General features: G+C 41.5%; 3 protein-coding genes and 1 pseudogene across 3 annotated transcripts in view; 2 read left to right on the top strand and 2 right to left on the bottom strand.

The window, feature by feature from the left end:
- The first annotated feature begins 4,710 nt into the window (after positions 1-4,710).
- LOC117434188 (guanylate-binding protein 1-like) lies at positions 4,711-15,604 on the top strand (annotated as a pseudogene).
- A 16,318-nt stretch (positions 15,605-31,922) lies between these two features.
- On the bottom strand, positions 31,923-44,093 carry LOC117964776 (guanylate-binding protein 1-like). Its single transcript, XM_059009050.1, has 10 exons — positions 43,882-44,093; positions 42,124-42,328; positions 41,428-41,555; positions 38,867-38,976; positions 36,617-36,810; positions 36,226-36,468; positions 35,629-35,906; positions 34,069-34,281; positions 33,491-33,593; positions 31,923-32,533 (listed from the first exon to the last, which is right to left on the bottom strand). The coding sequence occupies exons 2-10, from the start codon at positions 42,317-42,319 to the stop codon at positions 32,151-32,153; spliced, it is 1,848 nt and encodes a 615-aa protein (XP_058865033.1). The 5' UTR covers positions 42,320-42,328; positions 43,882-44,093; the 3' UTR covers positions 31,923-32,150.
- Positions 44,094-51,097: 7,004 nt separating this feature from the next.
- Positions 51,098-63,510, top strand: LOC117971650 (guanylate-binding protein 1-like). The gene is made up of 10 exons (XM_059009051.1): positions 51,098-51,326; positions 52,717-52,921; positions 54,728-54,855; positions 57,313-57,422; positions 58,458-58,651; positions 58,800-59,042; positions 59,632-59,909; positions 61,240-61,452; positions 61,947-62,049; positions 63,053-63,510. Exons 2-10 carry the CDS (start codon positions 52,726-52,728, stop codon positions 63,430-63,432), a joined length of 1,845 nt encoding a protein of 614 aa, XP_058865034.1. The 5' UTR covers positions 51,098-51,326; positions 52,717-52,725; the 3' UTR covers positions 63,433-63,510.
- A 5,308-nt stretch (positions 63,511-68,818) lies between these two features.
- LOC117964842 (zinc finger and BTB domain-containing protein 22-like) overlaps positions 68,819-72,089 on the bottom strand; it is a 10,494-nt gene continuing 7,223 nt past the window's right edge. The window contains exon 4 of the mRNA XM_059008878.1: positions 68,819-69,648. Coding sequence (XP_058864861.1) covers positions 68,819-69,648 — 830 coding nt within the window. The remainder of the gene's footprint in view (positions 69,649-72,089) is intronic.

The raw sequence follows: 72,089 nt of genomic DNA, 5'->3' as shown, positions 1-72,089 counted from the left end.
CCGAGGGACTGCCGTCTCACCACCGCCCGCTGAAATGTCCCACCTGAGGGACATAAGGGGAGGGGGGGGAGTTTCGGCCTGCGTACTTTGTATGTGGGGGGAGGTGTGTGGCAGAGCAGAGAGAGGTAGCTGAGGAAGCAAGGGTGTTTTTGTTGCTTGCTGGTTTTTCTTTGTGTGCTTTTTTTTAATTTTTGCAAACCAGTGAAGGCAAAGCTCAGCCTGGAAGCATATTTTTGTAAATTTTTACTTTGAGTTTATTGTTTGTGTTTAAGAACCTTTTGTTTGGCCCTTGTGCCTGTTTATTTTGTGTCTTTTTTATTTATTAAAAGTCTTTTGTTTGAACTGCAGTCTGTCTCTGGGCCTCATCCCTTGAACCATCCTGTCACAGAGATCTTAGAGGAAAGGCTGGTTAATAAATAATTCTAATAAAGATAACAAACACAGAGCTGTGTATTTGAGCAGGGATGCAGTGATAAAGCCAGCAAACACAGAGCTGTGTATTTGAGCAGGGATGCAGTGATAAAGCTAGCAAACACAGAGCTGTGTATTTGAGCAGGGATGCAGTGATAAAGCTAGCAAACAAAGAGCTGTGTATTTGAGCAGGGATTAAGAGAGATACGTGGCACAGAAGGACTCATTCCTTTCTCATGGGTTTCAATCCCATCTCATGTAAAATGGGCTTGGTTTAGCCCCTAGTGAACACTGGATTTTCTCATATCTTTAGTTATTTACTTATCTATTTAACCAGGAGGTTTACCGATTGAGACCGAGGTCACGTTTACAAGGGGGTTCTGGAAAACAATAAAAAGGACAATTGCAAAGTACAAACAACACAATAAAAACATGTGCGGTTCAAACTGAACCAGCAGCACACAGAGACCCAAGACTCGTATCAATAAGCCATGAATCTGTGTGTTAATGTGGACCGAGGGAGAAGCATTGGCAGGAGGTTCGAAGCGATTCCCAAATACGATCTTTAAAACCAGAGCAGGAAAGATTATCAACTCCACTGAGGAGTACATAATGAGGTAGATATTAATATTGCATCAGAATAATATTCTTTTCCCTTGTATTTAAAGAAATGAAATACACTGAACCTGTACAGCTTGTTTTTATAGAGCCTGACTGGACTCCCATGCGTAAGGTGATACAGTAAAGAGGAGCGTGAATCATACAAGGCCTGTAGGGAACTTTATCCAGATTCCAGTGGTGAGCTGGTGACGCCGTACCCTCCAGGTCACTCTCTGTGTTCCTCCAGCTCAGCTCTGCTCTCTGTGTCTCTCTATTGGTGTAAGAGCTTTTTCTAATTGTGCACAGACTCTGGAACTCACTCCCTGAGCATATCCGCCAGGCTGACTCGCTTCTGATTTCTAAAAGTAGGTTAAAAACTTTCCTTTTCAATACTATCAGGCACACATGGAACCTAGAACAGTGGTTCCCAAACCCGTCCTTAAGTAATTGAGACCTCTGTTGGATTGGGAACCAGCAGACACAGGGGGTCCTCAGGACCGGGCTTGGGAAGCACTGCTCTAGAACACTGCAGATGTGAAAGTGTTTCTGAAGTAGAAACAGGGAGCACTCAGCCCGTCACACACTTGTATTGTAACGCTTGAAATGTTTTTGCTTACGATTGTAAGTTGCCCTGGATAAGGGCGTCTGCTAAGAAATAAATAATAATAATAATAATAATAATAACACATCACTCCTAACCGGAGACACTCTGTTCTGCTTGTGAGTGGGATCATCTCACCAGCAGGACAAGCTTATCTCTGCTTTGTGATGTTGAGTATCATTGAGTTTCTGCTAATGCAAAACTCTCAGGGAAGGTTAGTTTCAGAACTCATGGGGGTTACTGTCTTGATGCAACCTGAATCAGAAAGGTGAAAAACTTTACACTTGGATCAGTCCTTTAAAGTGACAATAAACAAGCCAGAGGTTTGAAGACAGTACATGTGCGTGACTTCACTCAGCCCTACAGTGTACAGCAGTAGCATTCAACTCTGACCCTTGACATCTATTCCAGTCCTGATCTTTATTCCAACCAGGTCCTAAATTAGTTAACTGCTTCTTAGCAGCTTCAATGAACTACATTAGAACTTGCTTGGAGTAAAACCTGGACTGGACTGGATCTCGAGGACCAGAGACCACTGGTGTAAAGTGTACTTCATAGCCCTGAAAGCTCCCAGTCTATACCATGAGCTCCAGCTGGTATCTCTGATCCTCATCCTTGAAACAGCATTCCAGAAAGATGTGTACAGCTGCAGCCTCACACTGGCCATGCACATCAGAAAGCTCCTTCTGGGTGTGACTAGGAAAGGAGACTCTCTCCTTCATCTGCTCCTTGTAGTGAGTGAGGGCACTCTGCACTGCGGCCGAGTTCTCAATCTGAGACAGGGTGTGGACAGGATGACATCGCTGGCAAGGCTGTTATAACCAAGGATTATTTAAAGAAGGTGAGGACAGTGATGTCACAAATGGGCTTGTAACCACCTCAGCCACTGACTCACTGTGTGACCCTGAGCAAGTCACTTCACCTCCTTGTGCTCCGTCTTTCGGGTGAGACGTAGTTGTAAGTGACTCTGCAGCTAATGCATAGTTCACACACCCCAGTCTGTGTAAGTATACTTGGATAAAGGCGTCTGCTAAATAAACAAGTAACAATATATCCATGTTTCAGTGGCTTGGGAGTTATTGCTTGGATTATTATTGAAAACTAGTGGGAAATACCTTTTTAATCACGTGGGAAGATACCGGTACCTCTATGTGGATGGAAATAAGTGTTCATTGAGCAGATAAACTTATAGTGACCTCACATAGTCTGGAGCCTGGAGTCGCGTCCAGAGCTTCACTGCATCTGATCTCTTCATCCTCCTCACCCATTCCCTACATCTCTAGGTTTCTTTTGAAACTGGAGCCTTAATTAATAATTTAAACATTTATTAAACTGACGGCTCCCTGCTACCCAATATCAATACCCCACCCCCACCGCGTGCCCCTGCCACACTGCCACACAGGGACAGAACAGCATTATACAGACAACGAATTAGCTTACTGTAGATTCTGTTATATATATATATATATATATATATATATATATATATATATATATATATATATATATACCTGTATATCATTTAGATTCCAGCTTTTGATACAAACTCGTCAGATTAATACATGCTATACTCGTTAGTCATTAGGGGTGGGTTGGCGCTGCTTGTGTAATAGCGAGTCGAAACTGAAACTGGAAATGAAATAAGAAGAATAAGATAGTTAATAACTGATGAATTGATTTATTTACAATCTGAATCTAAAAAATAAAGTCTTTACAGTGACCCGGCTTGCTCCGGTCTTCTTTTAAGAAAGAGAATTCGGATTGAAGGAGAGTTTTGCTGTTATTTCATAGTGAAACTAAAAGTAATTTCTTGAGCGTGATAAAACCTGCAGCCTCTCCTTGTCCTGTCACAGCAGTATAGAGAGAGCGGAGCACAGCAGTCAAAGCAGAGCGGCGTTTGGTTCCCATTCCTCAGATATTCTTAATACACTGCAGAGAAAAAACAGGTACAGTCAACGAAAATTCACCTCTCTATGAAATCTTAGCTCAGTGTAAATGCTGGCATTTGTATCATGTTTTTGAAGACTTTAATGCAGGCTGAAGTGTATTATTATGTACGTATTTATTTAGTGTTTAGAGGATTAAGCTATGGAAGGTGTAGTAAACACCGCACACAGGTATAGTATTTGTTGTTAGCGCTGTATTTGATAATGAAGCTCATTCATAATATAACACCTTCATAAAGACGACATAGCTCTGCATAACTGCACGCACAGTCCTTCACAAGCGCTTTGAAAACCGGCATTACTGGATATGGAGACAATTGTCATACCATTTTTGTCAGATGTGTTGTCAACACTGTTTTACTATAATTCTAAAAATAAATAAATAAAAACAATACTATTATTGATCAGATCTTGATCAGTACAGAAAGAGGTTTGAATGGGCTTGAATCGCCTGGTGGTGAAAATCGATGGTTTTCTGCTTGTTAACTGGACGAGCCCTTATTGTTTTTGCTAACCTTTGTATCCCCTGCAGGTTCAAACATTATATAATACAAAGTGTGCGTTTCACTTCAGATCACAGGTTTACTGCCTCCTTACATTTCCAGTAATTCGTGGGTAATTCATTGTGCAATTCCTCAATGGTGTGTTTGTTTTGCTGAGTTTATATGAGCTCTTTCAGACTCGCGGCAGCTGTACAAATTCAATCGTCACAAAGAGCCATACATGTGCACTCCAAGTAGTTTTGAGCTGTACAATCATTTTTTATTGAACCTGCTAAAGACAATGCTCTGAGATGCATCACCTGAAATATATGTACCCTTATGATGGCCTTTATCTTCCCTTCAATTCTTTTTTCAATGGGATTTATTATTTAGGGTTTACAGGGTTTTTTAAAACTGTAATTCAGAAGAACAGTATATCTCCAGCTGTTTGTGATTTTGTGGAAGAACAGTATCTGTGACATGACAAGGAATATCTAATTAAAAAGTTTAATATTTTTACAAAATACATTCAAATTTTTTAATTCATTTGGGCAGCAGCAAGGATAGTTGTACAAAATAATGTATAATAATAATAATAATAATAATAATAATAATAATAATAATAACAACACATACCTTTTTGTGAGAAACAGAAAACGTTTGTCAGTTCATTTCTGTAAATCAGCGTTTCTAAGACTTGAATGTGGTTTTGTGTGCAGGAAGCAGCTATGGCTAGCAATACAGTGGCAATGCCAGCCCCTGTGTGTCTGATAGAGAACAGCTCCACTGGACAGCTTCATGTGAACCAGCAGGCGCTGGAGATCCTGTCCCAGATTGACCAGCCGGTGGTGGTGGTGGCTATCGTGGGCTTGTATCACACAGGCAAATCCTACCTCATGAACAAGCTGGCTGGGAAGAGATCGGGTAAGAAGGGGGGGCCCTGTCTGCATCTGTTTTAAGTGTTCATTATTTCCAATAGACATCAGAGTGAACTTACAGACAAACAGGCTCTGAGACTTTAGAGTGTGTTGCTATAATTAATAAAGTGTAATTAAGACGAGAATCACTCCTGATTGAACTTGTACAGTGTTATATTTATTGATTCCAAGTCTCAGAGCACACCTGCATTAGAAGAGATTAACATTAGACATGTTAAAATGGTCACTAGGTTCTAGACAGTAGTTAGGTAGCTGGTCATATTCCCTTCCCATTGGGAGTCCCGTCAGGCACACCTCACACGATGTTCGGGGAGGGAATGCAAGCTCTTGGAAGCGTGTCTCAAATAAGCATCCCTGCCCTGCTGTACCACATCAAGCAATGAGACGACGTGCTAAAAAGCATGTTTGTGTTCTTCAGTTAATTCAGACTCCCCTGAAATTGCACTGCTCTACGTGTCTTGCATAATGTACACTACTTCATAACCACAACCTCTAAAAACTGATGTTACCTTAGCAACCTACTGTGGCTGAGGCGTATCTGGTCAGCAGTGAGAATAAATGAAGAGAATCAGGTAGCAGTTCAAAGCAGTAAAAACTGTGTGTGTGAGCAATCTGATTACTCCGTCTCTATTGTCTACATATTCAAAATAATCATCATTATGTGATTTCTCATATTTTTTCATCAATTAAAATTCTTCTGGACCAATACAAAACTGTCTGGTATAACTGCAGTGTTGCTACACCCTCCGGCCTCACTCCACACAGAGTTGTATTAACTGTATCAACACGCCTGGCAGTCCATAGTCTTGTGTCCATGTCTTTGTGTTGTTTGACTATGAAAATGAAAGGCACATTGTCAGAGAGGGATGCGATTATGTTAAGAGTTTACAATGAGCAGTGTTCGGATTGTCATGGCACAGCCTGCTGTACTGCTGGAACTGCACATGTTTCTGAGGGACCACACCTTCTTCTTATACACTGTGAAAAGCATCTATAAGCAGACCTGGGCGTGAGCAAAGTGCTGAAAGGGTTTTCCTGGGCTGTGCTGGCATTGTGGAATTCCCCTTTGTTTTGCAGGATTCTCCCTGGGGGCGACCATACAGTGCCACACTAAAGGCATCTGGATGTGGTGTGTCCCTCACCCGTGTAAACCCGGTCACACCCTCGTGCTGCTCGATACGGAGGGGCTGGGAGATGTGGAGAGGGTACAGCGTCTCTAGATTTCACATTTTCAATTAAAATAAAAAAGTGTATCTTTGTGATTTGTGCGTTGTAGATTTCCTAGTTTCAAAGTTTAATGTACAGTAATTATTTCTGAATTCCCAGGGAGACCAGAAGAATGATAACTGGATCTTCACGCTGGCTGTGCTGCTCAGCAGCACCTTGGTGTACAACAGCATGGGCACCATCACCGACAACTCAGTGCAGAACCTGCAGTATCCAGACAAACCACAACCAAATGTATGAATTTATGAGTGTAGTGCTGGCTGCTGTCAGGACTGTGCTGGGAAGTGATAGGAGAGGTTCCCCTCACAACTCTCTGCTCATTTAAACCTCCAGTACAAACTTCAGGATAATTCAAATACTTCTTAGACTTGTGCAGAATCAGTGCTGTCCTGGCCATCTATAGCTACCCTACCTATTGACAGTGTTATGGTAGGTCCCTGATGCAAAATGTCTTATAAAATTAAATACATATATATTTATATAAAGTTTTGGAGCTTATCCTTGTATGCTGTGCACGTCAGTAGGGTGCATGCTTGTATGCTGTGCACTGTCAGTAGGGTGTACGCTGTGCACTGTCAGTAGGGTGTATGCTGTGCACTGTCAGTAGGGTGTATGCTTGTATGCTGTGCACTGTCAGTAGGGTGTATGCTGTGCACTGTCAGTACGGTGTATGCTTGTATGCTGTGCACTGTCAGTAGGGTGTATGCTGTGCACTGTCAGTAGGGTGCATGCTGTGCACTGTCAGTACGGTGTATGCTTGTATGCTGTGCACTGTCAGTAGGGTGTATGCTGTGCACTGTCAGTAGGATGTATGCTTGTATGCTGTGCACTGTCAGTAGGGTGTATGCTGTGCACTGGCAGTAGGGTGTATGCTGTGCACTGTCAGTAGGGTGGATCCTTAACCTTTGCCTATAGCTATGTGACTGAGCTGACAGAACATCTGGAAGTTAAGGCAGGAGATGGGAATCTGGATATCTCTTCAGAATTCGCTCGTTTCTTCCCCTCCTTCGTCTGGACGGTGCGAGATTTCTCTCTGGACCTGATTATGGATGGGAAGCCTATCACAGCCGATGAATACCTGAATAATTCCTTAAAGCTAAAAAAAGGTAAAATTTCACAGAAATATTGATGCAGATTTGTTTCCTAAACATATTTTGATACAAATTATTTTTTGACCTACCCATTTCCAAGTCCAAGTCCTGGACACACCTAAAGGCGGCCTATTTCAGCCTGCACTTGGTGGCAGGGGGCAGGTAGGGGGTCAACTTGCATGACAAGTGTTTATTTCTCATTTAACAGGTTCATCCAAGTCCACCCAGAGCTATAACTTGCCACGCGAGTGCATCCGAAATTACTTCCCCAGTAGGAAGTGCTTTGTGTTCAGGCGTCCCACCTCTGAAGACAAGATGAGGAGAATTGAAGAGCTCACTGACAGCGACCTGGAATCAGTATTTGTAGAACAGACCAAGAACTTCTGTGCCCACATCTTCAACAATACTGAAACCAAAACAATGAAAGGAGGATTCACAGTCACTGGCAGATGTGAGTGCATGAAAACATCTCAAATCCACACCTCACTGTCTCCCCCACACGGCTACAGCCTCACTGTCTCCCCCACACGATTATAACACAGAGATCGGCAGTTCTTTCCTTTTGAAGTCCAGGTTGTCAGGGAGTACCACACCAGTAAAAGTTTGCATTAATCTACTTGTAGGTTGAAAAACAAAGAACTCAATCCATGTTAGGACAAGACTTCAAACCCATTGTACATATACTGATTATATAAGATAACTAATACTGTATATCATCACTTCAGACTCTCAGTCGCTTATAATTAGTACTCAAACATTTTATCAGCAAAAAAACAGTTTTTCATTAGTAATAATAAAATGGGGTGGTCAAAAAAATATACAAAGAATAAATTGCGTTTTTCCAGTTTGGCTCATATTTGCTGCTCATTTTGTTCCTACATGTTTGGTTAAACGCTGATACCCTTCAAAGTGTGTGCTTTGTGTGTTCCAGTGCTGGGGAGACTGACAGAGATCTATGTGGAGACCATTATCAGTGGGCAGATCCTTTGTTTGGATAATGTGGTTCTGGCCCTGTCTCAGATTGAGAACTCGACCGCAGTGCTGAGTGCCCTCACTCACTACAAGGAGCAGATGAAGGAGAGAGTCTCCTTTCCTAGTCACACCCAGAAGGAGCTTTCTGATCTGCATGGCCAGTGTGAGGCTGCAGCTGTACACATCTTTCTGGAGCGCTGCTTCAAGGATGAGAATCAGAGATACCAGCTGGAGCTCATGGTATGGACTGGGTGCTTTTTTTCATACAGGGGTCCAAGATACTGCAAGACTAGAACAGCCAAGCCCCAACGAGCCCTATTCACAACACAGTATTATTCATGTATTAGACCAGCCCCAGCGAGCCCTATTCACAACACAGTATTATTCATGTATTAGACAAGCCCCAGCGAGCCCTATTCACAACACAGTATTATTCATGTATTAGACCAGCCCCAACGAGCCCTATTCACAACACAGTATTATTCATGTATTAGACCAGCCCCAACGAGCCCTATTCACAACACAGTATTATTCATGTATTAGACAAGCCCCAATGAGCCCTATTCACAACACAGTATTATTCATTTATTAGACCAGCCCCAACGAGCCCTATTCACAACACAGTATTATTCATGTATTAGACAAGCCCCAGCGGCCCTATTCACAACACAGTATTATTCATGTATTAGACAAGCCCCAGCGAGCCCTATTCACAACACAGTATTATTCATGTATTAGACCAGCCCCAACGAGCCCTATTCACAACACAGTATTATTCATGTATTAGACCAGCCCCAACGAGCCCTATTCACAACACAGTATTATTCATGTATTAGACAAGCCCCAGCGAGCCCTATTCACAACACAGTATTATTCATGTATTAGACCAGCCCCAACGAGCCCTATTCACAACACAGTATTATTCATGTATTAGACCAGCCCCAACGAGCCCTATTCACAACACAGTATTATTAATCTATTAGACAAGCCCCAGCGGCCCTATTCACAACACAGTATTATTCATGTATTAGACCAGCCCCAGCGAGCCCTATTCACAACACAGTATTATTCATGTATTAGACAAGCCCCAGCGAGCCCTATTCACAACACAGTATTATTCATGTATTAGACCAGCCCCAACGAGCCCTATTCACAACACAGTATTATTCATGTATTAGACAAGCCCCAACGAGCCCTATTCACAACACAGTATTATTCATGTATTAGACAAGCCCCAACGAGCCCTATTCACAACACAGTATTATTAATCTATTAGACAAGCCCCAACGAGCCCTATTCACAACACAGTATTATTCATGTATTAGACCAGCCCCAGCAAGCGCTATTCACAACACAGTATTATTCATGTATTAGACAAGCCCCAGCGAGCCCTATTCACAACACAGTATTATTGATGTATTAGACAAGCCCCAGCGGCCCTATTCACAACACAGTATTATTCATGTATTAGACCAGCCCCAACGAGCCCTATTCACAACACAGTATTATTCATGTATTAGACCAGCCCCAACGAGCCCTATTCACAACACAGTATTATTCATGTATTAGACCAGCCCCAACGAGCCCTATTCACAACACAGTATTATTCATGTATTAGACCAGCCCCAATGAGCCCTATTCACAACACAGTATTATTCATGTATTAGACAAGCCCCAACGAGCCCTATTCACAACACAGTATTATTCATGTATTAGACCAGCCCCAACGAGCCCTATTCACAACACAGTATTATTCATGTATTAGACCAGCCCCAACGAGCCCTATTCACAACACAGTATTATTCATGTATTAGACCAGCCCCAACGAGCCCTATTCACAACACAGTATTATTCATGTATTAGACAAGCCCCAACGAGCCCTATTCACAACACAGTATTATTCATGTATTAGACAAGCCCCAACGAGCCCTATTCACAACACAGTATTATTCATGTATTAGACAAGCCCCAGCGAGCCCTATTCACAACACAGTATTATTCATGTATTAGACCAGCCCCAACGAGCCCTATTCACAACACAGTATTATTCATGTATTAGACCAGCCCCAACGAGCCCTATTCACAACACAGTATTATTCATGTATTAGACCAGCCCCAACGAGCCCTATTCACAACACAGTATTATTCATGTATTAGACAAGCCCCAGCGAGCCCTATTCACAACACAGTATTATTCATGTATTAGACCAGCCCCAACGAGCCCTATTCACAACACAGTATTATTCATGTATTAGACCAGCCCCAACGAGCCCTATTCACAACACAGTATTATTAATCTATTAGACAAGCCCCAGCGGCCCTATTCACAACACAGTATTATTCATGTATTAGACCAGCCCCAGCGAGCCCTATTCACAACACAGTATTATTCATGTATTAGACAAGCCCCAGCGAGCCCTATTCACAACACAGTATTATTCATGTATTAGACAAGCCCCAGCGAGCCCTATTCACAACACAGTATTATTCATGTATTAGACCAGCCCCAACGAGCCCTATTCACAACACAGTATTATTCATGTATTAGACCAGCCCCAACGAGCCCTATTCACAACACAGTATTATTCATGTATTAGACAAGCCCCAACGAGCCCTATTCACAACACAGTATTATTCATGTATTAGACCAGCCCCAGCGAGCCCTATTCACAACACAGTATTATTCATGTATTAGACAAGCCCCAACGAGCCCTATTCACAACACAGTATTATTCATGTATTAGACAAGCCCCAACGAGCCCTATTCACAACACAGTATTATTCATGTATTAGACAAGCCCCAACGAGCCCTATTCACAACACAGTATTATTAATCTATTAGACAAGCCCCAGCGGCCCTATTCACAACACAGTATTATTCATGTATTAGACCAGCCCCAGCAAGCCCTATTCACAACACAGTATTATTCATGTATTAGACAAGCCCCAGCGAGCCCTATTCACAACACAGTATTATTCATGTATTAGACCAGCCCCAACGAGCCCTATTCACAACACAGTATTATTCATGTATTAGACCAGCCCCAACGAGCCCTATTCACAACACAGTATTATTCATGTATTAGACAAGCCCCAACGAGCCCTATTCACAACACAGTATTATTCATGTATTAGACAAGCCCCAGCGGCCCTATTCACAACACAGTATTATTCATGTATTAGACCAGCCCCAACGAGCCCTATTCACAACACAGTATTATTCATGTATTAGACCAGCCCCAACGAGCCCTATTCACAACACAGTATTATTCATGTATTAGACCAGCCCCAACGAGCCCTATTCACAACACAGTATTATTCATGTATTAGACCAGCCCCAATGAGCCCTATTCACAACACAGTATTATTCATGTATTAGACAAGCCCCAACGAGCCCTATTCACAACACAGTATTATTCATGTATTAGACCAGCCCCAACGAGCCCTATTCACAACACAGTATTATTCATGTATTAGACCAGCCCCAACGAGCCCTATTCACAACACAGTATTATTCATGTATTAGACCAGCCCCAACGAGCCCTATTCACAACACAGTATTATTCATGTATTAGACCAGCCCCAACGAGCCCTATTCACAACACAGTATTATTCATGTATTAGACAAGCCCCAGCGAGCCCTATTCACAACACAGTATTATTCATGTATTAGACAAGCCCCAGCGGCCCTATTCACAACACAGTATTATTCATGTATTAGACCAGCCCCAACGAGCCCTATTCACAACACAGTATTATTCATGTATTAGACCAGCCCCAACGAGCCCTATTCACAACACAGTATTATTCATGTATTAGACCAGCCCCAACGAGCCCTATTCACAACACAGTATTATTCATGTATTAGACCAGCCCCAACAAGCCCTATTCACAACACAGTATTATTCATCTATTATAGAGGAGTGTGGTGCCTATAACACTTAATCATTAATATCATCCAACTAAACTGTTTTTATTGCAAACCTAAATCCAATGGCTTGTCTGGATTTATTTATTTTTAATTGTTTCTCCCCAGAAATGTTTGCAGGAGGAGTATGAATCAATCTGTCGTAAGAATGAGGAGGAATCAGAGAAGTCTTGCAAGGCACTCATTGCAAGTCTCTTCAGGAATGTAGAGGACAGACTGAGCTCAGGTTTCTACATGGACATAGGAGGGTACAAGCAGTACAAGAGTGACCAGGAACACTTCATCAGGCAATACAAAGACACACCTGGCAAAGGGATTCAGGTAGCACACGACGCCAAGGGGAGCCCTATCTCTGCATCACAGTTTCTGCACACAGACTTGTCATTCTTTCCTTAAGCAGAGAGATTGGAACACACATGCAGAATCCTCTTGGGATACACACAATGAATCACTAGCCAGGCTTTCGAAATGTGCATTTTACACGTGACCTGTCATTCTTAATAACAGAAGTGTACGTTTCATATATAACACTAAAGTTATTTCTGCCTCCTCTGCCGTTAAGCCTGTTGCATAAACTAAAGCAATGCGAGGCACAGCCGTGTGCAGTGGACATGCGAGGAAATGAACAGTTCAACAGTTAAAGGGGCAGGAAAATAGTATAATAGCGACAGTAGTGACTTTAGAATAAATGCTCATCAATACAAAAGCCTTCTTTAAACCTTTTAAAAACATTTTCTATGTGATCATTTCCAGGCTGATGCCGTTCTGAAGGAATTTCTGAATGGAAAAGAGATAATGGGTAACATGATTCTTGCTGCTGATGAGTCTCTCAGCGAGCAACAGAAACGTATAGAAGGTGAGGTTCAAATCCTGATTGAAACAGGGTCTTATCCACCAGCATGAAGCACCACTCATCTTTACACATGCTGATGAGATGTTACACTTATCCACCAGCATGAAGCACCACTCATCTTTACACATGCTCATGAGATGTTACACTTATCCACCAGCATGAAGCACCACTCATCTTTACACATGCTCATGAGATGTTACACTTATCCACCATCATGAAGCACCACTCATCTTTACACATGCTGATGAGATGTTACACTTATCCACCAGCATGAAGCACCACTCATCTTTACACCTGCTCATGAGATGTTACACTTATCCACCAGCATGAAGCACCACTCATCTTTACACATGCTCATGAGATGTTACACTTATCCACCATCATGAAGCACCACTCATCTTTACACATGCTGATGAGATGTTACACTTATCCACCAGCATGAAGCACCACTCATCTTTACACCTGCTCATGAGATGTTACACTTATCCACCAGCATGAAGCACCACTCATCTTTACACATGCTCATGAGATGTTACACTTATCCACCAGCATGAAGCACCACTCATCTTTACACATGCTCATGAGATGTTACACTTATCCACCAGAATGAAGCACCACTCATCTTTACACATGCTGATGAGATGTTACACTTATCCACCAGCATGAAGCACCACTCATCTTTACACATGCTCATGAGATGTTACACTTATCCACCAGCATGAAGCACCACTCATCTTTACACATGCTCATGAGATGTTACATTTATCCACCAGCATGAAGCACCACTCATCTTTACACATGCTCATGAGATGTCACATGTGTTTAATACCCTGTGTGGCCTTGGCAACAAATACAAATATCGCTAGTGCTAATAAGAGTTAAGAACATGTTTAGATCACCTTTAAAAGGGAGCAGTGCTAATGTTACCAGTGCTAATGCGATGGGCAGTGGATTTTAGATGAAGATGGTTTTAGATGGTAAAGTTTATAATTCTCTTGTGAGACGCTGTCCCTTTATTCCTGTCTCCTAGAGGACCAAGCTAGGCGTGATGCTATGGAGCGGGACAGACAGGCAATACAGGAAAATCAAAAGGTTCTGCAGCAGCTGCTGGACGACCAGGAGAGATCCTACAAGCAGAACATGGAGCAGCTTCTGAAAAAGATGAAGGAAGAACAAAAGACTGCCGCAGAGGAGTATGATAGAGTGCTGCAGGCTAAACTCAGGGTAATCCCACCTCTACATGCATTGGACAGATATTTATTACAGAGGGTGCAATGTGGTCAAAGTTTATTAAAATAGGAACACCAATGCAGTGTGTGTCCTAAACCACTGGGATCTTTCCAGCCTCGTTAAGTCACTGTGAGTTGCTGGGATAGATGCTTAATAGAAATGAAATGGAATAATAATTCAAGCTATGAAATGGAGTTTCCTCTTTCAGAATCATTAAAGGCCCTTTTTTTGTGTTCACGTGTAACCATATAACCTGCCTCCCTTTTTATAGGAACAGAAGGATCTTCTAGAGAGCGGTCTTGAGGAGAAGGCAAAGAAACTGGAGAATGACGTGAGAAGCCTGAGTCAGAAGTAGGAGGAGACACAATCCCAGTCCAACTTAGGCAGAGTCGTGGAAGCAGTTGGCAACGTATCTTCCTTGTTTTTACCAGGAATAGCTGGAAGAGTAGTCGGAGTTGCCTCTTCTTTATTTTCACGCTTTTTTTGACTTTATGGGCTTGATCTCCTTCATATATATGTTTATGTTCCTGTGTGATTGTTACTTATTCAACATGCTCACAGTATTTCACATTCTAAGCACTGAGAAATAGTTTGAAGAAATGATTAACGTATTATTTACATGTTTTAGGTAGACTGCTTGCTACTCTTAACTGAATATGTGCCTGTATCTTGTAGATTTTGTATAATGATGTGGATTTTACAATACAGATCCATCGTTTCCTGCAGCTTTCCTGAGACACAAGCCGAGCACACATTTCACTGTGCAGCACCAAACAGCCAACGTGGTGGCCTTAGATTTAAAATAAATTCCATTATCTATTCAAATTCTATTATTCCAACAACTTTTGTCTATTTTCTTACAACAGAACCTTGTATAAGTGCAAAACTAACATTCTCTGGTCAGACTCCTCATGGAACTTTCTTCCCAGAGCTTCATGGAGATAGGGGGAATGATCAGGGAATATCCTGGAAAAAAACTAAACCAAATGATCCATGTACAGTATGCATGTTTCTACCAGTCAGGTGACACACAGAACATGAACAGTGGGTCTTTACTGCCGTCGTTTGCCAAACTCCTTCTTTGCTTCAATATCCCCCAGTATTTACTTGTTTTATACGGTCAAAATCTGGAGGCATATGGAGCTGTGTGTCTCTGTCTACGTCACATTTACATTGCTATGGGTGAAGGGACATCCTCTTTTTTGGATTATCACCCTTGTAGCTAAATGATTGGGTTTTAGAAAAGAAATATTGGGAAATAATCAATTTATAGAATCTTTTCATGTATTAATGAAATTATCTTTAGTTCTGGTTGTCTTTTATTATGTAGGTTTCCAATAAAAAACAGACTAATACTTTAAACTTCAGTGTGTGTGTGAGATACCTCGACCAGCCTGTATCAGTGTGTGTGTGAGAGACACCTCGACCAGCCTGTATCAGTGTGCGTGTGACACCACGACCAGCCTGTATCAGTGTGTGTGAGAGACACCTCGACCAGCCTGTATCAGTGTGTGTGTGAGACACCTCGACCAGTCTGTATCAGTGTGTGTGTGAGATCCCTCGACCAGCCTGTATCAGTGTGTGTGTGAGACACCACGACCAGCCTGTATCAGTGTGTGTGTGAGACACCTCGACCAGCCTGTATCAGTGTGTGTGTGAGACACCTCGACCAGCATGTATCAGTGTGTGTGAGACACCCCGACCAGCCTGTATCAGTGTGTGTGTGAGACACCACGACCAGCCTGTATCAGTGTGTGTGTGAGACACCACGACCAGCCTGTATCAGTGTGTGTGAGACATCTCGACCAGCATGTATCAGTGTGTGTGAGACATCTCGCCCAGCCTGTATCAGTGTGTGTGAGACACCTCGACCAGCCTGTATCAGTGTGTGTGTGAGACACCTCGACCAGCCTGTATCAGTGTGTGTGTGAGACACCTCGACCAGCCTGTATCAGTGTGTGTGTGAGACAGCCTGTATCAGTGTGTGTGTGAGACACCTCGACCAGCCTGTATCAGTGTGTGTGTGAGACACCTCGACCAGCCTGTATCAGTGTGTGTGTGAGACAGCCTGTATCAGTGTGTGTGTGAGACACCACGACCAGCCTGTATCACAACTTTGACTTAACTTCAACAACATATTTAAAGTTACCATTCTGACCCAAAAATACAGTGTAATTCCCCCAACCAAACACCAACCCCCACATCACCTCCCCCCCCCCCCCCCCCCCCTCACGCCTACCTCACCACCATCCCAACCATCAGGAAAATAAATTAAAGTAGTACTAGTATTGTTTTTTTTCTGTTATCAAGTAGTTCAGTACTTCTCTGTTTACTTCATAATATTCTTAACATAACATTTATTTAACATATCATGCAGATTTACTGCTCATTTGAAATGCAATGAAATAAGATCAAATGTTTTTTTAACTAATGTTAAGGTTCTATACAGGCAAAGTGTAACATATATGAGTAACTCACCAGCCATCACTTTTCGAAGTTTGAGGTCATAAAATGATCTTTTGTTTCCAAGTCCCTTCCAATTGAATTTGGTTGCTAATTCATTACCAAGTAAGGCAGCCATAATTCTGCGGACAGCCGTAGGAATATCCACCTCACCAATGGTTTCAAGGAAGGCAGTCTGACCAAATCAAAAAGGAGAGTAGTTGGCTTTGGGTTAAGTTATGAGCTAGAATGACCTGGTGCTATCAGCATGCTTGCAAGTGTTGTGATGTGTTAGTCCTTATATAGCTAAAAAAAAAAAAAAATATCCACCTTATACACTAAAGCAGAAATTAAATATGGTTTTAAACTTAAGACAGCAATGTTTCTGAGATGTGCTCCCATAAAGAACATATTTTTGGTATTCTCAGGCTACATATTTTTCTAAATGTGTCCCTAACAGTGGTTGGTATAGTATATTTAACACTTTTCAAAGCCAAGTGTGAATGGATTTAAATTTAATCGCTAAACACGAAGGTTGTTAGCAATACATCATTTTGTTTTTAAAGTTGCTCTGTCTATCAGGTGAAGCTTGGTTCAGATGGGATTTTTTATTTAATTTGTAGGATTTTCTACTGGTATATCACATAACTTTAATGTGGTATCACAATTTTTATAATGAATATTACCATTTGATCCTTGCAGCTCTTTTCTTCTAGAAGTTGTTCAAGGCTGTCCACATGTTCAAATGTATTCAGTGGCAGGGAGACATCATCTGGCAATGTCACCTCATAACCGCTGTTGAACTGCTTTATTATATTTGCCACTATCCTCTTCACAATAGTCAGCTCACTTTTGATCTCCTCTAAGGAGGTTACAGAGTGACGGTTCCTTGCTGCAGAATTCAAAACTTTTATTAGCTCATATTTATTAATATGAGTCACCTGGTACGTGAAACTGTGTATAGTGTGGAAGCTACTAATCCCACAGCAACAGCATATGAGATAGCAGGCTATTTGGTGTCATCACAATCAACTTCAATTTTTAAAAAAAGCAGTGACCGATTATTTAAGATTTTTTTTTATTTATTTATTAATCTAAAAATGGTTTAGTACAGTGACCCTGAAGTGCAAAACACAACTGCAAATTCAAAAACACACAACTGCAAATGGTGGTGATGGTGGTAGTGATGGGACAGGAACTGAGTCCTTTTTCCTTCCTACCGGTGCTCCTTCCTCGCTGTCTTTTATTAAGTCAAAAAAAAAAAAAAATCATTTACAACTGTTACTTGCATTGTATTACATGTTCCTATTATCTGAAAAACACATTTATTTGACAAAAGTTGTCAAAATTGGAAATGGGTAATTTCTAAAACACTATGACAACAGTTATTAATGGTTTATCTCGGTTTAGCATTGACGAAAAAACAAATACACAATTCTCTGTAGCAACTGTTAATTGTACATTTTGCTTAATGCAAAACAGAAATAAATTAAATGTATTGCACAACTATATACATTACTTTCTAGATTGTTGATTCCGCTGCAGATCGTCAACATCACTCTGCAGATCGGATTCCACCAGGATATACTGGACTTTGAACGCCGCTACCAAGGACAGTATAACGAGAACATGATGGGAGACTACATTTGGGGGCTGATTCGTGAAAGTGATTTACAGTATAATCGTAAATCTCGAAAAACTACTCACTTCTAAATCTTTTGTAGTCATTTTTGTATTACTTTAGTATAAATACATGTTAATTTGGATTCATATGTTGTTTTTTTCTGACTTTATGTGAACGAAAAGACACAAATTCTCCCGTTTTCTCATTGGAAATAGGTAAATTTCAAAATATCATTGTCCTGGTCACAAAAGCAAAGTTTGTGGGGAATAATAGCCATTTTCTATACTTTTGAGGCATAAGCAATTAGGAAATAACACTTACTACCCAGGAACAAAAATTGTGTTACATAGTGTAATAAGGCATTACTGGATGTAGGTGTCTAAGTGTGTTTTCCTATGGAACTGTGTGAAGGCTGTGATTTTTAAACTAGCAGTCCTATATATCTATGGAAGGATTAGAGGTTTTAAAATAAGATAATAAAAATAAAAAAACTTGAGTGGTAATGGAAGTGGTGCACAGGTGGTGTTTTAGTACAAGTATGTATATAAGTCATGCATGGCGATCACCTATGGCAGTATCTGATGGCCACAGATTCTGTCAGTATCGTAGGTAGAACAAAGGGGCTTAACAGAGCCATCAAGTAGGTGTTGATATGTTACTTTATATATTGCTTAGGATACTTCATTTTAGTATCATTAATTTTGATATAATATGTAAATGATTTTTTAATAGTTTAAGGGGATTGTAACTGAGCATTAAAAATGTATATTAAGTATAATAATCGGTTATCTGTTTTAGTGTGGGGGAAATGATTTTTTGCTTCACAGACAGGAAGCTAACACTCATTCAGATGAGATTCTTGAAGTCCTTTATTGCAGAATGAATTAACCCAAACTAAAAGCTGCAAATATATAGTTGTTTAGTAACATAGTATAGATGTTACTTTGTTGCCTGATTTTGTCATGTGCAAAGTAATACAGTTGCTGCTATACAAATAAAAGAAACTAAAACAGATCATTTGTGTCGGCTGGGGGAAAAATCTAAATAAGGAAAGAACTCTTCTATCCACTTGGGGAGGGCAGCACCTTGACAAACTGCTAGTCAAGCAAGATATTTTGCAACTCCTTATAAATATGAATTTAACAAATTAACCAAAAAAAAGTAAAAAAACCTTTCAGAATGTTCAATAGTTTAACACGTGTGCCAGCTACAGATATAATTTATCAATGTAGGTTTGTAATTTTTTGTTCTTAGTTTAAAAATGAAGTTGACCTGTTTCAGCCATACAATGCACAGAGTACATGCTCCATGTGTTGTCATGAGACTCTTCATGTGTAAGGAGGTCCTTCCGCAGGGGATTTGTGGACATGTATGGAGACCAGAAGCATTTTCTTGCCCCTCTCATCCATTTGTTGCTTATGACTGCCACCTCATTTCTTCCAATGAATTCTGCTATTTTTGTACATTTCCATCTGTTTAAACAAACTGTCCTTAATTTAAAAAATGAAAAGAAAAAAAAAGTGTAAAGGCCTTTTTATTCATGCATGGTAAGCGTGTGGGTAAGTGTGATATGCTTTTATTTTCACAGATTATTCAAAGTGTTCACAGATAAAACCAGATACTGTGATGAAACAATTCACAAAGTGTCTTCTTTCATTTAAAGCTGATTTGAAAACGCTAGCTGCCGAATTGAAGCATTTCAAGCCCTTTCATTCACCCCAGCTAGCCTTTTCAGTTTACCTCAGAGACTGGCGCTCATCGTTTAAATCAGACTAGCGAACTTCAGAACATTTCCCTCCATCATCCTCCTGCTCAAGTATCTATGGTTGGGATGATGGGGAATGCAATGCGTTTCAAGCAATTTTAATTCATGCCGGGGATGCGTTTAAGTCCACAGTAGCGAATATCAAATGAATATCGAACATCAAGCTAACTTTACCTCAGTCCTCCCCTCCTGTACTGAAAAAAAGACTGCTAAATACGCTACACTGACACATTTGACAAAAAGGCACTTGAACAGTTGTCGTTATTTAACACGGCACACATAAATTACACTATCATAATTTACAGTTTAAAAGTCATATAACTATACATTTACCAATTAAATTATACAGTATCCTTACCTTGAAAAACGTTGTCTCTTTCTGGCGTTTTTTTATTTTTAAATAATAATAAAAACAATTAAACTATCTAAATCTAACTACCTATCTACATCTAACTATCTATCCAATGTACCTCTATCTTAGCTATAGTCTATTCTATTCAGATATTATCACTCACTCTGTCCTCCTCTCTCCAACTGTCGCCAACGTCTGCGAATTCGCTCGAGCGTCGACTTCATTTAAGCAAATGAGACGAACTCGCGCGTGCGCGTGCACGTGCACCCAGCCCCTCCCCCCCTTCTCTATTAAACTTCATACATTTAAAATAACTCTAGTCATTATGTCCTATCAGTTGTTACTTTTCAATATATTACAGGGACATGACATAAATGATGTAAAGTTTGTAGTATTAGAACAGCTCAAATTAGACAATGCGACATATAGAGGAATAAAAGAAAGTAAATGGATAAATAGAGTGAACACGATGATGCCAGCGGGACTCAACAGAAAAGAATGAACTAATTAACTTCAATAAATATATAACATTTAAATAAATAAACAAAATTCATTCAAAAGTTGTGCATGCTGATGCGCTGAGGAGGCCAAATCAGGACTGATCCTCAGAGCCAGCATCGCATGATATAATAAAAATATAAGTTTATATAAAGTAGTGTTAATTAGAATTAATACAGATTCAAAGATAGAAGTAAAAATGATGTCACAATATATAGAACACCATTACATCATGTAAGAATAAATCATGGATTTGAATGTAAACAATAACAAGTAATTGTCATGCCGTCAAAAACCTATAAATACCTCCAATGTTTGGATTCAAACACAGACTCCCTTGAGAAAGATATGTACAACATATCGAAACGTTGGGCAGCTGGCTCTTTGAGCTCATATATATATATATATATATATATATATATATATATATATATATATATATATATATATATATATATATATATATATATAAATGTAATACATATTAATGTAAAGCTTAAAGAATACACCAAAATACATTTAATACTTCAATTTAATTAATCAAGTTGACTTGACAGTTATTTAACAAGCTTTTTTTTCTTTTTCTTTTTTTTTTTAAATGGGAAAAGCGGAACTCTGAAACAAATCAGTGAGCGGCTAAGAAAAAGCCTTTAAAATAGAAACTATAAAACAACTATAATGTATGTATCATTCTAATTTAGTCCTATTTGGCGTTATTTTATAGTGTTAGTTATAGTGCTTTTGGCATCAGAAAAAATCATACGCATATTGTAGCTTCGGTTTTAGTGTGTACTGGCCCAGCATTGGCTCAGCTATGGTGGCTGGATTCTGCTGTACCCGAATTGGGCCAGTGCGGGTTTTGCATGGGCTGACCATGCCCGTGGTGCCCATGTTTTGCCCTCATGGTTCCAATACGTACATGTTTGCCGGGATATCCAAAAACATTTACTTCAGATTGAAACGGAGATCATTTAACGTTTTAGAAAACATTAAGCAACAGTGTATTTAAAAGTAGCTGCAACAGCGCTGTATTAAGATAATACCAATTAGAAAAAAAAACTTTGTACAATATTAGTTTGTCTTTAGCTACAGATGACATTTCTGTTTTCGCCGTGTAGCTACAGAAAAAAAAAAGATCTGACTGCGTGATGAGGTTTCATAAATAATATTTCTACGTTTTCTATGTTGACAAAGTCATACTGGCGTTCTCATGTTATCGATTACAATTAAATCATTGCTTTAATTAGATTTAACGTTGTAGTTTTTTTAATGCATATAATTCCCCCCCCCCCCCCAATTCCTTTTTTTTCTAAATAGCCTAAGCTTACCTTTTCACAGCCTCAATCTCCCCCTGTCCGCGACATTTTCCAGTTGCAGCTGTCTGTCAGCACTTGATTACATTTGCTCAAAATGTGTTGATAATTTGCGTTGAACCGACGCTGCAGCTACATGTGTGTGTGTATGGAGTCTATACCGCTGTAAAATATCTGTGTGTCCATCAGAAGATACACACAGCTGTGCGTGATTACAGTAACATTTATTAAAACATTTTTAGAAGTTAAAAACACAAAACATGTGTCTGATGATTGAATAATAATGTCATCAGTGTATACTGTGATGGTTGAGTAATGATGTCATGCATGTATACTGTGTCTGATGATTGAATAATGATGTCATGCCTGTATACTGTGATGGTTGAATGAGGTTGTCATGCATGTATATTGATGGTTGAATGATGATGTCATGCATGTGTACTGTGGGTTGAATGATGGTGTCATCAATGTATAGTGATGGTTGAATGATGATGTCATGCATGTATACGGTGATGGTTTAGTAATGACGTCATACGTGTATACTGTGATGATTGAGTAATGACGTCATGCATGTATACTGTGCCTGATGGTTTAGTAATGATGTTATGAATGTATAGTGATGGTTGAGTAATGACATCATGCATGTATACTGTGTCTGATGGTTTAGTAATGAGGTTATGAATGTATACTGTGATGGTTGAGTAATGACGTCATGCATGTATACTGTGTCTGATGGTTTAGTAATGATGTTATGAATGTATAGTGATGGTTGAGTAATGACGTCATGCATGTATACTGTGTCTGATGGTTTAGTAATGAGGTTATGAATGTATACTGTGATGATTTAGTAATGACGTCATGCATGTATACTGTGTCTGATGGTTTAGTAATGATGTTATGAATGTATAGTGATGGTTGAGTAATGACGTCATGCATGTATACTGTGTCTGATGGTTTAGTAATGATGTTATGAATGTATAGTGATGGTTGAGTAATGACGTCATGCATGTATACTGTGTCTGATGGTTTAGTAATGAGGTTATGAATGTATAGTGATGGTTGAGTAATGACGTCATGCATGTATACTGTGTCTGATGGTTTAGTAATGATGTTATGAATGTATAGTGATGGTTGAGTAATGACATCATGCATGTATACTGTGTCTGATGGTTTAGTAATGATGTTATGAATGTATAGTGATGGTTGAGTAATGACGTCATGCATGTATACTGTGTCTGATGGTTGGAAGGGTTGCAGCATGGAGGCAGCCACAGGAAGCTCTGTGCCAGGTTCTAGGTTGGGTTTTGAGGATGATCTGCGATCAGATATTCCTTTGGAGGGCAGATTCAGTATTACTGAATATATGAGCATTAGAGTTGAGAAGCTGCATCCTTTTACCCCAGTGGAGAAAGCATGGCACAGTGTTAGTGATTGCACTTCTTACAGTACATTGTGAAAGCATGGCACAGTGTTAGGGACTGCACTTCTTACAGTACATTGTGAAAGCATGGCATAGTGTTAGTGATTGCACTTCTTACAGTACATTGTGAAAGCATGGCACAGTGTTAGTGATTGCACTTCTTACAGTACATTGTGAAAGCATGGCATAGTGTTAGGGATTGCACTTCTTACAGTACATTGTGAAAGCATGGCATAGTGTTAGGGATTGCACTTCTTACAGTACATTGTGAAAGCATGTCACAGTGTTAGGGACTGCACTTCTTACAGTACATTGTGAAAGCATGGCACAGTGTTAGGGACTGCACTTCTTACAGTACATTGTGAAAGCATGGCACAGTGTTAGTGATTGCACTTCTTACAGTACATTGTGAAAGCATGGCACAGTGTTAGTGATTGCACTTCTTACAGTACATTGTGAAAGCATGGCATAGTGTTAGGGATTGCACTTCTTACAGTACATTGTGAAAGCATGACACAGTGTTAGTGATTGCACTTCTTACAGTACAGTGTGAAAGCATGGCACAGTGTTAGTGATTGCACTTCTTACAGTACAGTGTGAAAGCATGGCACAGTGTTAGGGACTGCACTTCTTACAGTACATTGTGAAAGCATGGCACAGTGTTAGGGACTGCACTTCTTACAGTACATTGTGAAAGCATGGCACAGTGTTAGGGACTGCACTTCTTACAGTACATTGTGAAAGCATGGCACAGTGTTAGTGATTGCACTTCTTACAGTACAGTGTGAAAGCATGGCACAGTGTTAGTGATTGCACTTCTTACAGTACATTGTGAAAGCATGGCACAGTGTTAGTGATTGCACTTCTTACAGTACATTGTGAAAGCATGACACAGTGTTAGTGATTGCACTTCTTACAGTACATTGTGAAAGCATGGCACAGTGTTAGTGATTGCACTTCTTACAGTACATTGTGAAAGCATGGCACAGTGTTAGTGATTGCACTTCTTACAGTACATTGTGAAAGCATGGCATAGTGTTAGGGATTGCACTTCTTACAGTACATTGTGAAAGCATGACACAGTGTTAGTGATTGCACTTCTTACAGTACAGTGTGAAAGCATGGCACAGTGTTAGTGATTGCACTTCTTACAGTACAGTGTGAAAGCATGGCACAGTGTTAGGGACTGCACTTCTTACAGTACATTGTGAAAGCATGGCACAGTGTTAGGGACTGCACTTCTTACAGTACATTGTGAAAGCATGGCACAGTGTTAGGGACTGCACTTCTTACAGTACATTGTGAAAGCATGGCACAGTGTTAGTGATTGCACTTCTTACAGTACAGTGTGAAAGCATGGCACAGTGTTAGTGATTGCACTTCTTACAGTACATTGTGAAAGCATGGCACAGTGTTAGGGACTGCACTTCTTACAGTACATTGTGAAAGCATGGCACAGTGTTAGGGACTGCACTTCTTACAGTACATTGTGAAAGCATGGCACAGTGTTAGTGATTGCACTTCTTACAGTACATTGTGAAAGCATGGCACAGTGTTAGGGACTGCACTTCTTACAGTACATTGTGAAAGCATGGCACAGTGTTAGGGACTGCACTTCTTACAGTACATTGTGAAAGCATGGCACAGTGTTAGGGACTGCACTTCTTACAGTACATTGTGAAAGCATGGCACAGTGTTAGGGACTGCACTTTTTACAGTACATTGTGAAAGCATGGCACAGTGTTAGTGATTGCACTTCTTACAGTACATTGTGAAAGCATGGCACAGTGTTAGGGACTGCACTTCTTACAGTACATTGTGAAAGCATGGCACAGTGTTAGTGACTGCACTTCTTATAGTACACTGTGAAAGCATGGCACAGTGTTAGTGACTGCACTTCTTATAGTACACTGTGAAAGCATGGCACAGTGTTAGTGACTGCACTTCTTACAGTACATTGTGAAAGCATGTCACAGTGTTAGGGACTGCACTTCTTACAGTACATTGTGAAAGCATGGCACAGTGTTAGTGATTGCACTTCTTACAGTACATTGTGAAAGCATGGCACAGTGTTAGGGACTGCACTTCTTACAGTACATTGTGAAAGCATGGCACAGTGTTAGGGACTGCACTTCTTACAGTACACTGTGAAAGCATGGCACAGTGTTAGGGACTGCACTTCTTACAGTACATTGTGAAAGCATGGCACAGTGTTAGTGATTGCACTTCTTACAGTACATTGTGAAAGCATGGCACAGTGTTAGGGACTGCACTTCTTACAGTACATTGTGAAAGCATGGCACAGTGTTAGGGACTGCACTTCTTACAGTACACTGTGAAAGCATGGCACAGTGTTAGGGACTGCACTTCTTATAGTACATTGTGAAAGCATGGCACAGTGTTAGTGATTGCACTTCTTACAGTACATTGTGAAAGCATGGCACAGTGTTAGTGATTGCACTTCTTACAGTACATTGTGAAAGCATGGCACAGTGTTAGGGACTGCACTTCTTACAGTACATTGTGAAAGCATGGCACAGTGTTAGGGACTGCACTTCTTACAGTACATTGTGAAAGCATGTCACAGTGTTAGGGACTGCACTTCTTACAGTACATTGTGAAAGCATGTCACAGTGTTAGTGATTGCACTTCTTACAGTACATTGTGAAAGCATGGCACAGTGTTAGTGATTGCACTTCTTACAGTACATTGTGAAAGCATGGCACAGTGTTAGTGATTGCACTTCTTACAGTACATTGTGAAAGCATGGCACAGTGTTAGGGACTGCACTTCTTACAGTACACTGTGAAAGCATGGCACAGTGTTAGGGACTGCACTTCTTATAGTACATTGTGAAAGCATGGCACAGTGTTAGTGATTGCACTTCTTACAGTACATTGTGAAAGCATGGCACAGTGTTAGTGATTGCACTTCTTACAGTACATTGTGAAAGCATGGCACAGTGTTAGTGATTGCACTTCTTACAGTACATTGTGAAAGCATGGCACAGTGTTAGGGACTGCACTTCTTACAGTACACTGTGAAAGCATGGCACAGTGTTAGGGACTGCACTTCTTATAGTACATTGTGAAAGCATGGCACAGTGTTAGTGATTGCACTTCTTACAGTACATTGTGAAAGCATGGCACAGTGTTAGTGATTGCACTTCTTACAGTACATTGTGAAAGCATGGCACAGTGTTAGGGACTGCACTTCTTACAGTACATTGTGAAAGCATGGCACAGTGTTAGGGACTGCACTTCTTACAGTACATTGTGAAAGCATGTCACAGTGTTAGGGACTGCACTTCTTACAGTACATTGTGAAAGCATGTCACAGTGTTAGGGACTGCACTTCTTACAGTACATTGTGAAAGCATGGCACAGTGTTAGGGACTGCACTTCTTATAGTACATTGTGAAAGCATGGCACAGTGTTAGTGATTGCACTTCTTACAGTACATTGTGAAAGCATGGCACAGTGTTAGTGATTGCACTTCTTACAGTACATTGTGAAAGCATGGCACAGTGTTAGGGACTGCACTTCTTACAGTACATTGTGAAAGCATGGCACAGTGTTAGGGACTGCACTTCTTACAGTACATTGTGAAAGCATGTCACAGTGTTAGGGACTGCACTTCTTACAGTACATTGTGAAAGCATGTCACAGTGTTAGTGATTGCACTTCTTACAGTACATTGTGAAAGCATGGCACAGTGTTAGTGATTGCACTTCTTACAGTACATTGTGAAAGCATGGCACAGTGTTAGTGATTGCACTTCTTACAGTACATTGTGAAAGCATGGCACAGTGTTAGGGACTGCACTTCTTACAGTACACTGTGAAAGCATGGCACAGTGTTAGGGACTGCACTTCTTATAGTACATTGTGAAAGCATGGCACAGTGTTAGTGATTGCACTTCTTACAGTACATTGTGAAAGCATGGCACAGTGTTAGTGATTGCACTTCTTACAGTACATTGTGAAAGCATGGCACAGTGTTAGTGATTGCACTTCTTACAGTACATTGTGAAAGCATGGCACAGTGTTAGGGACTGCACTTCTTACAGTACACTGTGAAAGCATGGCACAGTGTTAGGGACTGCACTTCTTATAGTACATTGTGAAAGCATGGCACAGTGTTAGTGATTGCACTTCTTACAGTACATTGTGAAAGCATGGCACAGTGTTAGTGATTGCACTTCTTACAGTACATTGTGAAAGCATGGCACAGTGTTAGGGACTGCACTTCTTACAGTACATTGTGAAAGCATGGCACAGTGTTAGGGACTGCACTTCTTACAGTACATTGTGAAAGCATGTCACAGTGTTAGGGACTGCACTTCTTACAGTACATTGTGAAAGCATGTCACAGTGTTAGGGACTGCACTTCTTACAGTACATTGTGAAAGCATGGCACAGTGTTAGGGACTGCACTTCTTATAGTACATTGTGAAAGCATGGCACAGTGTTAGTGACTGCACTTCTTACAGTACATTGTGAAAGCATGGCACAGTGTTAGGGACTGCACTTCTTACAGTACATTGTGAAAGCATGGCACAGTGTTAGTGATTGCACTTCTTACAGTACATTGTGAAAGCATGGCACAGTGTTAGTGATTGCACTTCTTACAGTACATTGTGAAAGCATGTCACAGTGTTAGTGATTGCACTTCTTACAGTACATTGTGAAAGCATGGCACAGTGTTAGTGACTGCACTTCTTACAGTACATTGTGAAAGCATGTCACAGTGTTAGGGACTGCACTTCTTACAGTACATTGTGAAAGCATGGCACAGTGTTAGGGACTGCACTTCTTATAGTACATTGTGAAAGCATGGCACAGTGTTAGCGACTGCACTTCTTACAGTACATTGTGAAAGCATGGCACAGTGTTAGTGATTGCACTTCTTACAGTACATTGTGAAAGCATGGCACAGTGTTAGTGATTGCACTTCTTATAGTACATTGTGAAAGCATGTCACAGTGTTAGTGACTGCACTTCTTACAGTACATTGTGAAAGCATGGCACAGTGTTAGTGATTGCACTTCTTACAGTACATTGTGAAAGCATGTCACAGTGTTAGGGACTGCACTTCTTACAGTACATTGTGAAAGCATGGCACAGTGTTAGTGATTGCACTTCTTACAGTACATTGTGAAAGCATGGCACAGTGTTAGTGACTGCACTTCTTACAGTACATTGTGAAAGCATGTCACAGTGTTAGGGACTGCACTTCTTACAGTACATTGTGAAAGCATGGCACAGTGTTAGTGATTGCACTTCTTACAGTACATTGTGAAAGCATGGCACAGTGTTAGTGATTGCACTTCTTACAGTACATTGTGAAAGCATGGCACAGTGTTAGTGACTGCACTTCTTACAGTACATTGTGAAAGCATGTCACAGTGTTAGGGACTGCACTTCTTACAGTACATTGTGAAAGCATGGCACAGTGTTAGGGACTGCACTTCTTACAGTACACTGTGAAAGCATGGCACAGTGTTAGGGACTGCACTTCTTACAGTACATTGTGAAAGCATGGCACAGTGTTAGTGATTGCACTTCTTACAGTACATTGTGAAAGCATGGCACAGTGTTAGTGATTGCACTTCTTACTGTACATTGTGAAAGCATGTCACAGTGTTAGGGACTGCACTTCTTACAGTACATTGTGAAAGCATGGCACAGTGTTAGGGATTGCACTTCTTATAGTACATTGTGAAAGCATGGCACAGTGTTAGGGATTGCACTTCTTATAGTACATTGTGAAAGCATGGCACAGTGTTAGTGATTGCACTTCTTACAGTACATTGTGAAAGCATGGCACAGTGTTAGGGACTGCACTTCTTACAGTACATTGTGAAAGCATGGCACAGTGTTAGTGACTGCACTTCTTACAGTACATTGTGAAAGCATGGCACAGTGTTAGTGATTGCACTTCTTACAGTACATTGTGAAAGCATGTCACAGTGTTAGGGACTGCACTTCTTACAGTACATTGTGAAAGCATGGCACAGTGTTAGTGACTGCACTTCTTACAGTACATTGTGAAAGCATGGCACAGTGTTAGTGATTGCACTTCTTACAGTACATTGTGAAAGCATGGCACAGTGTTAGTGATTGCACTTCTTACAGTACATTGTGAAAGCATGTCACAGTGTTAGGGACTGCACTTCTTACAGTACATTGTGAAAGCATGTCACAGTGTTAGGGACTGCACTTCTTACAGTACATTGTGAAAGCATGGCACAGTGTTAGTGACTGCACTTCTTACAGTACATTGTGAAAGCATGGCACAGTGTTAGTGATTGCACTTCTTACAGTACATTGTGAAAGCATGGCACAGTGTTAGTGATTGCACTTCTTACAGTACATTGTGAAAGCATGTCACAGTGTTAGGGACTGCACTTCTTACAGTACATTGTGAAAGCATGGCACAGTGTTAGGGATTGCACTTCTTATAGTACATTGTGAAAGCATGGCACAGTGTTAGGGATTGCACTTCTTATAGTACATTGTGAAAGCATGGCACAGTGTTAGTGATTGCACTTCTTACAGTACATTGTGAAAGCATGTCACAGTGTTAGGGACTGCACTTCTTACAGTACATTGTGAAAGCATGGCACAGTGTTAGTGACTGCACTTCTTACAGTACATTGTGAAAGCATGGCACAGTGTTAGTGATTGCACTTCTTATAGTACATTGTGAAAGCATGGCACAGTGTTAGGGACTGCACTTCTTACAGTACAGTACATTGTGTTTATGCATTTCAGTCATTCTGCGTTGGCACTAAATGGATATTTGTTCTGGGATAGTTTCAGAATCGGGATGTTGGAAGTGGAAGCAATTATTTAGAGCAGGGGTGTCCAATCCCGGTCCTGGAGGGCTATTCCACTCCAGGTTTCACAAGTAACATGAGATCATGAACGACTTCAGGGCCTGGATGGAGGCTTAATTGATTCAACAGGTTTGGAACAAAGAGTGGAATGGGTCTCCAGGACCGTGATTGACCACCCCTGATTTAGACTAATATCGCAGCCAGTTCACTATTTTACTTTCTTATTGAATATATAGGAATACCTGATCCCACAACGACAGCTAATGGCAGGAAGGACTAACAGCTTTACCATTGTAATGCAGGATTATGAAACTGCTATAAAGAAATACTGTACTGTATATACTGTACTTGAATATATCATTGGATAGAATTCAACTTCTGTGTTTGTGCGAAATGTAACCTAGAACAGACCATGCTGAAATAATATAAAGCCATGTATTCAGTATTAGTGTATGATCTTTAATCAGTATTTCACAGGACAGCAGCTGGAGCTGCATGGAGGGTACAGTCTTCTGGACTTCAGAAGGTAGAGGAAGTGTGTTTGTGACCGTGGAAAGACAGGCCAGTCTACCCTGGGCTCAGGGAGAGCTGCCCTCGTGGAGGTGAGGCCAGGGGCCGGGCCTATAAAGCTTCACTTCCCTCAAGGGGAGACTGCAACACTGGAAGGAGAAGAAAGAAATCTGCAAAGAAGACCAGAGGTCTCTCCCTGGTGCGTGGAGAACCACCCTATTGGAGCAGTAAACCCGAGAGAGAGAGACTGACACCGATGGAAAGAGAGAAAGAAATCTAGAGAAGGGTTTCTGAAGGTGTGGCTAGGGCCTGCAAGGGTAGGATTTGTTTTGGTTTGTAAATAAAATGTGTTTCATTTGGGAAATTAAGTTTGTACTAGATAGGGCAGGGCTGGGAGGTTAGAATTCCCTCCCTGCCTAATTGAAATCCATCTGCAGCAGGTGGCCAGGTGTTGATTGGCTCGTTGATTATCATGCCTTTAAAAAAGGAGCTGAAAAGCCCATCCTTTGTTCTTCTTCATCTAGCAGCTTGAAGCTCATGACTGCGTGTCTGAACCAGGGTGAGGGAACCAAACTTTCATTTTGAGATGTGTTTGCTTTTGCCTTTCTGTATTAAGTATTTTCATGTATACCTGTGTGTGTGTGAGTCCTCCTACACCAGGACTACCTTTGCTAGTACCCTAGTGGAGGGTTGATTGTTAATAAAACCTGGACGCCTGAACGGCATTTTCAGCGTCCGCCTCTGTGTGTCTCGCCTCTATCAGAGGATCCCCACACAGTAACATTGCAGACATGCCGATTTCCCAACACATTCATTATGCTTACTCTTGATCTTAACACATTGATCCCAATCACTTACAGTATCACACAAGAATGACCACTGACTGCTCTAGTCTATTAGGGTAACTTTTATTTAATCACAGAGAGAATGACAGAGAAATGTTTAATTGTTAGTTCAATCCATAATATCATTGAGTATAGACATATGCAATTGACTACAAATAAATGAAAATAATCAGATATATAAAGAGCTTGGAAATAAGCCTGTTTAACCAGCTCTGTTTATCATGATCCCTCTTACAACTTCATATATAAAAGTACAAGACTTTTACTTTCTTTTCATTAAACTCCTCATAGCTTTGTACTGTAAGACAGAATTACATACACCGAGACCTGTCTCAAGAAGTGTCTTAGTCACATCTAACCAGCTCTTTGACTCTTTTTTGAGCTGGCTGATCTCCTCCTGCAGCATCGTTGCCTTCTCCTCAAAGCCCTTCTTCATCAGCTCCTCCTGCTCTTTCAGCTTGCTCTCCAGCGCTCTCTCATGCTCCTTGCGGCCATTCTCTATCTCTTCCTGCAGCTTCAGCTCCATTTGCCGCTCGTTCTCTGCGCGGCTCCTCTGCTCCTCCTCCAAGGTGCACTTCATCTGACGGGTTTCCTCCTCCATTGCCTTGTTCTGCTGCTCCATTTGGAGTGCATGCTCCCTCTCGCCTTGGTTTAAAATGTAGGAAGGCAGACAGAAAACATTGTTTTAGCATTTTTTTTGTAATTTTGTTTGCTACACTTTTCTTTAAATGTGTGCAAAACATTTCAGTGATCAAGCCACCCCAACAATCGCAACGGAACCCCAACTTGGTATTATTGCTTGCCTATTAAAGTATCATAAGTAAGAATCATGAATCTCTTTGTAAAATAATGATTATGCAATTGAAACTCTTGCCATGGATCACCATCTAGAGAAAGATCTAAGCTAGGGAAAGGCATTTACTAAGCGATGTATAAATACAGTGTTTTGCATGGCGTCCTGTGCAAACATTGATTGCCATGTTAATGAATATATAACACTTGAAAGTTGTATGTAATATCCCAAGGTTAAAGTGTAGTAAAGCAGGGTGAAGCATGGCCATGTTATGGGTAGGGTTAGGGTTACGGTTACAGCACTAACACTAGGGTGGTTATGGTTAGGGTAATGTTTACAGCACTAACACTAGGGTGACCTTGGTGGTTATGGTTAGGGTTATGGTTAGGGTTACAGTACTAACACTAGGGTGGTTATGGTTAGGGTTAGGGTAATGTTTACAGAACTAACTCTAGGGTGGTTAGGGTTAGGGTTACAGTACTAACACTAGGGGGGTTAGGGTTAGGGTTACAGTACTAACACGAGGGTGGTTAGGGTTATGGTTAGGGTTAGGGTTACAGTAATAACACTAGGGGGGTTAGGGTTAGGGTTACAGTACTAACACGAGGGTGGTTAGGGTTATGGTTACAGTAATAACACTAGGGGGGTTAGGGTTAGGGTTACAGTAATAACACTAGGGGGGTTAGGGTTAGGGTTAGGGTTACAGCACTAACACTAGGGTGACCTTGGTGGTTATGGTTAGGGTTATGGTTAGGGTTACACTACTAACACTAGGGTGGTTATACTCCAGTGATGCAGGGGATACTTACTGGCTATTTGCTTCTCATTTTCTGTGAGTTTTTGATCAGCCAGCAGAATGGAGGCAGCTTCGATTTTCTTCTGTTTTAGAAATTGGTCCAGAACGTCCTCTGCCTGCAGACATACAGATATGTATAAGCCCGGAGATACATTATTAAATGTGCTCTCAGTCTACTCTTTAGAACTCAAGGTTGCTGCTTGTTCTGGTATCTAAGCACATCCTCTTCTGTTTGTCAATTTCACTCCAGTTATGCAGCTGCAATCAGTCCAGGAAGCAAACATCCTTATCATTATGCTTGTCCTTGTCATTAACATGATCAGTATCAGTATCATTATCACTGATGATACTGATAATGATACTGATAGTGATACTGATAGTGATAATTATACACTATCATTATCAGTATGACTATCAGTATCAGTATGTGTTTTGAAAGATCTGCAAATCCTGGATCAATGTGCAGAACCAGCCAGTAAAGAGCCCTCAATGAACAGGTGTCTCATTAATAAACAGTAAGAACACTCAATCATTCATTTCATGTCTTGCACCCCCCAACACAATGGGGGCGCTGTTGCTCTTAGTGCCCACCTTCGTTCCCTTGTTGGGTGTGGCTCTGAATTGTTGCACCACATGATCACGGTCCTCGCAGTACAGCTTGTAGCCACCAGGTGTTGCGTAAACTCCTTGCTGTAGATTGTGACTCATCTGGACGGACAGATCCACAAGCACTTTGTTGCATGTTTCTATGGAGACATCATCATTGTGCTTCACAAGCTCAGCATAATGACTGATAATCTGATCCTGTGAATGAGAGACAATGCTTGTTTAGTTCAGACAGCAGCACAGTATATCATGCAGGTTCAGTTATGTTAGGTGATGTCTTTTACTGGAGTATAAATATTCATTAGAGGGTATAAATATTCATTAGAGATTTTTCACTTGTAAACATATCTGAATCCACCCACACCCGACATGAAGCTCCCACCAGTACAGCATATGAAAGAACAGAGTTGGGTTTCAGACATGATTCAGACCACCAAAGGATCATTCATAAATTGTACAAACTTTGCTGATGAGCTTTAGCTGGAAAAATAGCAAGAGGGAAGTACTTCTATTCTGACTAAAGGATAGTATGAATAAATAACATTGCAAAGCGTGCAGTCACTACAGTGAGGGTCGGGGTGAAACAGAGTTCAGAAACGACAAGAGCATATTGCTTTGCAGGAAGCACAGCTGTCTGTTATAAACAGGAAGGGGCCCTCATATCGGGGACATTGCAAAGCAGCTCACTGCAGCCTCTGCAATAACAAGCAGGCAGATGGGGATTACAATGAATATATAAGAGACTTAGGACTGAGGAGTGGAGCTAGAGAGGGACAGACCAGACCAGGTGCATCCGGACGCTGAGCTGAGCTGCTTCATACTGTGTCTCATACAGCACTGCTACACTGTATCACACTAGATATGTGTGTGTGTTCATGGAACTGTGTGTTTGGGAGTTCATAATCAAGCATTAAATGACCATTAGATGTCACACCTGTTGATCTGCATGCTTTGAAATAATGTGTGTATTAAGTTAGGTGTGTGAATAAATGATTTAGATATGATTTCAGGTTTTGTGTGGAGTGTCATTTTTCTGACATCATATTTAAAAGAAACAACAGGAACTCAGCAAAAACGATATAAAAGCAGATGCAAGTTTAAAATCTATAGTGCCTTTCACGTTGAATGCATTTTATAGCTATTAAAAAATATTTTAATAAAAATGTAAATGTCCAACTGACAAGTGGTTCTATAAGTGGTTACCAGGAGTTTCCCAGTTCAATCCCAGTCACCGACTCACTGAGTGTGACCCTGAGCAAGTCACTTAACCTCCTTGTGCTCCGTCCTTCATGTGAGACATAAAACAAACAAGGTCCTATCGGAAGTGACTCTGAAGCAGCAGCTGTGATGCATAGTTCACCCCCAAGTCTCTGTAAGTCGCTTTGGATAAAAGCGTCTTCTAAATGACTAATTAATTCATTATAATACCAAACTGCCTGGAGTTCAGATTTTGCAGTAATACGTCTTTTGCAGGTAAGAAGATCAAGGCAGTATCAATAGTGCTAGAATGTGAGGAGGAGTGAGGCAGAGAGCAGAGAGAGTTACCGCTAGAGTCTTCTGGTGTATATGTCCATCGTCCTTGAAGGACCGCTTCATGAAGGTCTCCAGGGCTTGTTTCTCCCACTTTCCATGCTGCTCAGACATCCTGTCCCTCGTCACTGGAATCTGCACTGACTGCTCCATGCCCTTCTGGTACACAGCCAGCCCCTGCTGCACGGCAGCCTTGTTCTCAATCTGAGCCATGGCAAGCACCGCATTATCCAAGCAGGGCACTGACCCGCTCGAGATGGTGTCCACATAGGTGCTGACCAGGCTACCCAGCACTGAAGAGCAAGAACAGAACCAAAGCAGCATTAACATCATTCAACAGCAATAGCATCATTCTGAACAGGCTCTGATATTCGACACAGCAATAGCATCATTCTGAACAGGCTCTGATATTCAACAGCAATAACATCATTCTGAACAGGCTCTGATATTCAACAGCAATAGCATCATTCTGAACAGGCTCTGATATTCAACAGCAATAGCATCATTCTGAACAGGCTCTGATATTCAACAGCAATAGCATAATTCTGAATGGGCTCTGATATTCAACACAGCAATAGCATCATTCTGAACAGGCTCTGGTGGCTCACTCACTTCTCCCGGTGACTTTGTGCCCTCCCTTGATGGTCTTGACAGTAGACTGTGTGAAGATGTATTCACAGAACTGTTTGACGGCCTGTAAGAATGTGGCACTCAGCTCATTCTCCTCCATTGACTCGACGCGGCTCATGTTCTCTCCTGCTGTCGGCGCTACAAACACAAAGCACCTCCGCGTGGGGAAGTATCTGCGAATGCACTCCCGTGGGAGGTTGTATTCCGACACCTTCTTGCCAAAGCCTGGGGATACATTGGAGAAGGAAGATTAGAGCACGGAAGGGAGGTACGAGAGGATTGAAGACTTATCTCAATATTTTTCATGTAAGATGCGATGATTATCTTTTCGAAGGTAGCTCCAGTACATTGGATCTGCACTAAGATCTGTTACCTTTCTTGAGGGAGAGAGCATGCTCCAGATACTCATCTGCTGATACACTGACTCCCTCGATCTTCAGCTCCAGGGTGAAATCACGCACAGCCCAGATAAACTGAGGGAAATAGCGCACAAAGTGAATGTCCTCTTCATCGCTGGCGCTGTCCTGAGACTTCACCTTGATCAAGTCAGTCAGCTCCGTCACATACCTGCCAGCTCTAAGGAAAACACACTTTACCAGCAAGCTGATTCACTGGGTGAGGAAGCTCCACGCTGACTGGCGGTGTTGGGAGTAGAGGAGTGAGGGGAGAGGGGTGAGGGGTGAGGGGTGAGGTGTTGCGATTAGAGGAGTGAGGGGTGAGGTGTGAGTGGTGAGGGTGAGATGTTGGGAGTAGACGAGTGAGGGGTGAGGATCAAGAGATGAGTAGTGAGGGGTGAGAGGTGGTAGGTGAGAGGTGAGGTGTTGGGAGTAGAGGAGATGTGGGGTGAGGGTGAGAGGGGGTAGCACTTTTGTTAAGAGATATTCCTTTCTCTGTTTCCTTGTTGTTCACCTAATGTCATTATGTTGGTACAGTAATGGTTCATCCAATTGTTGAGTTTGAATGTGTGGTAACGTTTCTATAGGGTTTGTTATGTAGTGTATGGAGAGCAGGGTGAATGTGCAGTTCAGTTTCTATAGGGTTTGTTATGTAGTGTATGGAGAGCAGGGTGAATGTGCGGTTCAGTTTCTATAGGGTTTGTGATGTAGTGTGTGGAGAGCAGGGTGAATGTGTGGTTCAGTTTCTATAGGGTTTGTTATGTAGTGTATGGAGAGCAGGATGAATGTGCGGTTCAGTTTCTATAGGGTTTGTTATGTAGTGTATGGAGAGCAGGGTGAATGTGCGGTTCAGTTTCTATAGGGTTTGTTATGTAGTGTATGGAGAGCAGGGTGAATGTGCGGTTCAGTTTCTATAGGGTTTGTTATGTAGTGTGTGGAGAGCAGGGTGAATGTGCGGTTCAGTTTCTATAGGGTTTGTTATGTAGTGTATGGAGAGCAGGGTGAATGTGCGGTTCAGTTTCAATAGGGTTTGTTATGTAGTGTATGGAGAGCAGGGTGAATGTGCGGTTCAGTTTCCATGGTGTTTGTTATGTAGTGTGTGGAGAGCAGGGTGAATGTGCAGTTCAGTTTCCATAGGGTTTGTTATGTAGTGTGTGGAGAGCAGGGTGAATGTGCGGTTCAGTTTCTATAGGGTTTGTTTTGTAGTGTGTGGAGAGCAGGGTGAATGTGCGGTTCAGTTTCTATAGGGTTTGTTATCTAGTGTATGGAGAGCAGTGTGAATGTGCAGTTCAGTTTCCATAGGGTTTGTCATGTAGTGTGTGGAGAGCAGGGAGAATGTGCGGTTCAGTTTCTATAGGGTTTGTTATGTAGTGTGTGGAGAGCAGGGAGAATGTGCGGTTCAGTTTCTATAGGGTTTGTTATGTATTGTATGGAGAGCAGGATGAATGTGCGGTTCAGTTTCCATAGGGTTTGTTATGTAGTGTATGGAGAGCAGTGTGAATGTGCAGTTCAGTTTCCATAGGGTTTGTCATGTAGTGTGTGGAGAGCAGGGAGAATGTGCGGTTCAGTTTCTATAGGGTTTGTTTTGTAGTGTGTGGAGAGCAGGGTGAATGTGCGGTTCAGTTTCTATAGGGTTTGTTATGTAGTGTATGGAGAGCAGGGTGAATGTGCGGTTCAGTTTCCATAGGGTTTGTTATGTAGTGTATGGAGAGCAGGGTGAATGTGCGGTTCAGTTTCTATAGGGTTTGTTTTGTAGTGTATGGAGAGCAGGGTGAATGTGCGGTTCAGTTTCTATAGGGTTTGTTATGTAGTGTATGGAGAGCAGGGTGAATGTGCGGTTCAGTTTCTATAGGGTTTGTTATGTAGTGTATGGAGAGCAGGATGAATGTGCGGTTCAGTTTCTATAGGGTTTGTTATGTAGTGTATGGAGAGCAGGGTGAATGTGCGGTTCAGTTTCTATAGGGTTTGTTATGTAGTGTATGGAGAGCAGGGTGAATGTGCGGTTCAGTTTCTATAGGGTTTGTTATGTAGTGTATGGAGAGCAGGATGAATGTGCGGTTCAGTTTCTATAGGGTTTGTTATGTAGTGTGTGGAGAGCAGTGTGAATGTGTGGTTCAGTTTCTATAGGGTTTGTTATGTAGTGTATGGAGAGCAGGGTGAATGTGCGGTTCAGTTTCTATAGGGTTTGTTATGTAGTGTGTGGAGAGCAGGAGTTCAGGAAAGGATACTGCAGGTTTTCAAGAGCATTGTTGTCGATCGTGCCGCGACTGTTGTAGACTAGAGTGCTGCTCAACAGGACAGCCAGAGCGAAGATCCAGCAGTCATTCTTCTGGTCTCCCTGTGTAGCATTATTATTATTATTATTATTATTATTATTATTATTATTATTATTATTATTATTATTATTTTACTTTTTTTTCAATTTTGTTTTCCAATGTTATTCTCAACACTTCTTCACGGGTTTAAAATAAACACTGCTAGTTCTACCATTTCAATATAACACACAGTACGCACCAAAACTGTGCTCTTACATGTCACCAGAAACGCTCAAAAGAATTATAGCCTTATTCAGCACGGTTGGGTGTGCATTAATCTTTATTACAATATTATTATTTAATATGCAATACTTTGAAGAAAATGACCACTTTATGTATCACGATAACATTTTATTAAAAACCTTTATGTGAGAGGGGAGGGATTTGGACTGGCCGTCAGGCGCATACGTGAGTTTGTATGGGGTTCAGACACCCCGTGTATCCCCACGCTGTCAGGCAATGTCTCGCATAAAAGATTAATTCTCAAACTGAACGCAGTAGGGATTCAAGGAAATGCATGCATATGGATTAGGGAGTGGTTAACATGTAGAAAACAGAAAATAGTGATTAGAAGAGAAACCTCAAAATGGAGCGAGGTAACCAGTGGTGTACCACAGGGATCAGTATTAGGTCCTCTGCTATTCCCAATCTACATCAATGATTTAGATTCTGGTATAGTAAGCAAACTTCTTAAATTTGCAGATGACACAAAAATATGAGGAGTGGCAAACACTGTTGCAGCCTCAATGGTCATTCAAAATGATCTAGACAGCATTCAGAACTGGGCAGACACATGGCAAATGACATTTAATAGAGAAAAGTGTAAGGTATTGCACGCAGGCAATAAAAATGTGCATTATAAATATCATATGGGAGATACTGAAATTGAAGAAGGGAACTATGAAAAAGACCAAGGAGTTTATGTTGACTCAGAAATGTCTTCATCTAGACAATGTGGGGAAGCTATAAAAAGGCCAACAAGATGCTCGGATATATTGTGAGAAGTGTTGAATTTAAATCAAGGGAAGTAATGTTAAAACTTTACAATGCATTAGTAAGACCTCATCAAGAATATTGTGTTCAATTATGTTCACCTCGTTACAAAAAGGATATTGCTGCTCTAGAAAGAGTGCAAAGAAGAGCAACCAGAATTATCCCGGGTTTAAAAGGCATGTCGTATGCAGACAGGCTAAAAGAATTTAATCTATTCAGTCTTGAACAAAGAAGACTACGCAGCGATCTGATTCAAACATTCAAAATCCTAAAAGGTATAGACAATGTCGACCCAGGGGACTTTTTTGACCTGAAAAAAGAAACAAGGGCTAGGGGTCACAAATGGAGATTAGATAAAGGGGCATTCAGAACAGAAAATAGGAGGCACTTTTTTACACAGAGAATTGTGAGGGTCTGGCACCAACTCCCCAGTAATGTTGTTGAAGCTGAAACCCTGGGATCCTTCAAGAAGCTGCTTGATGAGATTCTGGGATCAATAAGCTACTAACAACCAAACAAGCAAGATGGGCTGAATGGCTTCCTCTCTTATGTAAACTTTCTTATGTTCTTATGTTCTTATGTCTTTTTGACAGGAGTCAGCTGTGAGTGAATTGGCTGGCGCTCTGTTATTGGCTGGGGGGTGGGACTATACAGAGTGAATGACTAAATAAAAAGCACTGGCTCCTGCAGGAAGTATAGTGGAGCGTGACGTCACAGCGGAATCCTGAGATTTGGAAACAAAACCTGGAGATTCTGGAGCACCGCGTCGGGGAGACAAAGCGGAGACTGCAGCGTGAGACAAACCCGTGGTGCAAGCCAGCCACGCAGCGGTTATTTAATCTGACTAGTTAGTTTAGCGGGACTGAGCCGTCCCACAGTGTATAGGAGAGGACACTGAGCAGTGCCTGTTTCTCAGGGCTTCCACCACTAGAGGGAGCAACGAGTCACGGGTTAAAAAACAAAACCTGCACCCTTTATTTTGAAGTTTTTCCTTTGTGTTTTGTTTTCCTTTTGCCATTTGCTTACTCTTTTGGTTTCCACACCTGCGCGTGTGATTTATGAAGAACGGGGCACAATGCCATTGCTGGTAATGTGCCCCCGAACTGGCAAAGAAGCACCTGCCAATAGAGCTGTGAAAAATACATCTGAGCGCCTGTGCCAGCGCTTCATATTTGACCTTTGTGTCTGCCTTGTGCTTTCCCTCACCCTTCCACACCCTACAACAGTATTTAATGTGTTTATTAACTTGAATATATTATGTAGGATAACTGAGTATGATAATCAACTTTAAATGGAATACTGCAGCTGGTTTGTATAATAGATTATCAGAAATGTTAGCACTAATCTTGCACTACCTTTCCTAAGGTAAGTTGAGGCTGTCAAAGAGCAGTGTTAATCGGGTCTGTGACACCAAACCAGGATTATTTTATAAAAGCTAACTTGTGCGACCCGTCCCATAGGACTCCACAGACACGCTGTACCTTCTCCACGTCTCCCAGCCCCTCCGTATCGAGCAGCACGAGGGTGTGGCCGGGTTTACACGGGTGAGGGACACACCACATCCAGATGCCTTTAGTGTGGGACTGTATGGTCGCCCCCAGGGAGAATCCTGCAAAACAAAGGGGAGTTCCACAATGCCAGCACAGCCCAGGAAAACCCTTTCAGCACTTTGCTCACGCCCAAGTCTGCTTTATTACTTGCAACATGCATCCAGTTATAATGTGCGGTAATGGAAAGCAGACTTTATAATAATTCAGGAGTGGTCAGGTAATCTCATGCAGGTAATGTACAGTAATGTAACAGTAATGCAGGGGCTTCATTATAACACAAGTCATTATCTGCATACACTCATGGAAGGACTGTGCACTCTGCACTAACAAACACTTTATCAGGTCAAACAAGAGTCATAAAACGCCCTGTAGAGATGTACAGTTCTACTGTGCTATTGTAACTGTGTTACTGCAGTGCTTTACAACCCTGGTCCAGAAGTACAGTCCAGGTTTCTGTTTCAACCACTTCACTTATTTTTATCTGTACTGTACAGTCTGGGGGTGTGGACTCCATAGTGATCACTGTAGCAACACACTTTAAAGTATGTCTGTCTGTAAGTTTGCTCTGATGTCTATTGGAAATAATGAATACTTAAAACAGATGCAGACAGGGCCCCCCCTTCTTACCCGATCTCTTCCCAGCCAGCTTGTTCATGAGGTAGGATTTGCCTGTGCGATACAAGCCCACGATAGCCACCACCACCACCGGCTGGTCAATCTGGGACAGGATCTCCAGCGCCTGCTGGTTCACATGAAGCTGTCCAGTGGAGCTGTTCTCTATCAGACACACAGGGGCTGGCATTGCCACTGTATTGCTGGCCATAGCTGCTTCCTGCACACAAAACCACATTCAAGTCTTTGAAACGCTGATTTACAGAAATTAACTGACAAGCGTTTTCTGTTTCTCACAAAAAGCCTCGGACAAACTAAGAACAAAAAGCAAATACATACCACAGAGATGAGTAGCAGTAGCTACATACCTTGCAACAGTTCACCACAGTAAAGTGTAGTGAAGCGCAGTGAAAGCATGGTAATGCATAAGTGAGCATTGTAAAACCCAGAGAGATATGCTAAAGTATATGCAAATGTACTGGGGTAAACTGCAAAAGAACAGACAAAAAGAGACTCAATATTGGTAAAATAAAGAGAAGCGAAATATGAATCAATGGAAAGACAATCAAAGAACACAATTCAGGGATGCAGGGAAGTCGTATATTAACAGAAAGGAGACAAGAAAACAGAGAAAGGTTTTCCAAAACAGGAACGTATTATTATTATTATTATTATTATTATTATTATTATTATTATTATTATTATTATACATTATTTTGTACAACTATCCTTGCTGTTGCCCTAATGAATTTAAAAATCGGAATGTATTTTGTAAAAATATTAAACTTTTTTAATTAAATATTCCTTGTCATGTCACAGATACTGTTCTTCCACAAAATCACAAATAGCTGGAGATATACTGTTCTTCTGAATTACAGTTTTAAAAAACCCTGTAAACCCTAAATAATAAATCCCACTGAAAAAAGAATTGAAGGGAAGATAAAGGCCATCATAAGGATACATATGTTTCAGGGGATGCATCTCAGGGCATTGTCTTTAGCAGGTTAAATAAAAAATGATTGCACCGCTCAAAACTACTTGGAGTGCACATGTATGGTTCTTTGTAACGATTGAATTTGTACAGCTGCCGCGAGTCTGAAAGAGCTCATATAAACTCAGCAAAACAAACACACCATTGAGGAATTGCACAATGAATTACCCACGAATTACTGGAAATGTAAGGAGGCAGTAAACCTGTAATCTGAAGTGAAACGCACACTTTGTATTATATAATGTTTGAACCTGCAGGGGATACAAAGGTTAACAAAAACAATAAGGGCTCGTCCAGTTAACAAGCAGAAACCATTGATTTTCACCACCAGGCGATTCAAGCCCATTCAAACCTCTTTCTGTACTGATCGAGATCTGATCAATAATAGCATTGTTTTTATTTATTTATTTTTAGAATTATAGTAAAACAGTGTTGACAACACATCTGACAAAAATTGTATCACAATTGTCTCCATATCCAGTAATGCCGGTTTTCAAAGCGCTTGTGAAGGACTGTGCGTGCAGTTATGCAGAGCTGTGTCGTCTTTATGAAGGTGTTATATTATGAATGAGCTTCATTATCAAATACAGCGCTAACAACAAATACTATACCTGTGTGCGGTGTTTACTACACCTTCCATAGCTTAATCCTCTAAACACTAAATAAATACGTACATAATAATACACTTCAGCCTGCATTAAAGTCTTCAAAAATATGATACAAATGCCAGCATTTACCCTGAGCTAAGATTTCATAGAGAGGTGAATTTTCGTTGACTGTACCTGTTTTTTCTCTGCAGTGTATTAAGAATATCTGAGGAATGGGAACCGAACGCCGCTCTGCTTCGACTGCTGTGCTCCGCTCTCTCTATACTGCTGTGAAAGGACAAGGAGAGGCTGCAGGTTTTATCACGCTCAAGAAATTACTTTCAGTTTCACTATGAAGAAGTCGTTGAAATAACAGCAAAACTCTCCTTCAATCCGAATTCTCTTTCTTAAAAGAAGACCGGAGCAAGCCGGGTCACTGTAAAGATTTTATTTTTTAGATTCAGATTGTAAATAAATAAATACATCAGTTATTAAGTATCTTATTCTTCTTATTTCATTTCCAGTTTCAGTTTCGACTCGCTATTACACAAGCAGCGCCAACCCACCCCTAATGACTAACGAGTATAGCATGTATTATCTGACGAGTTTGTATCAAAAGCTGGAATAGAAATGATATATATATATATATATATATATATATATATATATATATATATATATATATATATATATATATAACAGAATCTACAGTATGCTAATTCGTTGTCTGTATAATGCTGTTCTGGCCCTGTGTGGAGGTGTGGCAGGAGCACGCGGTGGGGGTGGGGGTGGGGGTGGGGATGGGGTATTGATATTGGGTAGCAGGGAGCCGTCAGTTTAATAAATGTTTAAATTATTAATTAAGGCTCCAGTTTCAAAAGAAACCTAGAGATGTAGGGAATGGGTGAGGAGGATGAAGAGATCAGATGCAGTGAAGCTCTGGACGCGACTCCAGGCTCCAGGCTATGTGAGGTCACTATAAGTTTATCTGCTCAATGAACACTTATTTCCATCCACATAGAGGTACCGGTATCTTCCCACGTGATTAAAAAGGTATTTCCCCCTAGCAATAATCCAGACAATAACTCCCAAGCCACTGAAACATGGATATATTATTACTTGTTTATTTAGCAGATGCCTTTATCCAAGGATACTTACACAGACTGGGGTGTGTGAACTATGCATCAGCTGCAGAGTCACTTACAACTACGTCTCACCCGAAAGACGGAGCACAAGGAGGTGAAGTGACTTGCTCAGGGTCACACAGTGAGTCAGTGGCTGAGGTGGTTACAAGCCCATTTGTGACATCACTGTCCTCACCTTCTTTAAATAATCCTTGGTTATAACAGCCTTGCCAGCGACGTCATCCTGTCCACACCCTGTCGCAGATTGAGAACTCGGCCGCAGTGCTGAGTGCCCTCACTCACTACAAGGAGCAGATGAAGGAGAGAGTCTCCTTTCCTAGTCACACCCAGAAGGAGATTTCTGATGTGCATGGCCAGTGTGAGGCTGCAGCTGTACACATCTTTCTGGAGCGCTGCTTCAAGGATGAGGATCAGCGATACCTGTTAGAGCTCATGGTATGGACTGTGAACTTTCAGGTCTATGAAGTACACTTTACACCAGTGGTACGCAACTCTGGTCCTCGAGATCCAGTCCAGTCCAGGTTTTATTCCAAGCAAGTTCTAATGTAGTTCATTGAAGCTGCTAAGAAGCAATTAACTAATTTAGGACCTGGTTGGAATAAAGATCAGGACTGGAATAGATGTCAAGGGTCAGAGTTGAATGCCACTGCTGTACACTGTAGGGCTGAGTGAAGTCACGCACATGTACTGTCTTCAAACCTCTGGCTTGTTTATTGTCACTTTAAAGGACTGATCCAAGTGTAAAGTTTTTTACCTTTCTGATTCAGGTTCCATCAAGACAGTAACCCCCATGAGTTCTGAAAATAACCTTCCCTGTAGGGGTAGCAGTGTGGAGTCGAGGGTCGTGGGTTCAATCCCAGGTGGGGGACACTGCTGCTGTACCCTTGAGCAAGGTACTTTACCTAGATAGCTCCAGTAAAAACCCAACAGTATAAATGAGTAATTGTATGTAAAAATAATGTGATATCTTGTAACAATTGTAAGTCGCCCTGGATAAGGGCGTCTCCTAAGTAATAAACTTACATTTTTTTGCATTAGCAGAAACTGAATGTTACTCAACATCACAAAGCAGAAATGAGCTTGTCCCGCTGGTGAGATGATCCCACTCACAAGCAGAACAGAGTGTCTCCGGTTAGGAGTGACGTGTGTGACGGGCTGAGTGCTCCCTGTTTCAACTTCAGAAACACTTTCACATCTGCAGTGTTCTAGAGCATTGCTTCCCAAGCCCGGTCACGAGGACCCCCTGTGTCTGCTGGTTTCCATTCCAACAGAGGTCTCAGTTACTTAAGGACCGGTTTGGGAACCACTGTTCTAGGTTCCATGTGTGTCTGATAGTATCAATAAGGAACGTTTTTAATCTACTTTTAGAAATCAGAAGCGAGTCAGCCTGGCAGATATGCTCAGGGAGTGAGTTCCAGAGTCTGTGCACAGTTAGAAAAAGCTCTTGTTTTGTGTGGGTGATAAAACTGGACTTTTTGGTTGCGGGTCAAACCCGTGGGAGTTTACAAAAACCGAAGTGATACACGCCGCTGTAATCACTGCCGACATTATTATTTACATGTATTTGCATTTAAGCCTCTGGACATTGTAATTTATCAATAAACACCCTTGCACCTGTTAGTAATTGCCTGTGTGATTCGTACCTGCACTGCACTCACCTGTATCCACTCACCACTTTGCCACAAGTGCTTAGTAATTCAGTTGTTTAATATGCTTTTGTATTAAGTTTCTATACAGTATTGTGTAAGTTTTGAGTTACTCAATACTTTCATTTCCCATCGGCAAAACCAGCTACGTGCAGTTTTTTATAGCCTAACACGACTCAGTCACACATAGGTGTCTGAGCTAAACTCCAAAAGGCAGGAGATTAGCAGAGATAGTGTGAGATGGGGGAGGGAAATGAAAGATAAGATGGATGCACCCTGCTAGATACAACGTGGTATGGAAAGCTCCCTTTTCCCCATCAGAGGGAATGTGCAGTGATAGAGTGGAAACACTGATCATTGGACAGAAGTAAGACAAATGAGAGTGGAGTCAACAATTGTTTACAAAGGTATAAATGCCAAACATTGTAAAGTTTTGTCAGTCTTTTCATCTCATTCGAATTGACTCCATGGATATCCATGCTTTCTAATACAAACATATGTACTCAGGCCTTGTCCAAAGTCAGTTTGAATCTTGTGCTGATATGATTGTCTTGGAGGTATACCTTTCGTGTATAGAAAGTGTTTTTGAATCAAAAACCATTTGTCAGCTTAATTTCTTTCACTACAAGAGAAGGTACAGTGGTTTGAATTCACTTGTAAAAGCATATGGTTTTCTGAGCGGTAAACAGCTTTGCTGTCCGGTATAGTTTAGAACTGAAACTTTTAGTTAGCACTCCTGGAAGGAGTTAGGTTTTTGTTTTGTTTATTTTGTTTTATGTTTAAAATAAGATACAGGCTTGTCCTGTTTAAAAACCTACCTGTGCTTGTTGGAGTGCTGTTCTTTTACACAAAGACAATTGAAGACGGTCCTCCATGTGGGAAGCTCAACTCGGTTTGTCACGGTGATACACACTGGAGCATAACCATATATGAAGGAGATCAAGATTTTTATTTTTCATGAAAAGTGCAAAATATCTGCATACACATTTTACGAATAGCTACAAAGCCCATTTCATCATAAAGAAGTGACAACTCCGAGTGCTCTTCCAGCTATTCCTGGTTAAAACAAGGAAGCCGCGTTGCCAACTGTTTCCACGACTCTGCTTAAGTTGGACTGGGATTGTGTCTCCTCCTTCTTCTGACTCAGGCTTCTGACGTCATTCTCCAGTTTCTTTGCCTTCTCCTCAAGACCGCTCTCTAGAAGATCCTTCTGTTCCTATAAAAAGGGAGGCAGGTTATATGGTTACATGTGAACACAACAATAGGGCCTTTAATGATTCTGAAAGAGGAAACTCCATTTCATAGCTTGAATTATTATTCCATTTCATTTCTATTAAGCATCTATCCCAGCAACTCACAGTGACTTAACAGGGCTGGAAAGATCACAGTGGTTTAGGACACACACTGCATTGGTGCTCCTGTGAAGCTGACAGGAGAGGGTTGGGAACTGGCCACAACATGCCTAACTGGACTCTTCACACAGATTACCACAGCCAGTAACTCAACTGATTGACAGCTTCCTTTCTACAGCTTTGGAAAAAAAAAGTTTTGCATCACTTAAGATTTTAGGATTGAGCCATATTTTTTTTTTAAAAAAAAGACTATATCAACATAATTTAGATATTTTATTTTCATGCTGGTGGATAAGTGTAACATCTCATCAGCATGTGTAAAGATGAGTGGTGCTTCATGCTGGTGGATAAGTGTAACATCTCATGAGCAGGTGTAAAGATGAGTGGTGCTTCATGCTGGTGGATAAGTGTAACATCTCATGAGCAGGTGTAAAGATGAGTGGTGCTTCATGCTGGTGGATAAGTGTAACATCTCATGAGCATGTGTAAAGATGAGTGGTGCTTCATGATGGTGGATAAGTGTAACATCTCATGAGCATGTGTAAAGATGAGTGGTGCTTCATGCTGGTGGATAAGTGTAACATCTCATCAGCATGTGTAAAGATGAGTGGTGCTTCATGATGGTGGATAAGTGTAACATCTCATCAGCATGTGTAAAGATGAGTGGTGCTTCATGCTGGTGGATAAGTGTAACATCTCATCAGCATGTGTAAAGATGAGTGGTGCTTCATGATGGTGGATAAGTGTAACATCTCATGAGCATGTGTAAAGATGAGTGGTGCTTCATGCTGGTGGATAAGTGTAACATCTCATGAGCATGTGTAAAGATGAGTGGTGCTTCATGATGGTGGATAAGTGTAACATCTCATCAGCATGTGTAAAGATGAGTGGTGCTTCATGCTGGTGGATAAGTGTAACATCTCATGAGCATGTGTAAAGATGAGTGGTGCTTCATGCTGGTGGATAAGTGTAACATCTCATGAGCATGTGTAAAGATGAGTGGTGCTTCATGCTGGTGGATAAGTGTAACATCTCATGAGCATGTGTAAAGATGAGTGGTGCTTCATGATGGTGGATAAGTGTAACATCTCATCAGCATGTGTAAAGATGAGTGGTGCTTCATGCTGGTGGATAAGTGTAACATCTCATGAGCATGTGTAAAGATGAGTGGTGCTTCATGATGGTGGATAAGTGTAACATCTCATGAGCATGTGTAAAGATGAGTGGTGCTTCATGCTGGTGGATAAGTGTAACATCTCATGAGCATGTGTAAAGATGAGTGGTGCTTCATGATGGTGGATAAGTGTAACATCTCATCAGCATGTGTAAAGATGAGTGGTGCTTCATGATGGTGGATAAGTGTAACATCTCATGAGCATGTGTAAAGATGAGTGGTGCTTCATGCTGGTGGATAAGACCCTGTTTCAGTCAGGATTTGAACCTCACCTTCTATACGTTTCTGTTGCTCGCTGAGAGACTCATCAGCAGCAAGAATCATGTTACCCATTGTCTCTTTTCCATTCAGAAATTCCTTCAGAACGGCATCAGCCTGGAAATGATCACATAGAAAATGTTTTTAAAAGGTTTAAAGAAGGCTTTTGTATTGATGAGCATTTATTCTGAAGTCACTACTGTCGCTATTATACTATTTTCCTGCCCCTTTAACTGTTGAACTGTTCATTTCCTCGCATGTCCGCTGCACACGGCTGTGCCTCGCATTGCTTTAGTTTATGCAACACACAGAATACCCTACAGTGAATCTTAAAGAAGTTTTTATTAATATTTTTTATTAATTTTGCCAAGTTTACAGTGTAAAATAAATTTGCATTGTGCAATACATTCAGCAAAATAACATGTCTAATAATATTATGCAATTCATTTACAATACCAAACAGCAATCGCAAGCCCTTCAACCCACTTTATACATCTTCAGACAGTGAAATGCTGCTGCAAAGCTCCTTTTCTCTTTGCTATTTTTTCAATCGCTGCATTTGAGACAGTTGGCTTGTTTTATTTGTTGCTTTTCCAGACCACTTTTTGTACTTATAAAATCTGCAAAGCAATTATTATTAATGAAATTTATAATTAAAGTTCGGGAGGAGGGTCAGACACCAATCTCCGCATCACCAAATTGAATCATTCAATTTACACATTAGCTAATTTAAATTGTTAGCACTATAAATACCCGCTTCACTTATCTCTCAGTTGCGTTTTGATTTCATCGTAACCCACCACCTCCCCATCTCCTCCTTTCTTAATAACAGTTTTTATGTTTTATCAAATGGGGGTCTCAACCTCGTCCAGTTGGCCAGGCAGCGAACCCTCAAACCAAGTTAGGTTTGATGCCAAATGAATGTGTATGTACAGCATACTTTTCTGTTAAATCGCATACTCCGCATTCTCTACAATAAATATTTGTACTAAAACATTTTGTGATTGGTGTTTGTCCCGAACTACTGAAATAGTATTAGATCTAATTGAATTAAGTAAATCTTAAAGACAATTAAAGAGGTGTTGCAGACAATAGTGCTATTCCTGAATACAATGTAACTGAAACATAAGTTCAAGGACTTGAACACTGTGTCTTAGACAGATGTTGGAATAGAAAGAAATATATGCCGTGAATGTAAACGTAATAGTTTGAAAAAGTACACCAAAACAAAATATACGTTTTAAATCACTTCATTGAATTAACACAACTGTACAAAAAGATGTATCATTAAATCATGCTATTCTTTCTCATGATTGTGGGATCATCACACTGTCATATCGAGGCATCATCCCTAAGTTGAGATCATTCTAATGTTCACTGTGTAACACAATTAAAGAGATGCCTTTTAAAAGCATTAGAACACTGCTCAGTTACGCTGTGAGTCGCCAGCACTTTACCTCCAAAGACTTACAGAGACTAGGGTGTGTGAACGATGCATCAGCTGCAGAGTCACTTACAATTACATCTCACCCAAAAGACGGAGCACAAGGAGGTTAAGTGACTTGCTCAGGGTCACACAATGAGTTAGTGGTTGAAGTGGGATTTGAACCGGGGACCTCTTGGTTATAAGCCCTTTTCTTTAACCACTAAACCAGACAGCCTCCTCTATTCTTATTATTATTCCGTTAGTCATCAGGGGTGGGTTGGAACTTGTTGTGTAATAGCGAGTCGAAACACTGGAAAAGAAATAAGAAGAATAAGATAGTTAATAACTGATGAATTGATTTATTTACAATCTGAATCTGAAAAATAAAATCTTTACAGTGACCCGGCTTGCTCCGGTCTTCTTTTAAGAAAGAGAATTCGGATTGAAGGAGAGTTTTGCTGTTATTTCAACGACTTCTTCAAAGTGAAACTGAAAGTAATTTCTTGAGCGTGATAAAACCTGCAGCCTCTCCTTGTCCTTTCACAGCAGTATAGAGAGAGCGGAGCACAGCAGTCAAAGCAGAGCGGCGTTCGGTTCACATTCCTCAGATATTCTTAATACACTGCAGAGAAAAAACAGGTACAGTCAACGAAAATTCACCTCTCTATGAAATCTTAGCTCAGTGTAAATGCTGGCATTTGTATCATGTTTTTGAAGACTTTAATGCAGGCTGAAGTGTATTATTATGTACGTATTTATTTAGTGTTTAGAGGATTAAGCTATGGAAGGTGTAGTAAACACCGCACACAGGTATAGTATTTGTTGTTAGCGCTGTATTTGATAATGAAGCTCATTCATAATATAACACCTTCATAAAGACGACACAGCTCTGCATAACTGCACGCACAGTCCTTCACAAGCGCTTTGAAAACCGGCATTACTGGATATGGAGACAATTGTGATACCATTTTTGTCAAATGTGTTGTCAACACTGTTTTACTGTAATTCTAAAAATAAATAAATAAAAACAATACTATTATTGATCAGATCACAGGTTTACTGCCTCCTTACATTTCCAGTAATTCGTGGGTAATTCATTGTGCAATTCCTCAATGGTGTGTTTGTTTTGCTGAGTTTATATGAGCTCTTTCAGACTCGCAGCAGCTGTACAAATTCAATCCTCACAAAGAGCCATACACGTGCACTCTAAGTAGTTTTGAGCGGTGCAATCATTTTTTATTTAACCTGCTAAAGACAATGCTCTGAGATGCATCACCTGAAACATATGTACCCGTATGATGGCCTTTATCTTCCCTTCAATTGTTTTTTCAATGGGATTTATTATTTAGGGTTTACAGGGTTTTTTAAAACTGTATTTCAGAAGAACAGTATATCTCCAGCTATTTGTGATTTTGTGGAAGAACAGTATCTGTGACATGACAAGGAATATTTAATTAAAAAGTTTAATATTTTTACAAAATACATTCCGATTTTTAAATTCATTAGGGCAACAGCAAGGATAGTTGTACAAAATAATGTATAATAATAATAATAATAATAATAATAATAATAATAATAATAATAATAATAATAATAATAATACGTTCCTGTTTTGGAAAACCTTTGCCTGTTTTCTTGTGCCCTTTCTCTTAATATACGACTCCCCTGCATCCCTGACTTGTGTTCGTTGATTGTCTTTCCATTTCGCTTCTCTTTATTTTACCAAATATTGAGTCTCTTTTTGTCTGTTCTCTTACAGTTTACCCCAGTACATTTGCATATACTTTAGCATATCTCTCTGGGTTTTACAATGCTCACTTATGCGTTACCATGCTTTCACTGCGCTTCACTACACTTTACTGTGGTGAACTGTTGCAAGGTATGTAGCTACTGCTACTCATCTCTGTGGTATGTATTTGCTTTTTGTTCTTAGTTTGTCCGAGGCTTTTTGTGAGAAAAACAGAAAACGTTTGTCAGTTAATTTCTGTAAATCAGCGTTTCTAAGACTTGAATGTGGTTTTGTGTGCAGGAAGCAGCAATGGCCAGCAATACAGTGGCAATGCCAGCCCCTGTGTGTCTGATAGAGAACAGCTCCACTGGACAGCTTCATGTGACCCAGCAGGCGCTGGAGATCCTGTCCCAGATTGACCAGCCGGTGGTGGTGGTGGCTATCGTGGGCTTGTATCGCACAGGCAAATCCTACCTCATGAACAAGCTGGCTGGGAAGAGATCGGGTAAGAAGGGGGGGTCCTGTCTGCATCTGTTTTAAGCACTCATTATTTCCAATAGACATCAGAGTGAACTTACAGACAGACAGGCTCTGAGACTTTAGAGTGTGTTGCTATAATTAATAAAGTGTAATTAAGACGAGAATCACTCCTGATTGAACTTGTACAGTGTTATATTTATTGATTCCAAGTCTCAGAGCACACCTGCATTAGAAGAGATTAACATTAGACATGTTAAAATGGTCACTAGGTTCTAGACAGTAGTTAGGTAGCTGGTCATATTCCCTTCCCATTGGGAGTCCCGTCAGGCACACCTCACACGATGTTCGGGGAGGGAATGCAAGCTCTTGGAAGCGTGTCTCAAATAAGCATCCCTGCCCTGCTGTACCTATACCACATCAAGCAATGAGACGACGTGCTAAAAAGCATGTTTGTGGTGTTCTGTTAATTCTGACTCCCCTCAGATTGCACTGCTCTACGTGTCTTGCATCATGTACACTTCTTCATAAGTCCTAACCACAACCTCTAAAAAACGGATGTTGCCTTAGCAAACCTACTTTCGTTAATGTCTGCTCTCACAAAGACTGATTTCCTGTTATTTACACTCTGAAGTTCTGTGAACTCATAAGTTACAGTCCGGTTAGTGTACATGATCACATTTATATTTCCTCACATGGTTTTTTTCTTTCGAGTTGTATTTCTGCTGTGATTTTCTGTAACTCATTCGTCTAGTGAGAGTAAAATGAAATTTATAATTAAAGTTCGGAGGAGGGTCAGACACCAATCTCCGCGTCACCAAATTGAATCATTCAATTTACACATTAGCTAATTTAAATTGTTAGCACTATAAATACCCGCTTCACTTATCTCTCAGTTGTGTTTTGATTTCATCGTAACCCACCACCTCCCCATCTCCTCCTTTCTTAACAGTTTTTATATTTTATCAAATGGGGGTCTCAGCCTCGTCCAGTTGGCCAGGCAGCGAACCCTCAAACCAAGTTAGGTTTGATGCCAAATGAATGTGTATATACAGCATACTTTTCTGTTAAATCGCATACTCCGCATTCTCTACAATAAATATTTGTACTAAAACATTTTGTGATTGGTGTTTGTCCCGAACTACTGAAGTGTTAATTATTATTTGTTTCCTTGCACAGAGATAATGTGCATCTGAGATATCAGCATTCAAACAATCCCTAATTGAGTTAAAGCGATTACAGTTTCACGCAACAATTAATACTTCTTTAGTCGTACTCCCTGTATATTAAAACAGGGAGTGGGTGAAAGCAGGACGAAGACAAAAGTAGATGGGGCACGAATGTGATCTGTCTTGAAAACATTACAATCCTATTACTCCGTCTCTATAGTCTACATATTCAAAATAATCATCATTATGTGATTTTTCATATTTCTTCATCAATTAAAATTCTTCTGGACCAATACAAAACTGTCTGGTGTAAATGCAGTGTTGCTACACCCTCCGGCCTCACTCCTCACAGAGTTGTATTAACTGTATCAACACGCCTGGCAGTCCATAGTCTTGTGTCCATGTCTTTGTGTTGTTTGACTATGAAAAGGTAAAGGCACATTGTCAGAGAGGGATGCGATCATGTTAAGAGTTTACAATGAGCAGTGTTCGGATTGTCATGGCACAGCCTGCTGTACTGCTGGAACTGCACATGTTTCTGAGGGACCACACCTTCTTCTTATACACTGTGAAAAGCATCTATAAGCAGAACTGGGCGTGAGCAAAGTGCTGAAAGGGTTTGCCTGGGCTGTGCTGGCATTGTGGAATTCCCCTTTGTTTTGCAGGATTCTCCCTGGGGGCGACCATACAGTCCCACACTAAAGGCATCTGGATGTGGTGTGTCCCTCACCCGTGTAAACCCGGCCACACCCTCGTGCTGCTCGATACGGAGGGGCTGGGAGATGTGGAGAAGGTACAGCGTGTCTGTGGAGTCCTATGGGACGGGTCGCACAAGTTAGCTTTTATAAAATAATCCTGGTTTGGTGTCACAGACCCGATTAACAATGTTCTTTGACAGCCTCAACTTACCTTAGGAAAGGAAGTGCAAGATTAGTGCTAACATTTCTGATAATCTATTATACAAACCAGCTGCAGTATTCCATTTAAAGTTGATTATCATACTCAGTTATCCTACATAATATATTCAAGTTAATAAACACATTAAATACTGTTGTAGGGTGTGGAAGGGTGTGGGAAAGCACAAGGCAGACACAAAGGTCAAATATGAAGCGCTGGCACAGGCGCCCAGATGTATTTTTCACAGCTCTATTGGCAGGTGCTTCTTTGCCAGTTCGGGGGCACTTTACCAGCAATGGCATTGTGCCCCGTTCTTCATAAATCACACGCGCAGGTGTGGAAACCAAAAGAGTAAGCAAAAGGAGAAAGGAAAAAGGAAAACAAAACACTAAGGAAAAACTTCAAAATAAAAGGTGCAGGTTTTGTTTTTTAAACCGTGACTCGTTGCTCCCTCTAGTGGTGGAAGCCCTGAGGAACAGGCACTGCTCAATGTCCTCTCCTATACACTGTGGGACGGCTCAGTCCCGCTAAACTAACTAGTCAGATTAAATAACCTCTGCGTGGCTGGCTTGCACCACGGGTTTGTCTCACGCTGCAGTCTCCGCTTTGTCTCCCTGACCCGCTGCTCCAGAATCTCCAGGTTTCGTTTCCAAATGTCAGGATTCTGCTGTGACGTCACGCTCCACTATACTTCCTGCAGGAGCCAGTGCTTTTTATTTAGTCACTCACTCTGTATAGTCCCACCCCCCAGCCAATAACAGAGCGCCAGCCAATTCACTCACAGCTGACTCCTGTCAAAAAGAACATAAGAACATAAGAAAAAACATAAGAACATAAGAAAGTTTACAAACGAGAGGAGGCAATTCAGCCCATCTTGCTTGTTTGGTTGCTATTAGCTTATTGATCCCAGAATCTCATCAAGCAGCTTCTTGAAGGATCCCAGGGTTTCAGCTTCAACAACATTACTGGGGAGTTGGTGCCAGACCCTCACAATTCTCTGTAAAAAAGCGCCTCCTATTTTCTGTTCTGAATGCCCCTTTATCTAATCTCCATTTGTGACCCCTAGCCCTTGTTTCTTTTTTCAGGTCAAAAAAGTCCCCTGGGTCGACATTGTCTATACCTTTTAGGATTTTAAATGTTTGAATCAGATCGCTGCGTAGTCTTCTTTGTTCAAGACTGAATAGATTCAATTCTTTTAGCCTGTCTGCATACGACATGCCTTTTAAACCCGGGATAATTCTGGTTGCTCTTCTTTGCACTCTTTCTAGAGCAGCAATATCCTTTTTGTAACAAGGTGATCAGAACTGAACACAGTATTCTAGATGAGGTCTTACTAATGCATTGTAAAGTTTTAACATTACTTCCCTTGATTTAAATTCAACACTTCTCACAATATATCTGAGCATCTTGTTGGCCTTTTTATAGCTTCCCCACATTGTCTAGATGAAGACATTTCTGAGTCAACATAAACTCCTAGGTCTTTTTCATAGTTCCCTTCTTCAATTTCAGTATCTCCCATATGATATTTATAATGCACATTTTTATTGCCTGCGTGCAATACCTTACACTTTTCTCTATTAAATGTCATTGTGCCATGTGTCTGCCAAGTTCTGAATGCTGTCTAGATCATTTTGAATGACCTTTGAGGCTGCAACAGTGTTTGCCACTCCTCCTATTTTTGTGTCATCTGCAAATTTAAGAAGTTTGCTTACTATACCAGAATCTAAATCATTAATGTAGATTAGGAATAGCAGAGGACCTAATACTGATCCCTGTGGTACACCACTGGTTACCTCGCTCCATTTTGAAGTTTCTCTTCTAATCAGTACTTTCTGTTTTCTACATGTTAACCACTCCCTAATCCATGTGCATGCATTTCCTTGAATCCCTACTGCGTTCAGTTTGAGAATTAATCTTTTATGCGAGACATTGCCTGACAGAGTGGGGATACACGGGGTGTCCGAACCCCCTACAAACTCACGTATGCGCCTGACGGCCAGTCCAAATCCCTCCCCTCTCACATAAAGGTTTTTAATAAAATGTTATCGTGATACATAAAGTGGTCATTTTCTTCAAAGTACTGCATATTAAATAATAATATTATTATAAAGAATAATTCACACCCAACCGTGCTGAATAAGGCTATAATTCTTTTGAGCGTTTCTGGTGACATGTAAGAGCACAGTTTTGGTGCGTACTGTGTGTTATATTGAAATGGTAGAACTAGCAGTGTTTATTTTAAACACGTGAAGAAGTGTTGAGAATAACATTGGAAAACAAAATTGAAAAAAAGTAAAATAATAATAATAATAATAATAATAATAATAATAATAATAATAATAATGCTACACAGGGAGACCAGAGGAATGACTGCTGGATCTTTGCTCTGGCTGTCCTGTTGAGCAGCACTCTGGTCTACAACAGTCGTGGCACGATCGACAACAATGCTCTTGAAAACCTGCAGTATCCTTTCCTGAACTCCTGCTCTCCATACACTACATAACAAACCCTATAGAAACTGAACCGCACATTCACCCAGCTCTCCATACACTACATAACAAACCCTATAGAAACTGAACCACACATTCACCCTGCTCTCCATACACTACATAACAAACCCTATAGAAACTGAACCGCACATTCATCCTGCTCTCCACATACTACATAACAAACCCTATAGAAACTGAACCGCACATTCACCCTGCTCTCCACACACTACATAACAAACCCTATAGAAACTGAACCGCACATTCATCCTGCTCTCCATACACTACATAACAAACCCTATAGAAACTGAACCGCACATTCATCCTGCTCTCCATACACTACATAACAAACCCTATAGAAACTGAACCGCACATTCAAACTCAACAACTGGATTAACCATTACTGTACCAACCCAATGACATTATGTGAACAAGAATGAAACAGAAAAAGGAATATCTCTTAACAAAAGTGCTACCCCCCCTCACCTCTCACCCTCACCCCAACCCTCACCCCAGAACTTCTCTACTCCCAACACCTCACCTCTCACCCTGACCCCTCACCCCTCACTCCTCAACTCCTCTAATCCCAACACCTGACCTCTCACCCTCACCCTATCACTCACTACTCATCTCTTGATCCTCATCCCTCACTCCTCTACTCCCAACATCTCACCTCTCACCCCTCACTCCTCTACTAGCAACACCTCACATCTCACTCCTCTACTCGCAACACCTAACTCCACCCCACACCCCTCACTCCTCTACTCCCAACACCTCTCACCCTCACCTTCACAATCACCCCTCACCCCTCACTCCTCTACTCACAACACCTAACCCCACCCAACACCTCTCACCCTCACCCTCACCCTCACCCTCACCCCTCACCCCTCACTCCTCTACTCGCAACACCTCACATCTCACTCCTCTACTCGCAACACCGCCAGTCAGCATGGAGCTTCCTCACCCAGTGAATCAGCTTGCTGGTAAAGTGTGTTTTCCTTAGAGCTGGCAGGTATGTGACGGAGCTGACTGACTTGATCAAGGTGAAGTCTCAGGACAGCGCCAGCGATGAAGAGGACATTCACTTTGTGCGCTATTTCCCTCAGTTTATCTGGGCTGTGCGTGATTTCACCCTGGAGCTGAAGATCGAGGGAGTCTGTGTATCAGCGGATGAGTATCTGGAGCATGCTCTCTCCCTCAAGAAAGGTAACAGAGCTTAGTGCAGATCCAATGTACTGGAGCTACCTTCGAAAAGATAATCATCGCATCTTACATGAAAAATATTGAGATAAGTCTTCAATCCTCTCGTACCTCCCTTCCGTGCTCTAATCTTCCTTCTCCAATGTATCCCCAGGCTTTGGTAAGAAGGTGTCGGACTACAACCTCCCACGGGAGTGCATTCGCAGATTCTTCCCCACGCGGAGGTGCTTTGTGTTTGTAGCGCCGACAGCAGGAGAGAACATGAGCCGCGTCGAGTCAATGGAGGAGAATGAGCTGAGTGCCACATTCTTGCAGGCCGCCAAACAGTTCTGTGAATACATCTTCACACAGTCTACTGTCAAGACCATCAAGGGAGGGCACAAAGTCACCGGGAGAAGTGAGTGAGCCACCAGAGCCTGTTCAGAATGATGCTATTGCTGTTGAATATCAGAGCCTGTTCAGAATGATGTTATTGCTGTTGAATATCAGAGCCTGTTCAGAATGATGCTATTGCTGTGTTGAATATCAGAGCCTGTTCAGAATGATGCTATTGCTGTTGAATATCAGAGCCTGTTCAGAATGATGTTATTGCTGTTGAATATCAGAGCCTGTTCAGAATGATGCTATTGCTGTGTTGAATATCAGAGCCCGTTCAGAATGATGCTATTGCTGTGTTGAATATCAGAGCCTGTTCAGAATGATGTTATTGCTGTTGAATATCAGAGCCTGTTCAGAATGATGTTATTGCTGTAGAATATCAGAGCCTGTTCAGAATGATGTTATTGCTGTTGAATATCAGAGCCTGTTCAGAATGATGTTATTGCTGTTGAATATCAGAGCCTGTTCATAATTATGTTATTGCTGTGTTGAATATCAGAGCCTGTTCAGAATGATGCTATTCCTGTTGAATATCAGAGCCTGTTCAGAATGATGCTATTGCTGTTGAATGATGTTAATGCTGCTTTGGTTCTGTTCTTGCTCTTCAGTGCTGGGTAGCTTGGTCAGCACCTATGTGGACACCATCTCGAGCGGGTCAGTGCCCTGCTTGGATAATGCGGTGCTTGCCATGGCTCAGATTGAGAACAAGGCTGCCGTGCAGCAGGGGCTGGCTGTGTACCAGAAGGGAATGGAGCAGTCAGTGCAGATCCCAGTGACGAGGGACAGGATTTCTGAGCAGCATGGAAAGTGGGAGAAACAAGCCCTGGAGACCTTCATGAAGCGGTCCTTCAAGGACGATGGACATATACACCAGAAGACTCTAGCGGTAACTCTCTCTGCTCTCTGCCTCACTCCTCCTCACATTCTAGCACTATTGATACTGCCTTGATCTTCTTACCTGCAAAGGACGTATTACTGCAAAATCTGAACTCCAGGCAGTTTGGTATTATAATGAATTAATTAGTCATTTAGAAGACGCTTTTATCCAAAGCGACTTACAGAGACTTGGGGGTGAACTATGCATCACAACTGCTGCTTCAGAGTCACTTCCGATAAGAGCTTGTTTGTTTTACGTCTCACATGAAGGACGGAGCACAAGGAGGTGAAGTGACTTGCTCAGGGTCACACTCAGTGCGTCGGTGACTGGGATTGAACTGGGAAACTCCTGGTAACCACTTATAGAACCACCTGTCAGTTGGACATTTACATTTTTATTAAAATATTTTTTAATAACTATAAAACGCATTCAACGTGAAAGGCACTATAGATTTTAAACTTGCATCTGCTTTTATATCGTTTTTGCTGAGTTCCTGTTGTTTCTTTTAAATATGATGTCAGAAAAATGACACTCCACACAAAACCTGAAATCATATCTAAATCATTTATTCACACACCTAACTTAATACACACATTATTTCAAAGCATGCAGATCAACAGGTGTGACATCTAATGGTGATTTAATGCGTGATTATGAACCCCCAAACACACAGTTCCATGAACACACACACACACATCTAGTGTGATATAGTGTAGCAGTCCTGAATGAGACACAGTTTGAAGCAGCTCAGCCCAGCGTCCGGATGCACCTGGTCTGGTCTGTCCCTCTCTAGCTCCACTCCTCAGTCCTAAGTCTCTTATATATTCATTGTAATCCCCATCTGCCTGCTTGTTATTGCAGAGGCTGCAGTGAGCTGCTTTGCAATATCCCCGATATGAGGGCCCCTTCCTGTTTATAACAGACAGCTGTGCTTCCTGCAAAGCAATATGCTCTTGTGGTTTCTGAACTCTGTTTCACCCCGACCCTCATTGTAGTGACTGCACGCTTTGCAATGTTATTTATTCATACTATCCTTTAGTCAGAATAGAAGTACTTCCCTCTTGCTATTTTTCCAGCTAAAGCTCATCAGCAAAGTTTGTACAATTTATGAATGATCCTTTGGTGGTCTGAATCATGTCTGAAACCCAACTCTGTTCTTTCATATGCTGTACTGGTGGGAGCTTCATGTCGGGTGTGGGTGGATTCAGATATATTTACAAGTGAAAAATATCCTCTAATGTATATTTATACTCCAGTAAGACATCACCCAACATAACTGAACCGGCATGATATACTGTGCTGCTGTCTGAACTAAACAAGCATTGTCTCTCATTCACAGGATCAGATTATCAGTCATTACACTGAGCTTGTGAAGCACAATGATGATGTCTCCATAGAAACATGCAACAAAGTGCTTGCGGATCTGTCCGTCCAGATGAGTCACAATCTACAGCAAGGAGTTTACGCAACACCTGGTGGCTACAAGCTGTACTGCGAGGACCGTGATGATGTGGAGGAACAATTCAGAGCCACACCCAACAAGGGAACGAAGGTGGGCACTAAGAGCAACAGCGCCCCCAGTCTGTTGGGGGGTGCAAGACATGAAATGAACGATTGAGTGTTCTTACTGTTTATTAAGGAGACAAAACTTATCACTGATCCACCTGTTCATTATGAGGGCTCTTTACTGGCTGGTTCTGCACATTGATCCAGGATATGCAGATCCTTCAAAACACATACTGATACTGATAGTCATACTGATAATGATAGTGTATAATTATCACTATCAGTATCACTATCAGTATCATTATCAGTATCATCAGTGATAATGACACTGATACTGATCATGTTAATGACAAGGACAAGCATAATGATAAGGATGTTGCTTCCTGGACTGATTGCAGCTGCATAACTGGAGTGAAATTGACAAACAGAAGAGGATGTGCTTAGATACCAGAACAAGCATCAACCTTGAGTTCTAAAGAGTAGACTGAGAGCACATTTAATAATGTATCTCCGGGCTTATACATATCTGTATGTCTGCAGGCAGAGGACGTTCTGGACCAATTTCTAAAACAGAAGAAAATCGAAGCTGCCTCCATTCTGCTGGCTGATCAAAAACTCACAGAAAATGAGAAGCAAATAGCCAGTAAGTATCCCCTGCATCACTGGAGCATAACCACCCTAGTGTTAGTACTGTAACCCTAACCCTAACCCTAACCACCCTAGCGTTAGTACTGTAACCCTAACCCTAACCCCCCTAGTGTTAGTACTGTAACCCTAACCCTAACCACCCTAGTGTTAGTACTGTAACCCTAACCCTAACCACCCTAGTGTTAGTACTGTAACCCTAACCCTGACCATAACCACCCTAGTGTTAGTACTGTAACCCTAACCCTAACCACCCTAGTGTTAGTACTGTAACCCTAACCCTAACCACCCTAGTGTTAGTACTGTAACCCTAACCCTGACCATAACCACCCTAGTGTTAGTACTGTAACGCTAACCATAACCCTAACCACCCTAGTGTTAGTACTGTAACCATAACCACCCTAGTGTTAGTACTGTAACCATAACCATAACCATCCTAGTGTTAGTACTGTAAACATAACCCTAACCATAACCACCCTAGTGTTAGTACTGTAACCATAACCACCCTAGTGTTAGTACTGTAACCATAACCATAACCATCCTAGTGTTAGTACTGTAAACATAACCCTAACCATAACCATAACATGGCCATGCTTCACCCTGCTTTACTACACTTTAACCTTGGGATACTACATTCGACTTTCAAGTGTTATATATTAATTAACATGGCAATCAATGTTTGCACAGGACGCCCTGCAAAACACTGTATTTCTACATTGCTCAGTAAATGCCTTTCCCTAGCTTAGATCTTTCTCTAGATGGTGATCCATGGCAAGAGTTTCAATTGCATAATCATTATTTTACAAAGAGAGTCGTGATTCTTACTTATGATACTTTAATAGGCAAGCAATAATACCAAGTTGGGGTTCCGTTGCGATTGTTGGGGTGGCTTGATCACTGAAATGTTTTGCACACATTTAAAGAAAAGTGTAGCAAACAAAATTACAAAAAAAAATGCTAAAACCATGTTTTCTGTCTGCCTTCCTACATTTTAAACCAAGGCGAGAGGGAGCATGCACTCCAAATGGAGCAGCAGAACAAGGCAATGGAGGAGGAAACCCGTCAGATGAAGTGCACCTTGGAGGAGGAGCAGAGGAGCCGCGCAGAGAACGAGCAGCAAATGGAGCTGAAGCTGCAGGAAGAGATAGAGAACGCCCGCAAGGAGTACGAGAACGCGCTGGAGAGCAAGCTGAAAGAGCAGGAGGAGCTGATAAAGAAGGGCTTTGAGGAGAAGGCAACGATGCTGAAGGAGGAGATCAACCAGCTCAAAAAAGAGTCAAAGAGCTGGTTAGATGTGGCTAAGACAGTTCTTGAGGCAGGTCACGGTGTATTTAATAATTTCTTACAGTACAAATATATGGGGCATTTAATGAAAAGATAGTAAAAGTCTTGTACTTTTTATAGTTGTAAGGAAGTTGTAAGAGGGATCATTATAAACACAGCTGGTTAAACAGGCTTATTTCCAACCTCTATATATATCTGATTATTTTCATTTATTTGTAGTCAATTGCATATGTCTATACTCAATGATATTATGGATTGAACTAACAATTAAACATTTCTCTGTCATTCTCTCTGTGATTAAATAAAAGTTACCCTAATAGACTAGAGCAGTCAGTGGTCATTCTTGTGTGATACTGTAAGTGATTGGGATCAATGTGTTAAGATCAAGAGTAAGCATAATGAATGGTGTTGGGAAATTGGCATGTCTGCAATGTTACTGTGTGGGGATCCTCTGATAGAGGCGAGACACACAGAGGCGGACGCTGAAAATGCTGTTCAGGCGTCCAGGTTTTATTAACAATCAACCCTCCACTAGGGTACTAGCAAAGGTAGTCCTGGTGCAGGAGGACACACACACTCACAGGTATACATGAAAATATTTAATACAAAAAGGCAAAACAAAACACAGCTCAAAATTAAACAGATACACCGAGGCCTCCATGCTGCTGTATGGCTGCGGAGCATGCGCACTGCGGGGTTACCAGGGTAGCTCTGCTCAGAGAGACGCCATGCACACTGAGGGGTTACCAGGGTAGCTCTACTAAGAGAGACGCCATGCGCACTGCGGGGTTACCAGGGTAGCTCTGCTAAGAGAGACGCCATGCGCACTGCAGGGTTACCAGGATAGCTCTGCTAAGAGAGACGCCATGCGCACCGAGGGGTTACCAGGGTAGCTCTGCTCAGAGAGACGCCATGCGCACTGCAGGGGTTACCAGGGTAGCTCTGCTAAGAGAGACGCCATGCGCACAGCAGGGGTTACCAGGGTAGCTCTGCTAAGAGAGACGCCATGCGCACCGAGGGGTTACCAGGGTAGCTCTGCTAAGAGAGACGCCATGCGCACCGAGGGGTTACCAGGGTAGCTCTGCTAAGAGAGACGCCATGCGCACTGCAGGGGTTACCAGGGTAGCTCTGCTAAGAGAGACGCCATGCGCACTGCGGGGTTACCAGGGTAGCTCTGTTAAGAGAGACGCCATGCACACCGAGGGGTTACCAGGGTAGCTCTGCTCAGAGAGACGGCATGCGCACTGCAGGGGTTACCAGGGTAGCTCTGCTAAGAGAGACGCCATGCGCACCGAGGGGTTACCAGGGTAGCTCTGCTAAGAGAGACGCCATGCGCACTGCAGGGTTACCAGGGTAGCTCTGCTCAGAGAGACGCCATGCACACTGCAGGGTTACCAGGGTAGCTCTGCTAAGAGAGACGCCATGCGCACCGAGGGGTTACCAGGGTAGCTCTGCTAAGAGAGACGCCATGCGCACTGCGGGGTTACCAGGGTAGCTCTGCTAAGAGAGATGCCATGCGCACCGAGGGGTTACCAGGGTAGCTCTGCTAAGAGAGACGCCATTCTACGCCAACTGATGAGCGATTTTATTTACTTTTGCTTTGTGTTAGAAAATTGTGTCACAAAACAGGATCAGTTGAAATGCACTCACAGTATGTACTAACCGGAGATCATCTTGTGTAAGATTGTACCAATTGCAATGAAGTAAAGCGCTGCTGTTAGTCTGCAGGTGGGTGTTAAAGATGATCTCAATTGCAATGAACACAGTATAGAAGCAGTCTGCCCCCTAGAGGTGTGTAAAAAAGTAGAAAGTTTATATAGAATTGCTGGATTAAATCATATGAGCAGCACCACAAAATATATTTCCAAACTACCGGTGTAGCATTTGAAAGAGGTACACTGTCAGAATGTGGTATGCGTACTAAAACTTGACAGTGTAATGTCAAAAAGTCAGGATGTCAGATTTCGGTACATGTGCAATCAATTGCGATCTGATGGCCGTTTTGCTGTTGTCAAAAAGAGGTAAGTTTTTTGTTAGTTATACACACATATATATATATATATAATTTTGCAAACAAACTGGAAACAGACAACCAATTTCTCTTAAAGAAAAAAAACAATTAATGACGAGCAAGACAAAATAAGTCACCGCAAAGTTGCACAAGTAAATAAAATGTACAAAACCCAATATATTGCAGATGATAAATATTCACATACTGTGTTCTTAATGGTGGAAAAATATGATACAGTACATTATAAATGATGCAAAAGACTGGAAAATGTGATACATTCCATTTAAAAAGATGCAAAAGACTGAAAACAGCAAAACGTACCAGATTTGAATGGGTGTGTCCCTGCTTTCATAGCGGAAGCACCTGAAAATAACAACACACTGGTGATTCAATTAAATGTAATGAATAGAACTGTCTATACAAAGTCAAAGAGTGAAGTATTCTTTCATCATTTCGTAATTGTATCTTTAAAATGCAACAAACACATTTATAAATACAGATGAACCCTCTTTGTATCACGATCGCCATGCAGGCATAATTCAGGATATAAAGCAGGTTTAACGTTCGTCTGACAGCAAGAAAAAAAAAGAAAACTAACAGTGAATTGAAGAGCAGCGTTTCAGTACTGTACATTGCTGTGCTTCACATTTAAACACACGCATGTAGTTCACTACAGGACAAATAGGTTCTGTATCATTAATGGAACTAAACATCTTGTATCATTATCTAAAGGCATGAATTATCGACTGATGAGAGCTATCAATTATGTGTGGCACTTTTTCTGTGTGCATTTGTAGAAGACTGACTGTTGGAATTTGGCGACGTTGGTGTTTCGTTTCTTAAAACTGTATCCCGTTGAGACCGTCCACGGAGCATTTGACAGGCAAAATGTCAGTTTATCAGCCGAGTTGAGTATTGGAGTTGTTAGCAGCATTTCACAGGCTGCACAAAACGAATACGCAGGTTTGTGAGATGATATTGAGAGAGGTCATTTCTCAAAGAACTTATAGTGCACGGGGAGTGGTTTTTCAAAAATCGTGATAATACACGGGGTATGATATTAAGCGAGGTGATATAAAACAGGCTCATCTGTATAATCACTCAAATCTTTGATGTATGTGAAGTATTTCATTCTGTATGAACTGATGAGATTCCATTGAACTCAGTACTTCACACCAGTAATTACTCCTAAGCAGGGATCATAGCAGCAGTGTGGAGTAGTGGTTAGGGCTCTGGACCGGAGGGTTGTGGGTTAAATTATTTATTTATTTCTTAGTTGACGCCCTTATCCAGGGCGACTTACAATTGTTACAAGATATCACATTATTTTTACATACAATTACCCATTTTACAGTTGGGTTTTTACTGGAGCAATCTAGGTAAAGTACCTTGCTCAAGGGTACAGCAGCAGTGTCCCCACTGGGGATTGAACCCACAACCCTCCGGTCAAGAGTCCAGAGCCCTAACCACTACTCCACAATCCCTGGTAGGGGACACTGCTGCTGTACCCTTGAGCAAGGTACTTTACCTAGATTGCTCCAGTAAAAACCCAACTGTATAAATGGGTAATTGTATGTAAACAATAATATGATATCTTGTAACAATTGTAAGTCGCCCTGGATAAGAGCGTCTGCTAAGAAATAAATAATAATAATAGTTTTCTACAATAAAAAAACACGTAATTCTGCGATAAACAATCTGAATCTGCGTTAGCTGTTAGCAATCCCAAACACAGTGCTGTAGTTTAGCTAGTAGCAATCCCAAACACAGTGCTGTAGTTTAGCTATTAGCAATCCCAAGAAATAAAGAATCAGACTCAAAACAAACTGAGCTTCAAAAGTGAATATATTTTTATTTACAAAAAGAGCAGCTCCTGAACACATTTTATTTTTTTCGGACACACAGAATACAAATCTTCTCCTGTACGCTAACGTTGTCAAAAAAAAAAAAAAATGCTTTTAAAACAACGTCCTGAAAACACTGTCTCCATCATCACAAATAAATAACATCCCATCACAACGTTTGTCTAGAATTACACTGGGGCCGGGTCAGGCTATCTTATTGTGACCCTTTTAAAAAAACACAACATTAGAAGATAGAAGGATCCAGTTTAGTAGAAATCCACTCAGCAAGTCTGTATGATTAAAGGATGCACGTGTCATTTTCTTTATTTTACGGAAATGAATTAGATTTTGCAAACTGCTACCTGGGACTAGCCCCAGACTGTGGGGAGACGCATCACAGTTAAAACCTTTTGAACATAATCTTTTTCATTGCCAGTGAAACAAACCCTGACTGGTACCCATGAAAAGAGCAGCTCACCCATTCAGTGCCATTGCCCTCACTTCAGGACAGGCTGTTTGTGTAATTTTTGGAGCAGTTTAAACAGGCACCTAACTTATTTAAAATGTTCTCTTTAACTAGTATAATTTTGTTAATCGCAAAAGTGAAGTCTCACATATTCTGCAAATATGTGCAGGGTGGAGTAGTGGTTAGGGCTCTGGACCGGAGGGTCGTGGGTTCAATCCCAGGTGGGGGACACTGCTGCTGTACCCTTGAGCAAGGGACTTTACCTAGATTGCTCCAGTAAAAACCCAACTGTATAAATGGGTAATTGTATGTAAAAATAATGTATTATCTTGTAACAATTGCAAGTCGCTCTGGCTTAGGGCGTCTGCTAAGAAATAAATAATAATAATAATAATAATAATAATAATAATAATAATAATATAGCCCTTCAGATGCTTATATGATGCCTCAATAGAAAATAAGAGACTGAAGTCCTAAAAATCATCAATTTCTTGTTTTTTTTCCCTCTGTACCAACACAGTGAGTATAAAGCTCTATTTTCTATGTGTTGAGCTTCATAGCTGGTGTGAAATTTCACTGCTCTGATTACAGGAGCACGTCTAACCGGACTGTCCTCAAAACAGGACTCTGGGAATGTATGTTGTAAATATTCCTGTCATTTTACACTTGTAAAAGATTGAAAACTTTTAGAATAGTAACAGATTGATTTAGAATGTATGAAACGACTTAATTTCAGCTTGTGTTCTGATTTTGTATTCCAGACCTCACTGATTCTTCAGGTTTCTTTGAACTTCCTCTGGGAACCACAGCTGGTTAAGAGAATCTCCCCGTGAAAAAGACTGGCTTCCCAGTTTGCTTCTTTCATTCTTCCAAAGCCGCACATTTCAAGGAAGGGACACATTTTCTAAATCTTCCACCACCACTGAAGAGACACTGAAAGAAACCCCAAGAAATTCAACGACAAAGGTTTCAAACCGGAAGTTCTCTTAGTGTCTTCAGTGTTAAACTGAACTGAGAGTTTGAAAAAGACATAGTTCTTGTCACACGTTTTTCTCAACAAAAACCTCCTTGAAGTTGAATCGCTGTAGCCCCCCTCCCTCCCTGCTCTGAGCAGCACAAAAAAAACACCATAATAAAATAATAAATAAAACTGGAGGCTGACTCAAGCAAAGGAGTCTGGCTGCCTGAACCCCCCCTCTCCGCTCCCCCCCTCCTCCTCCTTCTCCTTCAGCAGGTATCCCAGCGTCCCCCGGTCCCCCTCCTGCTCCCTCTCCTCCTCCTCCTCCTCCTCCTCCTTCACTCCGGCTGTGCTGGCTGCAATCTCCTCCGCAGCCAGCTTCTCGCAGTGGCTGCGGTGCCTCAGGAAGCTGTCCCTCCACATCAGCTTCTTGCCGCAGAGCTGGCACTCGAAGGGCTGCAGGCCTGCGTGGGTCTTCAGGTGTTTGGTGAGGTGGTGCTTCATCTTGAAGGTCTTGGCGCAGACGGGGCAGGCGAAGGGCCGCAGGTTCAGGTGCTGCATCTTCACGTGTCGGTCCCGCATGCTCTTCAGGGTGTAGGCCTTGCCGCAGTGGCACAGGTGCACCTTGCCGGTGTAGGGGGCGCCGGCGAGCGGAGGGGTGTCTGCCACGCCTGGGAACCCGCCCCCCTCCTGCTGCTCCCCGGAGGAGGGGGGAGGGGCGAGGAGCGGGCGCTGGGACACCTGCCCCGTCCCCTCCTCGATTTCATCGTACGTGGAGACAAAGTCCTGGGAGGACTCGCAGAAAGGCACCTGGTCAGCAGGGCCGGGGCTGGGGTTGGAGGGAGGAGCGCTGCTGCTGCTGGGGTGCAGGCCAGGCTCGTACGGGCTCAGATGGAGACCCAGGGGGTTCTGGTGGGTCTGCGCGTGTCGGATCCTGCTCCGGTGGTACTGGCTCTGGTAAGGGAAGGATTGAGTTTCATCCGGTTCAGATTCCCCTGGCTCTTCCCTAGCCAGACTGGATGGCTGCTCGAGACCTGGAGAGAGAGAGAGAGAGAGAGAGAATAAATGTGTATTTCTACATGCATTAAGTGAGAATTTGGGGTAAAAAAAAAAAACAATTACAGGATTTCCTTTTTTTTTTTTTTTTTTTTTTAAATCAATAAACTGAAAATAAAAAACAAGGTTTTGTTAAAATCAGTCAATAATATACCGCGACCTCAAAAACAGAAGCCAATACTGCCTCTTCCTTTCAAAAGGCCAGTGAGATCTTCACCAAGGTGCAATCTCCCAGAACTGAGAGGAAGGTACAAAAATAACAATTCACGTCTACGGAGCCTTTCATCACGAGGATCCCAAAACGCTTCACACACACAAATTAAACCATTACATTAAAAACTGTCTAATACTAAATTTAATAAAACGGGTTATTACAGTTTGGTTGTATATAAAACATCGGTTTTAACTGGAAAATTAAAAAAAAAAGATAAAAAGCTAGATTGTAAAAATAGAATTAAAGAATCAAACAGTTTTTTTCTTAATTTAATTTAATAAAAAAATATAATAATGTATTAAAGTGCACAGAAAAAAAAACTTGGTGGGTGCTGCACACGTGTCATTCACACAAACACGCCCCGAAAACATTAAGAAAGATTAATAACAAATGAGGGTCCAGAATTAATCAAAAAAGGCAGCAGAGAATGAAAAGGTTACCATGTCAAGCTGATAAAAGTTTGTTTGTGAACTGTGCAGCCTCCAACAAACCAATCTAGACTTTGTTGGCATAGATACAGCCTAAAGCCGAGGAACAGTGGCTTCAAACCTGGTTCCAGGAGACCTAGTGTGAGGCAGCTTTGCTGTATCAAGTCTCCCCTGGTGTGCCATGCAGTGGCCTGAAACCCAGTCTCTTGAAATCCAGTTCCAAGTCACAAAGTGGCTTTGTATTCCCTCAGCTTAAGTTTCAAGTCGCATTGATAAAAGCGATCCGATTCTCTGTCTAGCTGGTCTGCTGCATGGAGCACCAGCATTGCAGAGTGTGCATCCTTCGTAGTTATTGACTGCGTTGGTGCCGAGAGTCGAGGATTTGCAGATGATTTCACTGTGCAGCTGCTTCCCAATTCAGACCATGTACCTCCACAACCAAAACAGTAATCATGACGCTTTAAGACTTTGTGGCTCCAAGACATTCTGTGGCTACGTTACAATAATGAAACACACGGAGCGTACTGCGATTTTATCACGACGCTTCAAGACGTTCTGAGGCTACGTTACAATAATGAAACACACAGAGCGTACTGTGATTTTATCACGACGCTTCAAGATGTTCTGAGACTATGTTACAATAATGAAACACACGGAGCGTACTGTGATTTTTGCTGGGAAAGCTGATTTTATTTCTGGAACTGCTCATTTTAAGAAAGAGACTGCAAAGAAGCACAGTGAAAGCAGAAAGCATGACAATGCCAAGGACTGCGATAGCGCACAGCGTCACGCCAACCCAGACACAGACAGTCAGAGCAACGGCTCCTACTGCTGAAGAAAAAACTCCAATCTCATCCATTGCAGCTTGTATGATTGCAGCAGCAGAACTGCCATTGATTAAATGCAACTCTCTCTGCGAACGAGGAACGTTTCGAAGTATCTGAAACACATGACAATGATACAGCATGTGCCGGTTCATTGCAGAGCGCTGGATTTGTGGACATTTCAGTCACACGTTTGCAGTGCTTAAACTGGGGTGGTATGCGCCGGTATGCAGACTAGTAAGAAAAAAAAAAACAGACAGTATGACAAAAGAAATCTAGAGGGAAACGAATAACATAAATGTAATACTGCTGCAAGACACCCAACCGGCACCTCTTTAGTTTCGAACAAAGATAAGTTTGGTTTTAGTGTCTCTACAGCAAGTTTCAGCTCAGGTCACGCCCTTATTCTGTGGAAGCACTTCCCCCGCAGGTCACTGTACCGGTGAATTTAACGCATTACTGAAAGAGTTACACCGGTCTTACTGTTTTTGAAATTCAACTGTTTTGTGTTGAATTTCGTCTGTTTTGTATTTGTGCACTAGTTTATGTCTAAGTGAAAAGAGCTTCACAAACTGGTTCATTTAATCGGCCCGCCAAAGCAATCCAAGACAAAACAAAACAGAGTGACGAACCTGACAAAAACTTCAGAAAGAAGTGGGTGCCAAGCCTGGACCAAACGAGCAAACTTCAACAGCCAGGATCATCAATATCTGGACAAGAGCAAAGAAATTCCAGCTGATTACAGGCAGGGGTTCATTTGTGCCGGATCGCCTCGGATCCCAGATCCAATACCTTAATCTGACAGGCGACAATTCAAATGATGAATCGCATTGTAGCCAAAAGGAACTCCAGCTACAGAACATCTATAATAAAAAACACCCTTTCCAGTTCCATGAATTCAATGACAAAAGTGTACTGCAACAATCTATTTTAGGATGCTACACCTAAGAGTA

The sequence above is a fragment of the Acipenser ruthenus genome, chromosome 38, assembly GCF_902713425.1.
Source record: "Acipenser ruthenus chromosome 38, fAciRut3.2 maternal haplotype, whole genome shotgun sequence".
In the NCBI taxonomy this organism is placed as follows: Eukaryota; Metazoa; Chordata; class Actinopteri; order Acipenseriformes; family Acipenseridae; genus Acipenser; species Acipenser ruthenus.
This window is presented reverse-complemented; position numbering and strand designations above follow the sequence as displayed.

Bases quoted from the DNA above. Each gene is read 5' to 3' on its own strand.
- LOC117964776 (XM_059009050.1), bottom strand. From the start codon at position 42,319: ATGGCCAGCAATACAGTGGCAATGCCAGCCCCTGTGTGTCTGATAGAG. The intron at 34,282-35,628 runs GTAACTCTCTCT...TCTCATTCACAG, and splicing joins TACACCAGAAGACTCTAGCG to GATCAGATTATCAGTCATTA. The intron at 32,534-33,490 runs GTAAGTATCCCC...TTTTAAACCAAG, and splicing joins AAATGAGAAGCAAATAGCCA to GCGAGAGGGAGCATGCACTC.
- LOC117971650 (XM_059009051.1), top strand. From the start codon at position 52,726: ATGGCCAGCAATACAGTGGCAATGCCAGCCCCTGTGTGTCTGATAGAG. The intron at 52,922-54,727 runs GTAAGAAGGGGG...TTTGTTTTGCAG, and splicing joins GCTGGCTGGGAAGAGATCGG to GATTCTCCCTGGGGGCGACC. The intron at 59,043-59,631 runs GTGAGTGAGCCA...CTTGCTCTTCAG, and splicing joins GCACAAAGTCACCGGGAGAA to TGCTGGGTAGCTTGGTCAGC.